Here is a 72,089-nt window from a genome sequence, read left to right as displayed (position 1 = left end):
AGAGGACATACAAATGGCAAATAGACATATAAAAAAATGCTCAACATCACTAATCATCAGAGAAATGCAAATAAAAACCATAATGAGATATCACCCTGGTTAGAATGGCTATCATCAACAAGACAAATAGTAACAAGTGTTGGAGAGGCTGTGGAAAAAAAGGAACCCGCATACACTGTTGGTGGGAATGCAGATTGGTGCATCTGCTATGGAAGACAGCGTGGAGGTTCCTCAAAAAATTACGAATAGAATTACCATATGACCCAGCAATCCCTCTACTGGCTATCTATCAAAAAAATCTGAAAACATTTATACATAAAGACAAGTGTGCTCCAATGTTCATTGCAGCTTTGTTTATTGTGGCCATGACATAGAAACAACCAAAATGTCCTTCAATAGATGAATGGATAAAGAAGTTGTGGTATATATATACAATGGAATACTATTCGGCGGTAAGAAAAGATGAAATAGGACCATTTATGACAACATGGATGGATCTTGAGATTATAATGCTAAACGAAATAAGTCAGACTAAAAAAGCAGAGAACCATATGATTTCACTGATATGTGATATATAAACCAAAAACAACAAAAGAACAAGACAAACAAATGAGAAACAAATCTCATAGACACAGACAATAGTTTAGTTGTTACCAGAGGGTTAGTGGTGCGGGGTGTGGTAGATGAAGGTAAAGGGGATCAAATATATGGTGATGGAAGGAGAACTGACTCTGGGTGGTGAAGACACAATGGGATTTATAGATGATGTAATACAGAATTGTACACCTGAAATCTATGTAACTTTACTAACACTTGTCACCCCAGTAAACTTTAATTTTAAAAAAAAATGAAGAAAGACAGAACACAAATAGAAATGAAGCATACACTAGAAGGAATTAACAGCAGATTAGATGAAGCAGAGGAGTGAATCAGCAGTTTAGAATACAAGGTAAAAGAAAACACAGAATCAGAAAAGAAAAACAACAACAACATAATTTAAAGAAACTTTGGGACAACATCATGCATAACATTCACATCACAAAAGTACCAGAAGGAGAAAGAGAAAACAAGGATTAAGAACGTATTTGAAGAAATAATGACTGAAAACTTCCCTAAACTGGTGAAAGAAATAGTTATAAAAACCCAGGAAATGCAGAGAGTCCCAAAAAAGATGAACCAAAATAGGTCCACACCAAGACACATCATAATTAAAATGGCAAAGGTTGAAGACAAAAAAAGAATCCTAAACGCAGCAAGAAAAATACAACTAGTTACATATAAGGAAGCTCTCAGAAGACTATCAGGTGATTTTTCAACAGCAACTTTGTAGGCCGGAAGGGATTGGCACAAAATATTCAAAGTGATGAAAAACAAGGGCCTACAACCCAGACTACTCTACCCAGCAAGGCTATCATTTAAAATTGAAGGAGAGATAAAGAGTTTCCCGACAAGAAAAAGCTAAAGGAATTCATTATCCCCAAGCCAGTATTATAAGGTATGTTAAAAGGACTCTTTTAAGCAAAAGAAAGGAGAAAGCAAACAAAAAAAATGAAGATAAAAAATATGAATAATAAAATGTCTATGACTATGTACCTGTCAATAATCACTTTAAAGGTAAATGGATTAAATGCTCCAGTTAAAAGACAAACAGTAGCTAAATGGATAAGAAAACAAGACCCATGCATATGCTGTCCACAAGAGACCCATCTCAGATAGAAAGACATATACAGACTGAGAGTAAAGGAATGGAAAAAGGTATTTCACTCAAAAGGAAATTAGAAAAAGGTTGGGGTAGCAATACATATATTGGTCAAAATAGACTTTAAAACAAAGACTATAATAAAAGACACGGACTGACATTACATAATAATAAAGAGATCAATCCAACAAGAGGACATGACCATAGTAAACATTTATGCACCCAACACAGGAGCACTTAAATATATGAAACAAATATTGACCAACATAAAGGCAGAGATCAACAGTAACACAATTATAGTAGGGGACTTTAACACCCCACTGACACCAATGGACAAATCTTCCAGACAGAAAATCAACATGGAAACAGCAGCTTTAAATGACACACTAGACCAGATGGATTTAATTGATATTTTTAGAACATTTCACCCCAAAGCAGCACAATATATATTCTTTTCAAATGCACGTAGAACGTTTTCCAAGATAGATTATATGTTAGGCCACAAAACAAATCTCAATAAATTTAAGAAGACTGAAATCATATCAAGTGTCTTCTCTGGTCACAATGGTATATCTCAACATACTAAAGACCATATATTACAAACTCACAGCTAATATCATATTGAATGGACAAAAGCTATAAGCATTCTCCTGAAGATCAGAGACAAGACAGAGATGCCCACTTTCACCACTTTTATTCAACATAGTTCTGGAAGTCCTAGCCACAGCAATCCAACAAGATAAATAAATAAATAAATAAATAAATAAATAAATAAATAAATGTCATCCAAATGAAAAGGAAGAAGTAAAACTATTGTTACTTGCAGATGACATGATACTATATAGACAGAACCCCAAAGATTCCATAAGAAAACTACTAAAACTGAAAAATAAATTTAGTAAAGTAGCAGAATATAAAATTAATATTCAGAAATCAGTTGCATTTTTATACACTAATAATGAACTATCAAAAAGATATTAAGAAAACACTAACGTTTACAATTGCATCAAATAAATAAATAAATACAATAGTTTGGAATAAATTCAACCAAGGAAGTAAAATACCTGTACTCAGAAAATTATAAGACATTGAAGAGAGAAATTAAACAAGATACAAATAAATGGAAACATATACCATGCTCATGGATAGGAAGACTTAATATAATTCAAATGTCCATACTACCCAAAGCAATATATAGATTCAATGCAATCCCTATCAAAATACCAATGGCATTTTTCACAGAATTAGAACAAAGAATACTAAAATTATATGGAACAATAAAAAACCCTGAATAGCTAGGGCAATCCAGAGAAAAAAAATAAATCTGGAGGTATTGTGCTAACTGATATCAAATTACACTACATGGCCACAGTAATCAAAACGGCATGGTATTGGTATAAAAATAGATACAGAGATCAATGGAACAGAATAGAGAGCCCAGAAATAAATCCATCTCTATGTGATCATTTAATTTATGACAAAGGAAGCAAGAATTTACACTGAGGTAAAGACAGTCTATTCAAAAAATGGTGCTGGGAAAACTGGACAGGTACATGCAAAAAAAAAAAAAGAAACTGGACTACTTTCTTACATCTTATACAAGAATAATCTTGAAATGGATTAAAAACTTAAATGTAAGACCTGAAACCATACAACTCCTAGAAGAAAATATAGGAAGTAAACTTTCAGACATTACCCTTAGTTTTACTGATATATCTCTTCATGCAAGAGAAACAAACAAAAATATAAGGAAATGGGACTACATCAAATTAAAAAGTTTGTGAACAGCAAAGGAAACCATCAACAAAACAAAAAGACATCCTACTGGATGGGAGAAGATATGTGCCAATGATATATCTGATAAGGGGATAATATCCAAAATTTATTTTTTTAGAAAACTCATACAACTCAACATGAAAAAAACAAACAATCCAATTAAAATATGGGCAGAGAACCTGAATAGACATTTCTCCAAGGAGTACATACAGATGGCCAACAGACATATGAAAAGATGCTCAACGTCATTAATCATCAGAGAAATGCAAATAAAAACCACAATGAGATAACACCTCACTCCAGTCAGAATGGCTATCATCAATAAATCAACAAACAAGTGTTGGTGAGGATGTGGAGAAAAGAGAGCACTTGTGCACTGTTGGTGGGACTGCAAATTGGTGCAGTCACTGTGGAAAACAGTATGGAGTTTCCTCAAAAAATTAAAAATATAATTACCATATGACCCTGGGTATTTATCCAAAGAAATCCAAAACACTAATTTGAAAAAAAATATATGCACCCCTATGTTTACTGCAGCACTATTCACAAAAGCCAAGATATGAATACAACCAAAATGTCCATGAATAGATGACTAGATAAAGAAATTATGGTACATATATACAATGGAGTATTACTCTGCCATAAAAAAAGAATGAGAGTTTACCATTTGCAACAACATGGATGGATCTAGAGGATATTATGCTAAATGAAATAAGTCAGACTGAGAAAAACAAATACCATATGATTTCACTTATATGTAGAATCTAAAGAACAGAATAAATGCACAAACAAAACAGAAATACACTCATAGACACAAAGAACAAACTGTTGGTTGCTAGATGAGAGGAGGGTGGATGGGTGAGAAACGTAAAGGGATTAGGAAGTACAAATTGGTAGTCACAAAACAGTCATGGGGATGTAAAATACAGTATGGGGAATATAGTCAATAATGTAAAACTATGTATGGTGTCAGGTGGGTACTAAACTTACCAAGGGGATTACTTCATAAATTATATAAATGCCTAAGCACTGCACTGTACACCTGAAATTTATATAAAATATTAAACGTCAACTGTAACTTAAATATACAGAGGTAGGTAGATAGATAGATAGATAGATAGATAGATAGATAGATAGATAGATAGATAGATATGCATGCACAGGATGTAAAGTACAGCATAGGGAATATAGTCAATGCTATTGTAATAGCTAGTACAGTGTCAGATGGGTAGTAAACTTGGGTTTATCACTTTGTGAGGTGTGTAAATGTCTAATCATTATGTTGTTTTGCACACCTAAAACTAATAAAAAAATAAACATTTGGAATATTTAACATTCATTTACCATTTAATTTGAAGACAGATTTCCACATATGAAAAGAACTGGAAAGCCACTGACCTTTCATATTAACTAAGATTCAAAAACACAGTAATGCACAATCGTGGTGCAATTATAGAGAAACAGACACTGGTGCTGACTATTTGTGGGGATGTAGGTGGTTCAAATTTACTGGAAGGCAAAGTATGTACCAAGAGCCTTTAAAAATGCAGTATATTTAACATGTGTTGTTTTATTTAAGATCATTTTATTCTCACAGTATTAAAGGTAAGTATTATTAACCGTACTACACAGATGAGAAAACTGAGGCACTAATAATTTCAAGGAACAAATAAATTACAAATCAAGGATCCCTATCTAGGTTCTTAAACTGTAATCCTTGGGCTTTCTCCACCATTTTCCATTGTCTGCTAGTTCTCTTTTTATGTTACCTAACTCCTTAAAGCCAAAAACTGTATCCCATAAAATCTTTCTATTCTTAGTGCCTAGAACAATGCTAAATGTTACAGGTGCTCAATAAAACTTTGCTGGAAGAGGGAATAACTCTTTGAGCCCCAAAAGTCTCCATAGAAGGTGCATGACCCATAGAGACTATGACAAAAGGTCCCCAATATCTAGTCTACTCTCTTTCATAGTAATAGAATGTGAAACTTGGCACACAGCTGCCCAGAACAGTGACTTCGTTTTTTCCTCTTTTGTAGCTAGAGGTGGTCACGTGGCTAAGTTTTGGCTAATGACACATAAGCAGAGGTTGTAGGCACACACTTTTCTTGTTTAAAGTCTGCTGGCTGGAACACAGATTTGACGGCCAGAGCAGCCAAACTGGACCTTGAGATGACCTTTGTGAAGCAATAAGATGGCAGGATACCGGATCTCTGACTCTGTAAAACACCACAGCAATCCTACATTATAGTTTACAAGAACTTTTTGCAAGAAAGACATAAACTTCCAAGTCACTATTGTCTAAGTCACTATTATTTTGGGTTTTCTGATTATTAGCACCCCTTAGCTGCCCAGAACTAGTTCTATTAGGACTGCCACTTACTGCCATTTCCTTGTTACTTGATATTTGGCTAAACTGATTTGGCATTGTACTAGTGACAGCCTATATGAATTATGCATTCCACTTAGCATTTTCAAAGATTCCATTGTAAATGGATATTTAATAAGCTTTTTCACTTAACCCTAAAGAGCAATAGAACAGTCATGCATAAAAAGCCAATTCAGTGAACTGTTTAATAATCACCTTCCAGAGAAATAATTGATTGTCAAAGTCTGTACGTCTAGGCAGGTCTCAACAGTATAATGAAATCAGAACAATGAAAAGTGTCTCAGCTGTCTCAATCTTTCATTTCTTCAGAACCCTACTGCCAATGATTAAGAGATGAAGAGCTTGAGAGTGGAAATGTTCTTGAGGGGAAATCTGGCTGAAATGATGAGGTCTGGCTTTATTATAATCTCCTCCTGTGTGCCTAATAAATTTGTAGTAAGCCAAGCAAAGGACAGGAATTTTATTTAGTGTATTATCTGTGAGAAGTAAAAAGACAGACTACCAATTTAAAAGGTGGGAAAGGGGTAGAGGGTGCAGGGGACTTCACTTATTATCAAAACTGGTCAAATCTGATGGCCGGTATGCCACTTAACAGTTAACCATGTGATCATGGTAATCCCATTGCCTTATTTAGGTAATGTCCAAAATGTTGGCTTTTCCTCCTGGCTTTGGAATTCCTGGTAAGGCCATTGACACAACACTGCATTCTGTCAAGGTGAGGGATCTCAACAAGACCCCCAAGCCCTCCACATATAAGATTTAAAGTATGTCAAAAGTAGTTCTTCCACAAAAGAATGGGTACTCATAACCTATACCCATTAGGCTAAAAGAAAAAAGTACTTGCAGGTATTTCTTCACTTTGAGAACAGCTCGAAGATTTCAAATTAAAATAATGCTAATGAGATGAAAAAGGTGTTGGTCAGTCTGTTACTTTGCCTTTATTTAACAGAAGAGATGGCAGATAATGGAGATTTTATCTTTTATTCATATTAACGGCAACCTAAGTTGGCAGAATCAGTGGTATCTGACTGAATGCAACTGGTTAGTGCTCATACAACCAACAATTTATGTCATCACTACCTGTAATTCATCCCAACTGTATCATGTTATGATACAATGTGGTACCTTAGGTGTCCAGCCCTTGTTCCATCCCACAGCCACCATCTCTACCACCACCACAGGGCTCTGTGAACAGTGAATCCTTACTTCTTACTGACATTCTCCAGGCCTATGTGTGCTGGACTCAGATGTCACCAGAAAGAGGTTTCGGGTGGCCACCCCAAGAGAAGAGAGGGTGATGATCTTCTCACTAATGCAGAGTCATCACAGGTATGAGAGAAGTCACAGTGAAAAATAACTATGGATATTGGGGTGTAGGTCTTAAGACAGTGAAGGAAAAAAGGAAGGGAAGATGACGGAAAAGAGAAAGGAAGTGCCATCAACATGATGTAACAAGAATAAAAACAATTCTGGTCTGGCTATCAGAAGAATTAAATAGGTTCTGGTCCCAACTATGCTAATTAGCTGTATGGCCTTGCAAAAGTCACTTTCTCTCATTGGGTCTGTTCTGTTACCTATAATACAAAGTTAATTAGTTTATCTTCCAGCTACAGACACTATTTTAATGAGAAATGAGAGTAAGAAAACACTATGGAAAATTTATCACCAGGACTCTGAAAGTTCTTTTCCATATAATAAGAACAAAAAGTAAAACATGTCAAAGATAATTTATTAAATGAGAACATGTTATTTTTAGTTTCAATGCAACAGACTAACCTTTTTCTTACTATGCTTACTATTTAACCTTTTTCTTACTATGCTTGAAAACAATGCATAAAGACAATAAATATAGCTGATTTTGGCAAGCCATCCTTCTCCACTACAATGAGACCAAGATTCAGCACACTTTGCGATGGACAAAGGAAATCAGGTACTTATAAAAGAATATTCCCCCCAAAATGAAACAGATAACGTGCTGCACCATCTATCAGACTCCTTTCATTTGGGATAGAGATTCTTAAACATGATTGTGGTTGGCTAGTTCTCAAGATTTTCATTTTACTGTCAAAACTGTTTATCTACCCATCCTTATTAAAACCCACATGTTTACCTATTATGCTTTAAAACAAGCACTGTAAAGAACACAGCTGCCTAGCTTCAGGCTGTTTACAGCAACAGAATGACAGGCTTAAATCTCAACCAAATACTGTACTTTTCAATACTAAACAGCCTCCCATGTACAATAAGTCAATGAAATGTAACCTAACTGGGATATTCAGTTGGTTCAACCTTCTGTCAAGGTAGCCATATTATTCTAAGTCTTGATATCAGCTTTACATTTGAATTTTTTTTAATTGTATTAACTCTTTCTTCTCATTCTATACAAAATAGGTGAAAATTATGCCTTGAAAATATCACAAAAATTACCCTTAAAGTAGTCTAAAACTCTATAATGTTTAGGTGGCATTTAGTGAGGGATTTTAAATATGCATCTTATTGCCTAGTGCACACCTCATCGTCCACTGAAGGAGATTCTAAGCCCTTGGACCAGTCTTTAAAATTTAAACGTATTAAAAAGGTCTACATTAGGAAATCAAAGTTAAAAATCAGTTATGTATTGAAATAACAAGCTACAGAGGGGAAATGCTTTTGTCCTAAATATCCAAATAACTGTACCTGAAATAGGAAAAAACAATTATTTTGCAAACATTTAAAAATTTCTCACTTTACCTCACATGTACACATACCCTGGTATATGTGAAAATGGATCACTTTCAAATGCATTTGTCCTTTATGATCTAAATTAAGGGATTTTATTATACAAACAGGAAAAAGGAAAAAAGAAATCATTTCTGAGCAGCATCTGTACTAATAATCAGAAAAAAATGCATCCGAATTTTACAATAAATTAGCATTTCATTTTTCAAGAAACTCTGTGTTTCAACCTTAAAAGAAAATCCTCATGGAAAATAAACTGCACTTGTACCCAAAAAAGAACGAGTTTATTTTATTTTATTTTTTATGTTTTTAAGAACAAGTTTATTTTAAAGGAACAACTTCTAGCTTGGTTCAAAATCATTACTACAATCATACTGGCTAAAGGAATGGGAATTTTCCTTCAAGAACTAATATAAATATCTTATTTTCCATCTTTAACAAATGAATGAAAATTAAAAAACGTAATCATTTTGTATTTATTGAAAGCATCCAAATATTACTTGAGAAATTTTAAAACTTCACAGGAAAAAAAAAAAACACCCCGTAAGTTAAGAAACTTCTCACTAGCTTAAGCTGCTATGCATGAGGACGATAAAGTACTGCACAAAAAGAATGTGTAAAAGAAAAGCGTAACAAATATGTTAGTCATTTTGAATAGAAAAGATTTGCCCAAACTAGTCCCTTCCAATTGCACTAATGTCATTTGAACAATAAAGATTGCTTTTCTTTGCCCAGATCCTGGTAAGTTCCCTGATTTATACCTCCAATGAACAAATTTTTTTCCTAGGATAAGGAAAGACGAAATTTGGGGGGGAAAAAAAGCCAAAAAAAATGTTTTAATATTATGGAATAAAATGCAGCTATTTAAAATAAATTAGGGTAATGATAATAAGAAGATTAAAAATGGAATAAATGCTATGCTTGCCTCATCTTGTGAACACATCAAAATTACAACTGAATTATATAATAGAACAACTGTGTTTCCTCGAAAATAAGACCTAGCCAGACAATCAGCTCTAATGCATCTTTTGGAGCAACAATTTATATAAGACCTGGTCTTATTTTACTTTAAGGGTCTTATATTGATTGTTGCTCCAAAAGACGCATTAGAGCTGATTGTCCGGCTAGGTCTTATTTTGGGGGAAACAGGGAATCAACATGGAGAACCATCTGAAGTCTAGCTGAACAGAAGTTTTACAACTAGGACATAAAGAAGCCACATCGAGAGTGGTAGGAGGGGCGGCGATGAGAAATGGGCTGGTCCACACCCACTTATGGTGATTGAAAATCAGGAGAGATATTTCAGCCACAGATGTTCCCACAAAGGAATGAGGGACTGGGCCCCTACACCAGGCAGCCCAGCCCAGAGTACTGGTGCCAGGAAGAGGAGCCCCCACAACTTCTGGCTGTGAAAAACAGTGGGATTCCCACTGTCCAGGTGGGACAGAAGGCAGCAGGAAACCAAAGCATCCTCTTAAAGGGGCCGCATGGGCACTCACCCTGGGCTCTGGCAGAGGGACGGTGACTCTGGAGGTGCCAAAGACACATGTGAAAGACTGAATTGGGTAAGTTCAGCCAAAGACTGGAGGGACAATCACCATTTTCTCTGTGTGGGTCCTTTCTCCCACGTAGCCTGCAGACAGGTGCCATCTTTCCTGTGTTGAGCTGGCCCCTACAGGCCAAATCTGAATCTGATTGGCCTGATGAGCTCTGCTGCTCCAACCTGCTGACTCACTCAGACCCTGCCTCACCCAACTTGCTTTCACCCAATTTGCTTATTGCATGAGGCTTTACTGGCACTGAACCTTACGGGAGCTGGCAGGTGGAAGCAGGCCTCAGAGAGTCCTGGCTTTTTGCAGAGCTACCCCAGACTGGGTACTGGTGGCAGCCATCCTCGGTTAACAGTGTGGCCTCTCCCAAGCATCTCCAGGTAAAGCACAGGCAGCGACCAACTGTGGATCACTTTGTAGCTCCTACCAGGTATTCCTTGGCCAGTCACCTGGGCCTGCACTGGAGCCCCTCTCAAGAGACTCTATGTCATGTGGGGGTCTCTGGTCCTGCTTCCCGCATAAGAACACAGGATATGGTGAGGCCAAAAAAGAACACCATTGGAGCCATAGATAGGGGGTTCATACCACTATAGTCTCACTGGCAGCTGGGTTGGAGATACAGGAAGCAGGCTCCACACGATGCACAATCTGCCGTCCGCTTCTCTATCAACCAACCCCACTTGCTAGCTGGAATCTGCTGTCTGCTTCTCTGCCAACCAACCCCACTTGCTAGCTGCAATCCGCCCTTGCTAGTGTAGTCATGGCAGTTATATTAGTGGCTAATGGCTAACTGCTTACAGCTGATGGCCAACTAGTCACAGCTGACGGCCATCTACTACCCGAGCCAGCACCCTTCTATGTGAGGCCGAGAGCCTGGAAACTGCTCTCTGGGACTCTGTCCCCATACCCCAGAACCAACATACTTGGAGGTTGGTTTCAGACCACAGCAGAGCACCACCCAATTAGCCCCACAAAGTGGCACACACAAAGGGTGATCCCAACAGGCACCAGAGCTCACTGGGGCAAATCCCGCTCCATTGGGTAAGCCCCCCACATAGCAGCCCACAAGATGTGTACATGGCCAAACCCCACAGCCAGTCAGCCTGAGTGTCAATACCATCCACTGGCATGCCAACAGCAATCAATGTTCAACTATAACAGGAGGGCACACCCAACCCACACAAAGGACACTCCTGGAACACCCAGCTCAGGTGACAGGGAGACTGTGCCACTGGGCCCTACAGGATGTTTACTACCTAAGACCACCCAGCAACACTGGGAGACACAGCAATCCTACCTAATACATAGAAACAAACAGAGAGGCAGTCAAAAGGAGAAAACAAAGAAACGCATCCCAAATGAAAGAACAGGAGAAAATTCCAGAAAAAGAACTAAACATAATGGAGGCAAGGTACCTACCAGATACAGAGTTCAAAACAATGGTTATAAAGATGCTCAAGGAACTTGGTGAGAACTTCAACAGAGAGATAACAAGCATAAAAATGGACATAGAAATCATAAAAAAGCAGCAGTCAAAAGTGAAGAATAACTGAAATGAAGAATGCACTAGAAAAAAAATGCACTACAAGGAATCACAAGCAGACTAGATGAAGCAAAGGATCGAATCAGTGATTTGGAAGATAAGACAGCATAAAACACCCAATCAGAACAGCAAAAAGAAAAACGAATCCAAAGAAAAAATGAGGAGAGTTTAAGAGACCTCTGGGACATCAAGTGTAACAACATTCACATTATAGGGGTACCAAAAAGATAAGAGAAAAAGCAAGGGATTGAGAACCTATTTGAAGAAATAATGGTTGAAAACGTTCCTAACCTGGTGAAGGAAATAAGACATACAAGCCCAGAAAGCACAGAGAGTTCCAAACAGGATGAACCCAAACAGGCCCACACCAAGACACACCATAATTAAAATGGCAAAACGGCAAAGTTTAAAGACAAAGAGAGAATCCTAAAAGCAACAAGTGAAAGACAACTAGTTACTTACATGGAAGTTCCCATAAGACTATCACTTGATTTCTCAACAGAAACTTTGCAGGCCAGAAGTGATAATATTTGCAAGCACCAAATATTCAAAGTGATGTAAAACAAGGACCTACATACAATCAAGACCACTCTACCCAGCAAGACTATCATTTAAAATTGAAGCAGAGATAAAGAGCTTCCCAGACAAGAAAAAGCTAAAGAAGTTCATCACCTCCAAACCAGTAATACAAGGAATGTTAGAGGGACTTCTTTAAGATGGTGAGGGGAGATAAAAAATATGAATAATAAAATGGCAATAGCTATATATCTATCAAGAATTGCTTTCAATGTAAGTGGGTTAAATGCTCCAATCAAAAACATAGCAGGAGGTCAGCCTGGTGGCTCAGGTGGTTGGAGCACCGTGCTCCTAATGCCAAGATCACCAGTTCAATTCCCACATGGGTCAGTGTGCTGCGTCCTCTACAGCTAAGATTGTGAACAATGGCTCGACCTGCAGCTGGGCTGCTGTGAGCAGGGGGAGGTTGGCGTAAGCTGGCATGAGCTGCCATGGGTGCCGTGTGCTGCCAGGAGCGGCCAGTGGCCAGCGTGAGCGGCTGGCAACCTGCTAGAGCTGCCATGAGCAGCCAACCGACTACCCACGACCAACTGCCTCAGCCGGGGGGGAGCACAAGGCTCAGAATACCAGCATGGGCCAGGGAGCTGTGTCCTACATAACTAGACTGAGAAACAATGGCTTGAACTGGAGTGGGGAGGGAGGAAGAAGGGGGAAAAAAACATAGCAGAGCCAAATGGAGAAGAAAACAAACCCTTACATATGCTGCCTACCACAGACTCACTTCAGGTTGAAAGACACACACAGACTGAAAGCACAGGGATGGAAAAAGTTATTTCACGAAAATGGAAACAAACAAACAAAAAAATCTGCAGTAGCAATACTTATACCAGACAAAATAGACTTTAAAACAAAGGCTGTAACAAGAGACAAAGAGGGACCCAGTAATTCCACTCACTGGTATTCATCCAAGAAACCCAAAACGCTACTTTGAGAGGACGTGTGCATCCATATATTCACTGCAGCATTGTTTACAATGGCCAATATGTGGAGGCAGCCTGGGTGTCCTTCGATAGAAGAATGGATAAAGAGGAGGTACATATACAAGGGAATATTGCTCAGCTAGGGAAGGGAGTGGGTTCTTGCCATTTGCGACGGCATGGATGGATGTGGAAGGTATTGTGCTGAGTAGAGTATGTCACAGTGAAAGACAGATGCAATGTGATTTCACTTATACCTATGTGGAATCAAACAAAACAGAAACAGACTCATAGATAGAGAACATTTTGATGGTTGCCAGATGGGAGGTGGGTTGGGGTCATGGGTCAAAAAGCGGAAAGGATCGAGAAGTACAAATTGGTAGTTACAAAATAGTCATGGGGATGTAAGGCATACGGAATATAGTCAATAACATGGTAATAACTATGTATAGTACCAGGTGGGTACTAGTCAGGGGGATCACTTCTTAAATTATATAAACATCTAACCATATGCTGTACACCTGAAATTAATACAATATTGAATGTCAACCATAACTGAAAATTTCAAAAAGGGGGAAAAAGTGAAGGGCAATAAGAGGTTCAAATTTCCAGGTATAAAACAAGTCATGGGGATGTAATGTACAGCGTAGGGAATATAGTCAATATTGTGATAGCGTGGTAGGGTCTCAGATGGTTGCTGGACTTACCACAGTGATCAGTTCTTTAGGTATATAAATGTTGAATAAATATGGTGCACCGCTGAAACTAACATAACATTGTAAGTTAGCTATATTTTTTAATACAAATGTTTAAAAAATAAATAAAAGAATAAATTAGAAGCTATATTTATATCTGTCCATTGATATGCATCAAAAAGTTGCAGAGTAATGTGTACCATGTGATATTTTTGTGAAGAAAAAAACTCTACATATGTGTGTACGTATGTGTATACACATTTGTACTAAAGAACTAAGGTAAGTGTAGCTAAAGAACTAAGGTAAGTGTAGCTAAAGAACTAAGGTAAGTGTAGCTAAAGAACTAAGGTAAGTGTAGAAGGATAAACAACAATAAGTATTGGTTACTGTTTGGGAGCTAAGGAGAGCTTAGAAGAGAATATATTATTTTCCTTATGTTAAAGAATCTGATAAAATTTTAAAGTTTTAGAGATAATTGTAGATCCATATTCACTTGTAACAAATCATACAGAGATACCCATTTACTCCTTACCCAGATTTCCCCAATGGTAATATGGTGCAAAACTGTAACACAATATCACAACCGGGATACTGACACTGATACCAGTCAAAAGATGACATTTCCATCACCACAAGGATTTCCCATGTTGCCTTTCTAAAGCCACACACACTTCCCTCCCATTCTTCCCTACCTAAGCCTGTGTCATGCAGGGTGTCAGGCGGGGTCTCAGCTCCCGCTCCCCACATAAGAACACAGGACATGGTGAGGCCAAAAAGGAACACCAATGGAGTCATAGATAGGGGAGTCATACCACTACAGTCTCGCTGCTGCTGGGTTGGAGACACAGGAAGCAGGAGCCACTCTATCCGCAACCTGCCGACCACTTCTCTCTGCCAACCAACCTCACTTGTTAGTTGCAATCCACCGTGCTAACTGCAATCCGCTCTTGCTAGCTCAGCCACCATCTTCTTGCTAGCCCCCATATTCTGCTAGCGTAGCCACAGCAGTTATATTAGTGGTCAATGGCTCACTGGTTACAGCTGACGGCCAACTAGCCACAGCTGATGGCCATCCAATCACAGTTGATGGCTATTTACTACCTGAGCCAGCACCTTTCCACGTGAGGCCGAGAGCCTGGAAACTGCACTCCTGGCTCTGTCCCCACAGCCTGTCTTTAACTACTGGCAGCCATTAATTTTGTCATTTTAAGAATGTTGTATAAATGGAATTATATACACAGTATCTAACGAGATTGGTTTTGCCTCAGCATAATTTTCTGGACATTCATCCAAGCATTGCAGGTATCGGTATTTCATTCATTTTTATTCCTGAGTAATATATATCCATTTACTTCCTGAAGGACACCTGGGTTGTTTCTAGTTTTTACTTATTAAGTAATAAAAGCTGCTAAGAACATTCATCTCAGGTTTTTGTTTGAATACAAGTTTTCATTTCTCTAGGATAAATGCACTGCTTTACCTGTATCCCACAAATTTTGACATGTTGTATTTTTATTGTAATTTAGTTCAGTGTCTTTTTTTAAAGTTCCCTGAGACTTCTTGTTGATCCATGGATTATTTAGAACTGCATTGTTTAGTTTCCAAATGTTTGGAGATTTTCCTATTACCATTCTGTTATTGATTACTAGTTTGATTCCATCATGGTCAGAGAACACACTCTGTATGATTTATTTTAATTTATTGAAGTTCATTTTTATGGCCCAGATATGGTCTTAGTTCATATTCTATGAACAGTTAACAAAAATGTGCATTCTGCTGTCGTTGGGTACTGTGTTCTGTAAACGTAGATTATTATAATAGATCCTGATGGTTTCTGGTGATGGGTTCTATATCCTTAGAGAATTTGTCTAGTTTTGCTATCAATTGTTCAAAGAAGAGTGTTGGTCTTCAACTATAATTCTAGATTTGTCTATTTCCCCTTTCAGTTTTTACTTCACGTATTTTTCAGCTCTATTATTTGGTTCATACACATGTAGGATTATTTTGTCTTTTTGGTGGGTTGACCCTTTACCATATTACAATACCCTCTACATCTCTGGTAATTTTCTTTGTTGTAAAGTCTACTTTATCTGAAATGAATATAGCTACCCCTGCTTTCTTTTGATTGTGTGCATGATATATATATATTTTTTCATTCTTTACTTTCAATACCATATCATTACATGGAGATGTTTCTTGTAGAAAACATATAGTTGCCAATCCACTTGGCAATCTCTTTCAATTGGTATATTTGGACCATTTATATTTAATGTAGTTATTGATATATTAGAGTTTGAAGCTGTCACTTTATTTTTTGGGGTTTTGTTCTGTTTTGTTTTGTTTTCTTTTACCTCCCTTCCAATGGGTTACTTAAAAGTTTTTAAAGTTCTGTTTTACCTATCATGTTTTTTGAGTGACTCTCTTTGTATAGCTTATTTATTCATTGCTCTAGGTATTAAATTATATATACATAACTTATCACACAGTATACTGATACTGGCATTTTCCAACTAAAGTATAGAAACTTTACCTCTGTTCATGGTCTCCCCTATTCATAATTGTCTAAAATTTCCTCAACATACATTTAGAACCATATCAGTGTTACAATTTTAGCATCAACCATCAAATACAATTTAGAAAGCTCAGGAGAAGGTAAGTCTATTGTTTTTAGCCATCATTTTTGTTTATTGTGTTCTTCCTTCCTGGCATTCTATGAGTCCTTTTTTTTCTATTTGTTTCCTTTTTGTTTAGAGAATTTCCTTTAGCCATTTTCTTAGGGTAGGGCTGCTAGTGACAAATTCTCTTAGCTTTCCTTCATCTGACGATGTCTTGATTTCCTCTTCATTCCTGAAGCACAATTTCACTGGATATAGAATTCTAGGTGGACAGTGCTTTTCTTTCATCATTTGAAAAATGTTGCGCCCATTCCTTCTGGCTTCTATGGTTTCTAATGAGAAACCCACTGTCATTCAAGTTGTTTTCTCCTATTGGTAACACGTTGCTTCTTTTTCACCACTTTCAAGATGTTTTCTTTTTCTTTAAACTTCCAAGTTTGACTATTATGTGTTTTAGTGTGGATTCCTTTGGGTTTCTTTGGTTTGGGGTTCACTCAGCTCCTAGGATTTCAATGACATAAAGATGTTTTGTTATAGTCCTGTAAGTCCCTGAGGCTCTATTCACTTTTTTTCTCAATCTATTGTCTTTCTATTGTGCAGATTAAGTACGTTGTACTGCTCCACCTTCAATTTCACTGATTCTTTCCTCTGTCCTCTCCATTCAGCTGTTTGAGCCATCCTTTGAGTTTTAATTCAGTTATTGTATTTTTCTGTTTTAAAATTTTCCTTTGGTTCCTCTTTATAGCTTCTATTTCTTTACTGAGACTTTCTATTTCTCTGCTAATATTTTCTATTTTTTCATTGTTTCAAGTATACTCATAATTGCTCATTGAAGCATTTTTTTGATGGCCAGTTTAAAATCTTTATCAGATAATTCTAACATCTCTGTACAGAAGAAAAACTGAGGGTTGCTAGATGGGAGGGAAGGTGGGGATGAAGTAGAAGAGGAGAGGATTAGAAAACACAAATTGGTAACTACAATATTGCCACAGGGATATGAAAGCCAGTTTGGGGAATATAATCAATAATGTAAAGATTTTGTAGGGTGTCAGATGAGCACATGTCTTATTAGGGAGACCACTTCAGGGATGGTGTGGATCCCTGACCACTGCACTGTACAGCCAAAGTTGAAGCTGAATAATATTGTATGTCAACTATAATTTAATATATATAGTCATGGGATATGGAGTACAGCATAGAGAATAGAGTCAATGGAATTGTAACAGATATTTACAATGTCAGCGGAGCAATAGAGCAATAGATTGGGGGAGGGAGGGTTATCACTTTGTGAGGGGTGAACTGTCTAACTATTGCATTGTTTTGTACACCTGAAACTAATACAAAAAAATTCTAACATTGCTGTCATCTCAATAGCATCTATTGTCTGTTTTCTTCCAAGCCAAGATGTTCCTAGTTCTTAGTATGTCAAGTGAAAACCTGAACATTTTGGGCATTAAGTTATGAGAGTCTGGATCTTCTTTAAACATTGTTTTAGCTGGCATCCTCTGACATTGCTCTAGTAGGGCCAGTCGGGGGAGGACAGGAGCTGCCTCATTGCTGCGAGGCAGGCGTGGTAGTCCAGGTTCCCAACTTGGTCTCTGTTGACACCAGGGGTGAAGGCCTGTTGTTATTGCTCAGTGGGACTAGGAGCTCTGGTTCCCACTAGGCCTCTACTGACACCACTCTGGTTGGGAGGGATAGCAGTGTCTCATTACTGTGCCCCACACTGTTCCCCACATGGCCATCAGGGACACAAAGGGAGAGAGGGGATAGCATCTTTACTGCAAGTCCTTTTCTCCAATTTTTGGAGTCTTCTCACGTTTATCTTACAAATAATGTCCAGGGTTAGTACCTGTACTTAGAAGAAGGAATAAGGAAAAGTACAGCTATTTCATGTTCCTGAAGTGGAAGTAGAATAAGTTTTATGATACAATATTTTCTTATGAACTATACATTATTTATGAAAGACCTTGAAACATGAATCCCCTCTTACCTAGGTCATATTAAGCCCTTTTTTTTTTTTTAGTTGTATGACCAAAAACAAAAACAACTACACGTGAAAGAAGCAAGATGGGCTGGCTCTTTCATCCTCAATTAACATCTGGAAGGGAGTCTCTGAACTCGTCTCATAATTAGAAGGCATTTTGTGAGTGATAATATTGAACTCCTCAGTAAAACAAATGTAGGCCCTTATTACATTTCTAATGCTCCTGCTATAGTGTATGCATACTGTTTATGTCAATGGTTCTCAACTGGGTCAGGGGGTGGGGAGAGCAATTTTGCCCTTCTCCCCAGGGTCTCATTTGGCAACATTGCAAGACACTTTATTGTCATGACTTTGGGGGAGAAGGGGGGAGTAGAGGATTGTGCTACAGGCATCTTAGTGGGTGGAGGCCAGGTATAATTCTAAACATTCTACAATTCACAGGACGCCAACCCACAATGAAGAATTATCCAACCCAAAATGTCAGTAGGGCCAAGGTTGAGAAACTATTGGTTAGCATGTTTGACCTACATTTGATGACTAAGTTTAATCTTCAGGCATTCTGTGCACCTGTTGGCCTATGTAATTATTTATGGAACTCTGAATGCTAGGTCTGGCATGGCCTTACCCAAGCTCTAAAGAGAGGCAACACACTCTGCCCAGATGGCCCTATCCTTTGCCGTTCCCTCCAGGGATTGCTGTGTGGCTCCAAGGTAACATTTCTAAAATGAAGAACCATATTCCTTGCTTATCCTGAAGAGAATGTTGTTTATAGAAACTCCAAATGTTTAAAACAAATATCCTTCTTATAATCGTAAGAACATTTTAAATCATAATTTAAACCACTTTTACCCTTCCATTTGTTTTTTGCTATCTCTCACCTACCAAGCCACAGCCTTTTCAACAAATTCCCCACTGTTCCTTTCTCAACCTAATAAAACCTTCTGAAACCACTTTTATCCAAAATTACGCAAAGCTCCATCTTCTGGAATTGCTGGGGCACGGGGAAGGGAAATGTAAAAAGCAAGAATGAGATTTAGGCTGCACTAAAAATCAGCATAATGGAGGGCAGGGATGGGAGCGAGGCATGTGATGCAGGCCAAGGCTTATAACCCAGGGCTTGTGCCCCTGGCTCCTGACTGTACTGCTTCGGTCCACTCTCCTACATAAAACAAGTCAGGTAACTTAAGTGTGAAGAAAAGATACACAAGAGAAAAAAAATACCAGTAAGAACAGAATTCACGGTCCGGTGTTCATTTTCCATTTGATACTGTCCCTTCTTCTGTTCTATTCTATTTGAACCCTTCAAAATGGACTCTCTTCTGAACGTGTAACTTTCCCCACCTGTACAGGACCTCTGAGCCGTTTTCTCATACAGGCCCCTCTTCATGGCAAATACGCTGACTACGCCATAGAGTTGCTTCTCACAGGGCCAGGCACCAAGGCCTTTGTTCTCCCTGTTAAGCCTCTCCAGTGCGCATCCCTGCATGATTCCTTCTTCTGTGAGAGCCATGGAAAACCTAATTAGGAATACCCATTTTGAAATGGCCCACATAGTCACGTTGGTCTTGTTCAGTAATCGTGAGGAAGTGTGGGTCTTAATTGAAAACATTTGTCCTACTCTGTTGACAAACATTAGGTCAAAGACGACAGTGGGAACACGTTTTTGTTTCCCTAGTGGGCTTTATGATCACATTCCTTAAATCACAGCTAAGAGTGTATTCTGGGGCTGAAACTATATACTTTAAAGATATAATGTGGCAGTACTATCCTGTGTACTAACAGGAGGTTTGGCGCTGCTGCCCAGAACCGTGACAGAATCTTCTGCCTCTTACTGTCATTGTCACTGCCATTCTCAAAAAAGACTGTCTCTTTTTTTCTCTTTCTCTCCCCTACCCCAGCCCTCACTTTCTGTGTGGGACTCAGGTTCCCTTATCATTTTTGTTTTGAATGTCCCTACCAGAGCACAGTCTATATCATGGGCAAAATATCTTAAACCATGACCCTATCTAGCTTTGCTCCCTGCGAGGGACACATCAAAACCAACAAATGCATAGTCATGGCATAGTTCCAGTCTAGTCTCTGGGGTGTGACCGCCTGGGAGAGAATCCCAACTCAGCCGTGTATTAGTTGCTGAGAAAGTCTCCTATGTAAAATGGGGCTCTTACTAGTTTCCACCTGATAGGGTGTTGCTGGGACAAAAACGCACATAAACTATGTCCCATAGCGCATGGCACACAAAAATCACTTATAGTCTCCATAGCTGGGAAGACTTAGAAAGTAAATTTTTACAAAAATATTTTAAGAGAATGATTTTTCACTGAAAATATTACAGAACTCTTATATATTCAACTTTTTAATAGTAATATATTATTCTTCCTAGGATGTAAATTCACTGCTAATAATGCTGAGCTGTAACAGAAAAAAGACTGTTTTTCATATCAAACATCTGTTATTTAAATTCTAAATCATCACAAAGACTTTAAAAGTAAAGGTCACCAGTCAGGTCTACAAATAATGTTCTTTGAACCAGTTTTTGAAATAACCTATTAATTGCTTTCCCTTTGAAAAGAGGATACCCTCCCTTCATGGAAAATTCAAAAATTCAAATTCAAAATCCAAAGAATAACACCCCTGTGCTTTTGCCTCGCTCGAAACACACCAAATGGGCTGAAATATTTTTCTGTACGTATCCTAAGGTTGCATGTACCCAGGAGAACTACGTATAACTAACTCTCCTTCTGGTTCACCTACTTCCATCTTAAAGTCGTAGCTCTGGCCAAGGATGCTCTGTATGAGCTCTTTTATAGTCTGGTCGGAAGCCAGCTGTGCCTCTGACTGCAGCGAAGCAATGATCTCCTCTATGGACGTCGGGATGACTCGCACGGGCAGCGGGGACTGTGGGGCGGCCTGCCACCGATCGCTCAGCTGGACACTCTCCCGGTCTGTTTTGGAAAATGACCCGGCTGATTCCTGCGGCTCCCTGGCCGCGCTCTCTTGCAAGAAGTGGGTGCGAATCCTCACTCTCTTCCGCCGGATGGCCGTATCCACGTTCTCCTCCTCGCCCTTCCTGTCTTTGACTTTGCGGGCCCCTGCGGGCGGAGCCGGCTCCAGCTTCGACTCGTACCCCGGGGCCGGGTGGAGGACCAGCTTAGCGCCAGTGAGCTGTGCAGTCCTCCGGCCCCAGCGCACTCCGGGCTTCTCCCTTGGCGCAGGCATCAGGACCATGGGTCTGGACGTGCCAGCTGTGGTGGCGATGACCGGCGGCTTCTTCAGCGGCCGGTACCGGAGGAACGCGGAGCTCCGCAAGTAGAAGTCCTGGAAGCGAAACGGCCCCGTCTTCCACGGAGCGGCCCCTTCTCTCGGGCCCGGGGGACGTGCTGCGTCTCGGGGCGCCTCTCGCAGGAGGGCTGCATAGGGGGTCACAGGGCCGTTAGCCCAAAGGGACCTTGATGGTTTCTGGCGTCCAATACTGGAAACGCACCCCTTTTCCCAGGACCGGGCCAGGCCTGGGGCCTGCAGGCCGCTGACTGGGACTTCATCTACAGCTGGCTTGGAGATCAACTTCTCCTTGAATCTGAGATAATCCTTTTTAGTCTCCCGGCGAACCTTTTCAATCTCTTTAAATATGTACAATTCTTCTTTATATTTCAGTCCAAAGTGCTTCGAAGTCGTGGACATCTTGACTAATTTGTCCTGTGGAAAAAACATTATATTCATATTTATGGGTAATAAATAGATATAGATAGCTATAGGTAGATCTATAGAATACAAAACTTCTGTTGACAAAGAAAATTCCTGCTCCAAAAAGCTTCTTATAATAGAACTCTCACTGGGCTCCCTGAAGCACGAGCAGGTAGTACTATTAGCTTATGTCATTTTAAAACCAACTATTGCACCTTCTCACAGGAACCATGAAAAACCTTAAAAGCTTTTTGCAAAACCTTTTTTTTTTTTTATTTTACAGTGGGCGTTTCTGAAACCATTATTGGATTTATTTTACATTTCTAGCGTGTTTCCCCGAAAATAAGACCTAGCCAGACAATCAGCTCTAATGCGTCTTTAGAGCAAAAATTAATGTACGACCCGGTCTTATTTTACTATAAGACTGGGTATAATATAATATAATAATATAATATAATATAATATAATATAATATAATATAATATAATATAATATAATATAATATAATATATAATACCGGGTCATCTGGAGGTCCACTCTGCCGTGTTTCCCCAAAAATAAGATCTAGCCGGACAATCAGCTCTAATGCGTCTTTTGGAGTAAAAACTAATACAAGACCTGGTATTATATTATATTATACCAGGTCTTATTTTACTATAAGATGATATTATATGCTATTATATGATATTATGTGATATTATATTAAACTATATTATATTATATAAGATCTGGTCTTATATTATGGTAAAATAAGACCGGGTCTTATATTAATTTTTGCTCCAACAGACGCATTAGAGCTGATTGTCTGGCTAGCTCTTATTTTCTGGGAAACAGGGTATAGATTGTAATTATGTCCTACTTCCAGGCAACCGAGACCATAGTAAGCATAGGCATAGAAAACCTAAAATAATCCCGGCAGGATAGCACTTCCCACTTACTTCTCCAGCTAGTCCTGGGTGTCTCCATCCTTTACCCAGCCCACTTTCCTCAATGTGTCACAGTGTATCAGCTGAGTTACAGCACAGTGTGTGAAGAGAGAGGGTGATCAGCTACAAGGAAGGCTGCAGTAAAATCATGAGGCCTTGTACGCGGTGTGTGTACTTCTCTGGGCCACTAGAAACCATTCAACAACTTTTAACAGAAAAGTGGCTTGATAGGATCTGGTACTTGGGGGATAGTGATATTGAGTGGGAACAAGAATAAAGGGAGGGGGGGGCAAATAAGAGTGAAAACAGAGATATAAAAAGGTGAAACTGATAGGATCTGGTCAATGATTAGAAATAAATGGGAGCAATTTAAGCTCCTTCATAAAATAGGAACTTTGAATCACCTTCATAAAGTCTTGGTTATAACCAAGTGCATAATAAAGTTTCTGCTATTCACTGAACTATACACGTAAAAATAGTAAAGATGGTAAATTTTATGTTGTGTGTATTATCGTAATTTAAAAAGAAAAACACTTCTGCTATTCAGCAGGGCCAGCTATTTATGATCATAAGTGGATTTGGAGACCTTGAGAGCTCTGAAGTCACTACCAACAGCCAGGATAGGAAATATAAATAGAAAAGGGCCAATTCTTTGGCCCTTTGACCCTCACCTGTGGGAAGTAGGGTGAGCAAGAGCAGCAGAGAGTTAGGAAAATGAGGAGAATACAGTTCCACAGAAGCCAAGAAGAGGAGAGTTTCAAGAATAAGAGTAAAAAAACAAAAATAAAAGTAAAAAAGAATGAATTAGAAAAACTAATTTATTTTAGTTTTAGAAAGGTCAAGTATCTTTGAAAATAAACTTATAAAGCAGAAACACCTGTGGAATATCATTATTTGCAAATATGATTATCTACCCTAGAAAATCTAAGCACTAAAAACTATTTAGAATTAAAATAAAGTTCTACAAGGCATTTAAATTTAAAACTATTTATACAAAAACCAGTAACTTCCTTTATACCAAAATGATCCATTTAAAAGCATAATGGTAAAATTCCATTATATAAAATTTATAGTTTATCTAAAAAGGTATTTAAGAATAAACATGACAAAAAATGTGCTAAAACCACATGAATAAAAATTATTAATTTTACTGAAAGATATAAAAGAAAGACTCAACTGGGGACGGCCCAGTGGCTCAGGTGGTTAGAGCTCCATGCTCCTAACTCTAAAGGCTGCTGGTTCGATTCCCACATGGGCCAGTGGGCTCTCAACCACAAGGTTGCCAGTTCAATTCCTCGAGTCCCACAAGGGATGGTGGGCTGCGACCCCTGCAACTAACAACAGCAACTGGACCTGGAGCTGAACAGTGCCCTCAACAACTAAGATTCAAAGGACAACAAAGGACAACAAGTTGACTTGGAAAAAGTCCTAGAAGTACACACTGTTCCCCAATAAAGTCTTGTTCTCCTCCCCCAATAAAATCTTTTAATAACTAAATAAGAAAAAAAATTTATTTAAAATAAATTTTGGTCTTCTGGTGAGAAGACCAAATATTTTAAATTATATCAGATCATCACAAAATACTGTATTGGTTTAATGCCATCGTAACCAAAATCTAAATATGATATTTTGCATTTTGAAAGGTAATTCTGAATTCATTTGAAATAATAAATAGTACTGTTTATTAGCCAAAATTTTGAAAAAGGTAAATGAGGGAGCATTTGTCCAACAAGATAATTAAAACTTATGCAGATATGAAAATTAAAACTGAAAAACTGCTGGCAGAATCAACATATAGACTGAGTAAGCAAAAGAACTGAGAATAATATGGCTTATATTATAAAGCCAGCATTAAACTGGTGATAAAAGAAGAATTATCAGTAAATTGTGCTGAGGTAAATGGTTGACTATTTGGAAAAGAAATTACATTTCATTTTATGCCATGCTCCAAAATACAATGGATTTAAGACTTAAATGTAGAAAATATATTCTTGTTTTACTTTGCATTTCTTTGCTTATCACCTATCCATATTTCTTGGTTGAATTTCTTTATATCAACTCATAAAAGAATTATTTTTACAATTAGATTTCTTCATTTATCATGTAGTATGTGCAATATGAAGAAAACATCCTATTTAGCCTCTAAACAAGTCATATTACTTTTAATCTGCAAAATATCCACTGCTGGTCTCAAACTCAAGACCCTACTACATGACAGAACTCTCATCTGAGAATCGGTAAGCTTTCTTTCTCTACAAAGTTGCACCACTGACTGGACCTTTGACAATTCATTTCTATCTGTAACAATATTTCATAATAAAAAGTGAAAATAATAATCCTTTGCCTCTTTTCCAGGCCATAGTATATGAACATTAGAAATGATTTCTAAAGCCCTTAAGGAAGTTTCCTTATTTAAAAATGCTGTGTAATCCTCCTCAAAGCATTTTGGCTGTTGTTGTTTAAACAGGTGGTAATACGTTCATAGTGACACCATCTGCATTTCTTTCTACAAAAGACTGTTTCAGGGAGGACCTGAAACAGAGCACAGACCAGAAACACATTAGTACCTGATGAGAATCTGACTTGACTCTCCCAACTGCACTTCCCCTTTGTTTCTTAGTTCCTGCTTTGTATTCCCTTCCCAAATTCTCCCAGCCCTTAGTTTGCTATTGAAGTTTAACAAGTGTTCATTGTTTAACACTTCTCCCTTGAGTTCTTCATAGGAAAGTTGCTCTTTATATGTTAAAAAAAACAAACCAGGAAATAGAACTTCTAAACTTGACAAGAACTTTTGTGTTTTCAAGGTAGGTGGTATCCCAATGGTAAATGGGCCAGTCCATCAAAGCTTGGTGCCTTTATTGCCCCCACCCACCCCCGAACACTGCAAATATGTAAAATAATTTTTAAACATCCAATCTCATGAGAAAATAACATTCTCTTTCTCTTGGTAGCAATTTATTAAAAGAGACTAGTTCTAGCTTGGAGATACTCAAGGAAAAATAATGTAGCCAACCCGAAAGGACAAAGTATTAATCTACATAAGGTATCAAGCCTGCTGTTCACAATCCAGGTTGATTAAGTTTACCCTACACTCTAAAATGGGACGGAATGTGCTTGACACCTTTGCAACCTGAGCAGTAACTTCACCCTCCTCTTCTTTCCTAATTATTGGAACTCTGTTGCCTTTCCTTCTTGCTCTAGCAGGAGGTTCAATGCCAGAGCAAAAAGGTAGTCAGAAAGGTCAAGAGCCAGCCTTTTCTCCTCTCCCACAAGGTCTGGCCAGACATAAGGAAGAAGCTCCCTGGCCAAAAATGGCTGCCTATGTGAATGCTCTAGACTCTGGTACAGGCAGCACTCTGGTCCTTGCAGGTGTGGCTGCTCCTCCTATTGGAACAGAAGATCCAAAACTCTGCTCTAGACTCTAACTAAAGTAGAAACAAATACCGTGTTTCCTTGAAAATAAGACTAGCCAGACAATCAGGTCTAATGCATCTTTTGGAGCAAAAAATTAATATAAGACCCAGCCTTATTTTACTATAATAGAAGACCGGGTTTTATATAATATTAACATATAATATAATACCAGCTCTTATTTTACTGTAAGACCGGGTATAACATATAATATAATGTAATGTAATGTAATTATAATATAATACTGGGTCTTATATTAATTTTTGCTCCAAAAGATGCTGACTGTCCAGCTAGGTCTTATTTTGGGGAAACACGATATAGCGGACCTCCAGATGACTTGGTTCCAAGCTACACTTCACACTTCACACAGGGAAATGAGTCCTTCATACGTTAGGCCTAGTTTACAGAGCTATACACTGGGAATAGATGATCAGAGTAATACACTGGGGATGGAGCCAAAGCCCCAGCTGGTTATATGGATTACCAGGTCTTGACCTCCTCTATATGGTCATGGGCACCTCAGTGGGGACGGTGGCCCATTAAGGGCAGATTTAGATTCTCTTAAATCGATGGCAAAATACCTCAATTCACTTCCTGAATTTCACACCAACATCAGCTTCCAGTGCACAGCACTAAAGCTCCAAAAGAAACGTCTAGGCCCAAAGACCATTCTATCCAATCTAATAAAACAGTCAGCATTACAAGGAAAATAAAAATATTCTGAAAATAATATTTGTTTTTAAAATACCAGTAGAAATGAGATCTGTTTGTGCTAATTATAATTTATGAAAAAGTCTAAAAGGAAAAATACAAACGTTTTACAATTTTGCTAAGAAAATGGGATAATAGTAATTTTTCCTATTTTTCTACACTTTCTATAATACTGGTTTTGTCACCTTAATCCTAATAATATCAATAATACTAGTGCCAATAATAGTAAGTAACCCATAATGTGGTGGTTAAAAATGATATAGAAAACAGAGAAAAGCTGTTTTCAAGCTCAGACAAGAATTTTTTCTAAACTATTCAGAAACCCACAGAAATTTCAATGAAAGCCCTTTATCATTCTGACCAGAAGAATCAGAGAAAAGCACCAGGCAACAACCACCACTGCGGAGTAAGAGAAAAATCCCAGAGGAGAGAGAGCCGGAAAAAGTAATCCCCCAATTCTGTGTCTAAACCCCACTCAAATCTAGACTGACCTCTGAAACGTGCACATGTGGGACAAACTCAAAGCAACACAGCAAAGGCTTAAAGAGCTGCTGAGATTTAGTTGAACATAATCTCCAACCACAGAGTGAGATAGAGCTTATAGTACGTCTAACCTGATGAATTGCCTGCTACATGAAAAAATATCAACATTCTTCACAGGAATATAACAGAACCCAGAGTATACACAACAAAACATTCACTATATCCAGGATACAACAAAAAAATACTAGGCACAAAATGATCCAGGAAAATCTGACCCATTCTCAAGGGCAAAGAAAATAGATGCCAGTCCCAGAAATGACCTAAATGTTAAATTGTTAAACAAGGACTTTAAGGCAGCTAATCTAACTATGCTCAATGAAGTAAAGGAAAATATGCTAAAGATGACTCAAAAGAAAATCTTAACAGAAAAATAAAAATAAATAGAAATTTTATATCTGAAAAATACGATATTTTCAATAAAAAGTTGACTAGCAGAATGGAGATGTCAGTGAACTGGAAGCTAAATCAACAGAAATTATCCAATATTTAAAAAAGAGAAAGAAAAGCTTAAAAAAAATATACAGTGTCAGAATCCTGTAAGACAGTATCAAAATCTCTAACATATGTGTAACCAGTATCCAGAAAGGCAAAGGGAGAATGGGGTGGGAAAATATATTGGAAGGAATGATGTCTGAGAACATCCCAAATTTGGAGAAATACATAAATTTATAGATTCAAGAAGCTCAGTACATTCCAAGTAGGGTAAATTAAAAGAAAACGACATGTCAGCTGCTGGAAACCAAAGACAGAGATAAAATACTGAAAGCAAATGGAGAAAACAACACATTATTTATATGGAAAACATTTACAATGTCCAGGATATAATCCAAATGACCAAGGACTTCCCTTCAAATACCAAAGACAGTGAAACAGGATTTGTAATATGCTAAAACCCTAGCTAGACTGTTCAAGAATAAAAGAGAGAGAGAACAAAAATCACCAATAGGAATGAAAAAGAGATTGTCACTACAGATTTGAAAGATAGTTAAGGATAATAAGAGAATATGATAAACAAGGTCATGCCAACAAATCTAACAATTTAGATGAAATGAGCAAATCTCTGAAAACTGAAATTTATCAAAATTAACCTGAAAAACAGAAAATTTTAATATTCTGATGCTAAATAAACTTACTACTCATTGCCAAAAATCTTATGACAAACAAATTTCCAGGCCCAGATGATTCTCTCAAACACTCAACAAAGGTATAACACCCATCTTACACAAATGTTTTCAGAAAATGGAGGAGGAAGGAGTTCATTTTCTGAGCCTTTCATAATCCTAATACCAAACTTAACAAAGGCATTTTTTAAAAAAGGAAAATACCAATATCCTGCATGAACATAGATGCAAAAATCTTTAATAAAATATTAGCCTATCAAATCCAAAAATATATTTGAAAAAGGATAATATATCCTGATCATATAGAGTTTATCCCAGGGCTGAAAAATTGATTTAACATTTGAAAATCAATAGAATTCACAATATTAACAATACAGGAGGATAAAAATGATCATTTCAATAGTAGAAAATCATTTAATAAAATCCAACACCCATTCATGATAAAAGTAAATAAACAATTTTGGGCAAACTATGAATCAATCATAGGGAACATGACTGGATGAGAGAACATCCTCAATCTGAGTAAGAGAATTTATGAAAAACTTACAGCTGACATTGTATGTTTGCTTTCCCCCTAAAATTGAAAAATAGACAAAATACCTCAACTCTTACCATATCTATTCAACATTGTACTGGAGACTCTAGCCATTACGATATGGTGAGGAAATGAATAAAAGGAATGCAAGTCGACAAGAAAAAAGGAAAACTGTCCCTATTTACAGATACATGGTTTTATTAGGTTGGTGCAAAAGTAATTGAGGTTTAAAAGGTTAGAAACAACAGCAAAAACCGCAATTACTTTTGCACCAACCTAATAGGTTAAATATCCTAATGAATCTACTGAACAATCACTAGTGCTAATGAGTGAATTATCAAAGTTGTATGACACAATATGATAACATACAAATTTGTATGTTAACATATTGTATTTTTATATATTAGCACCAATAATTGGAAAATAATACCCCCCCAAATAAAGTAACTAGAAATTAATCTAACAAATGATGTCCAAATCCTCTACACTGAAAATTACAAAACAGTGCTAAGAGAAATTAACGACCTACAAAATTTTACAAACCATGTTTGTAAACTGGAAGATTCCATATTGTTAAATATGGCAGTTCGCCGTAAATACGTCAATAGAGCCCAATCAAAATTCAAACAGGCTTTTTTTATAGAAATTAACTGATTCTAAAATGTATACATAAATTCAAATGACTTAAAATAGCTAAAGTGATTTTTAAAAAGAAAAAGCCAGAGGACTTACACTACCCCATTTCAAAACTTACTATAAATCGACAGTAATCAAGACAAAGGTCTGGAAAATCATTGTGCTGAGTAAAGGAAGCCAGACACAAGAAAGTATTTATAATATGCTTCCATTTATATAAAGTTCTAGAAAATGATACCTATGCTATGGTGTCACACAGCAGATCAGTAGTTGGCTGGGGGCAGTAGAAGAGGATGAGAACAGGGATGGAGAGCAAAATGGGCCGAGGAATGAAAAAGCTGTTATCTTGTTTACAGTAATTGTTTCAAAGATATTTGTGTATACATCTGTCAAAACTCATCAAATTGTGCACCTGCACATGATACAAGCCGTATGTTCTGTGCAGTTTATACCTCTATAAAGCTGCAAATAGGAAAAAAAACAATTTGTTAAACTTTTATGCATGTTAAAACTAAAAGAACGATTGGACGCCTTTAAACTCCTGCAGTGGTAGTCTGCAATAGTTTCATCGGAGATCTGTAGCCTTCAATGCTATTCAAATACTTCTTGCATTGAGCTTAGTGTCCCACTACACACCAGAGTTTTAGGGCCATACTCAAGAAAACAGTTCCCAATTTTGAAATTAGACACATTGACCTCAGTGGGGGAAGGGGTTCACCTAATGATGTTTAAGGTTTGCCTAAAACAACCTGTGCCTTTCAAAGAATACCAGAAAAAGTCAGGGAGTTGGAAATTAAATTCTCTCCACTGTGACCTTTCACCCTCCCCACAGCCCCTCTGATTCCTACTCTTCTTTTGCCTTCCAAACCCCTTTTCCTTTCCCCACAGCCCGCTGTCACATCTACCTATTTTTCCTTATCACTAGGTTTTCACTGCTCCCAGTTCCTCCTCAACTCGTGCTCTCCGGGACCAACCTCGACAACAGCCCAGCCCCTTCTCCAACCCCAAACCCATTTCCCGCCCTGATTTCCGCGAGGATTAGAGTGGATTTAGAGAAGCGAAACAGGGGCCATTGCTCCGCCCAAATACCGCAGCCTCACCTTCCCACAGCCTGCCATACGAAGTCACCCGCGCACCAGTCCGCGTCTTCCTTTACCCCGCCTCCGGCGACGCCTCTGCTCCCAGCCACGTGGCGTGGAGGTTAGCACCGCTGCCGCCCGCCGGCTCCAACCGGCCTTTCGGGGGCAGAACCGCCTGCTGGGCTCCTACTGCTCAACTGGAAGGAAGAGCGCGCTCTGTCGCCCCAGCAACAAGCCGCACTGCTCCTCCCCTCCGCGCCCTGCCCTTCCCCGCAGATCCCTCCGCGCCGTGGGCGCCCACCCCGCGCGTTTCTGGCTGGAGGAACCAGCTTCAGCGCGGCCTCGGAGTCGGAGTCCCGGGGGTGAAGACGCTGGTTCCAAGGACACCTGGACTGAAATCTTGATCCGCCGATTTTGCCCATTTTAACCAACTGCTTTCTTGGCACTCTTGTTGTTTCCTACATTTAAATGAATAAGGCTGGACCACAAGATTTAAAACTTTTCTTAAAAAAACAACTATATGTCTGCACTATGTGCCAGTTAAGAGTACATTTCAGGACGTATTTTCCATGCTCTGCACCTGGAGCCCAACTCAGTAAAGAGAATCTTGAAATCAAAGGCATGAGATTCAGGGGAGTTCCTATTAAAATAGGGGGTTCACCATATTCAGAGTTTCTGATGTCTAAGATAAGAAGGGTTATAAGAAGCAAAGTTGACTATGCACATACTTTATGATCCAGCAATTCCACTCCCAATAGAAATACATGCACGTATGCACCAAAAAACATGTACACCCATATTCATAGCAGTTTCACTCACAATAGATAAAAATTGGAAACAACCCAAATGCCCATCAAAAGTAGGATGCATAAATGATTGTGGTATAGTCATAAAACGCAATTCTATGCATGAAGGAAATGAGCAAACTTCATCTGTGAGTAACAATGTAGATGAATCGTTCACAAATGTAATGTTGAGTTAAGAAGCCAGACACAAGGGAGTACATATTACTGTGTTTCCCGGAAAATAAGACCTAGCCGGACCATCAGCTCTAATGCGTCTTTTGGAGGAAAAATTAATAGAAGACCAGGTATAATATAATACAATATAATATAACATAATACCGGGTCTTATATTAATTTTTGCTCCAAAAGACGCATTAGTGCTGATGGTCCGGCTAGGTCTTATTTTCCGGGAAACAGGATATGTGGTTTTGACATCAAGTACTTCAACAATGATATCAAATGCAAATTAGCAAGTTAAAGAGGTGAAATTAAAGCAACTATACTCAGAGTTGACTCTCCTGCTGGACCTCAAGGCAAGTGTTGCCTGAAGAAAGCAGCCACCACAGAAACCGTGGAGCCTTTACAGTTGCACGCCAAGATGGTGACAGGGAAGGAGTAGAGCCTTTCCATGAGTTACAGTATGAGGATGACACTGGAAAGAATTGAAGACATCGTATTTCACTTCCATGAATCTTCATTCCTCTCCTCATCAGTTCCCCTCAGGAAACCGATGCTATGCTCAAAGTGGAGGCTGGACAGAGAGTAATGAGAGAACTATTTACATGGGTATGGGTCAGGCTAAAGGGAGCTAACATTCAAGGTCTAGCAACAACAGGGTGGTAGTACCACCCTTGGTCTGAAGGGGGGGCAAAAGTGAAAAAGGAGGTGTTAGCAGAGTCTGGTAAGAGCTGAAGCAGGGAAGAGGGGCCAGGCCATCTGACTGGAGCTATAGATTCAGAGAGGCATGAATGGACAGAGCCACAGTGATGCGGGGAGAAAGCAGGAGGAATAAGTACTCCTACTGTTCTGTCCTTCTGGTGGCTTCCATTCCTGCACCATTGCCCTACTGGCCAAACCCAGGTGGCCATCCAAAGGCAAGGAAAACTAGGCCCATAGAAATTGGCCTCTGAGGCAGAGAATAGGGCAGAGGAAGGAGCTCAGGAGAATAACAGAGACTAACCAACAAAGTTCACTCCTCAATTTCCTGTACTGCTTCAATCTGCAGAAACTAATGTACTGAGACAGATTCCCTGCTTTAAGTTCCTCCCCTGGCATTGCTTTTCCCCAACCTGCTCACCCTACTTTCCCCATAGTGACCTAACATATGCCAGACTTCCCTCCGGGCCCCTAAACTCTGATGTGATTCTAGCATCTGAGTTTATGGATTTCAGGAATGGACCTCTGAGAAGTCAGCCATCACCCTTCCCTGGGGTGCCTCAGAAGTCTGGCGCCCAGGCCTGATCTCAGGAGTTTTAAGTAAGATAAAAATAGCAAGCACTGAGCAGAAAGAAAACTGTGTTAGTAAAACTACCCATTTGAAAAGACAAGACACAAATAACACTAAATTGCCTGGTCCAAAGTAGGTATACCTGAGAATTAAGGATTTATTTTTCTTGGAGGTAGTGGCTGGTATTTAGCATTCCAGTTACACTTTACACTTTGAAAGGGCTTTGCTTAGTGTTCCCCAAGTATGGTAACACACCAGAGACTTTGCTGAGTTTGAGGTCAGAACCATTCCTTTTCTAAAGGTAGACTTGTAAGACCGTTAGATGTGCTTTGTAGCCTAAACATTGAGCTTAGAGAACCAATGCCGGGTTTATCCTTAGAAAAACTAACAGCTCTCCTAAGTAAGCTGTAAAAACAGAAGCTGCATTTAGCCAGAGATCACTTGCTGCCTGAGACTCCTATGTATCAGCCCACTTTCCCCAAATGCACCTCCCCCAACGCCAATCAATCCAAGGGAAAACAGCAAGCTTTGAAGCTATGTTGTTTTTTTGTTCTCCAGGGATGGAAATATTTTATCTTTCTAGTTCTGATTACTAAGTGAAGCAGAATTCGAAAACTTATCAGAGCCTTGTACACAGAACCTTTTTAGCCCATCCCAACCCTGCTTGAAATGTGTGGGTCCTTGTTCATGTGAGCCCAGAGATTCACCCCAAAACTCCAGTTCTTCCAAAACTCCATCTCTTCCAAGCCTCCTCAGTAGGAGGGGTTAGTCAACTCATGAATCTTCACCTCAGCAGATGGAGCTGTATCTGGCGAACCCCTTTTGTGGTTTAGTCTTTTCATGTACTATATTGTTTGTCTTAATTAAGCCTTGGCACCTCACTAAGCTTTCTCATACATGCAAGGTAATATTTAGGGTCTTTAATATTTAAAGGATCCACCATAAGCCCAGCATGCTTGCTTCATTTCAGATGGACTTAGAAACTTTTTTTAGGGAATCTATACCAAATAATTCTAAAAGACAGCAACTAAATCTTCTTTGCAGTAATAACATCTTGGCTTTTGAGGATTTTAGAAAATGTTTTAAGTGATACTTCTCCAAATGAGTCCTAAGTGGTTCCATCTATGAGAAGGGAGAAGTGGAGAAGGGGGTCTGAGGGAGAAAGGAGAAAGTGACTAGGTGACCCAGGGATCCTGCTTTCTCATCTCAGCGCTCCCCAAGTTCAAATGCTGGGAGTGGAATGGTCTCCTGGAAGCCCAGATGTACTGCTTTCACCTCTCCCACAGGGATGCTTCCTGAATCCATGCCCCAGATCTTGCCTGAGGTCACCATAGCCAGGGCGATGGTGCAGGTCCACCTAGTGTGCCTGGGCCCAGGAGACCATTTTGGGGTCTCTGGGGAGACACACACACACACACACACACACACACACACACACACACACACACACACTCACACACACACACACACACACACACACACACACACACACAGGCTCCTGAAGCCAGACCTCCCTCCTCTCACTGAAGGGTGGGGGGAGGACAATGTGTCTTGCTGCCCTGAGCAGGTCTGTGGGGCTTACCCAGCAGGAGGTGTGGGGTCTCTCATCTATTGCAGCCTTGAGCCTCCTCCCCCAGAAGGTCCTTAACATGTGCGTGATGCAGTCTCTGCATCCTCTTCAGGTGGTGCTTTCCTTTTTCAATCGTAGACTCCATGGGTTGGGGATAGTGGGAGAGGATTCTAGGCAGGGTCATGATGGATGCAAATAGCAGGCTGGCGAGTCACCATAGCCGATTCCCCACATGGGAGCTCCCTCTTCCTCACTGACTGTGGCCAGGAGGGACTGCAATGTCCAGGGAGCCAGGCTGGTGACCACCTGCAAAAGACCTGTAAAAGCGCGCATGGAGGGGGGGAATGAGGTCCAGTACCTGCCACAAATGTGTTCCAGGCTCCTAGACTGCCCAGGCTCCCAGAGTTCTGGGAAGGCTCTTTATTCTTGTTACCATTTAGTGCACTTACTCTGCACCCAACTGGTGTGACATAGGTACTAATATACCTATTTTACAACTGAGAAAAGAGACTCAGACAGAGAAGTCTTCTACAGAGTACAGATTGGAACCCAGATCCGATTCCAAATCCTATGCTCTTAAACATAATCCCTAGTGTCCTTGCCAGTTGCATGAACAAGCCAGGTTGGAGCATGTGTAATGAGAGAAACGGAGTCTCAGACCCTCAGCCTCAGCGACTCCAGCCCTGTGCAGGGGAGGGGGGGGGCCGTGCGGAGCGCTGTACCACCTCCCACTTAAGGAGGCTTTGCCTGAGCTTGGAAATTGGAAGACAGGCTGTTCTCTCTCCTGCTGTGTGCTGTCTTTGGAGATGCTGGGAAGTGAAAAAGGGAAACGGCTTTTGCCCAAAATTTACCATGAAACATAGACTGTAAAACTAGAGCAAAAGGGAGGAAACTCTTCCTTGTGGCACCTGTCCTCCCAGAGTCTTCGGACCCTCGTGGAGAGATGCTTTGCCACGCCGGGAAGCTGAGCCACCACCTCGCCCCATCACCAATACGGTTCCCTTCCTAGGTTCGCACAGGTCCTGGTTCCCCAGGGCGGGGTCATCAGGCCCTGTTGTGCCAGCTACTACAGGCTTTGTTCCTATAACTGTCAACTTCTGGAACCCGGCATCAAGTCCAAGTTCCTCCTTGGAAAAGAAGGAAACGGTGGCCCGAAGTATCTTTCCAGGTTACCCAGGAAATTCCAGGTCAGTTGGACTGTGGCCAAGCTCCTGACATGCCCCCCAGCCCTCTGACACCCTGACGACATCTCCTTCAATTCTCTCTAGTCTGGGCTCCCTCCCTCTCCCATCTCTGGGGACTTTGCCTGGTTTATTCTCATTCCAGCACCTGCAGGAGTTTTAGAAGCTTCTGCCCCAGTGTAAACTGACCTTCAACCCGAGCACTGTGCTTTATTTATTGAAACCACTTCTTTTGGTGGGGTGTGAGGGGAGGGTCACAAGGAGGTCAGAGGAGACCAACACTTCACAATGGAAGGTATTTGGCTGGAGGAGGCCATTGGGGTGAGGAGAGTGGGATCCCCCCTGACTGCATCACTGAAAGCATTTGAAAGAAAACAAACCTACACCAGATCTGGTAGGACCCTAAGTCTCTAAGGCAGGTCCAGCTCCACCCAAGGTTCAATCCCCTCTCCAGGACCATGGTAACCTGGTTTAGAGTGGGGGGCTGCCACGGAAGAATGCGTGGTCTGAAAGTAGGGAGCTTGCCGCACAGATCCTGAGCCGTGGGAACCATGGCTGAGCCCCACACTGCCGGGTGAGAGTGGGGGGGAAGGGAGCCAGGACATCGAGGACACCAGATGCAGCTGGGGGACCATGCTTCCAGGTGGCTTCCCAAGTGACAACAGCCCAGAAGAGAAGGAGGCAGACCTGCTTCCTCTCTCAAGGATTCCCAGGCACGCTTTCATGGCAAATAAAACTTCAGGAGCATAAGCTGACATGAGGGATGTCCAGTTAATACCTAGTGACACAAGGCAGATTCTCAGAGGTTTGGTAGTCCTTTACAAAAATCATCACACCACACAGAGAAGACATGTGGAATAAAATGTTTTGGATACTAGAGACAGGAAGGTGGTACAGGTAAACGCCTGATCATTACGAGCGCGCTGCCACAGCCACAGCGCGCTGAGAACCCGGCACCCGGGACAATTATATCAATGAGTGTGACTGCGCAAACCCGGCCCAGCCAGCGCCCTGCGCCCTGCGCCCCAGGCGCCTCCCACTCCCCAGCTTCAGGGTGGGAAGCAGCAAGCAGCCTCGGCGTTGGAAGCCCGGGAGCACAACCCCAGGCTAACAAAGCTCTGCTACGAGGCTTTTCCTTCTCACTGCGTGGGCTCGGCTTCATTTGTTTGCCAATTTAAACATATTCTTTAAACACGGACGTTTCCTTTACAGCACCGAGTGAAACATTTTATTTGATGGAAAGTTCATGGGGTTCTTTAACTTTTAATCAATTATCTAGTATTGAAAGGCGCGGCTTCTGCGTTTTCACAGCCGGGAAAAGTGGAATGTTTGCCTTGAGCCTCGCGTTGACGGCCCTAGATGGGCAAGCCTCGCTGCTGATTCTGCCAAGTCCAGATACCGGTGCGGTGGGGACGTTTCCGATTTGATCATGTCACTCCGATGATTTTGGTTAAAATCAACCATGGATGCCAGGGGAAGAGCCATGCCCAGTGGGCCTGGAAGCCCCGGGATGGCAAGGCTCTGAGACCCTGCCCATTCTACCAAAGTATCTGTCCGTCCATTTGTTCATGTGTCTGTCCGTCTATTCATTCCACAAGCTCCCTGGGCTGAGGCGTCCCCCTGGGGTACGCTCACTTGGAGACTCTGGAGTGAGTGGGTAAGGTTTCTAGACTCCAGCACCCTTTCCCACCTGACACACCGTCCTGGTTAGTCTCTGGATTGGGGCAGTTAGTTCATTGAGTCAACAAATCTTTACTGAAAGTCTATTATGCTCCAGGTTGTGCTCTGGCATCGGGGACTACTGTGGTCCCCGCCCTCAGGGAGCTTCTAGTCCAGTGGGAAAGACGAAAGAAAAAGAAAAAGAAAAAGACACAAATGGAATTTGCCTTAGGAGAGTGATAAGAGCCTGGCAGGAATCTAGAGCAAGGTATGAACCTAAAAAAGGAAGAGCTCGGTTGGTGTGGGAAGACGGCAAAGTCCTCACCACAGATCCAGGGCGGCTGCGCTGAACGCTGAACTTACCACCTCAGGTACTGCCCAACGCGGGCAGCTGCAGTCCTTACTTTGATTCATTTATAGTAGGAAACCAGGACGGCTGCATTCAGAAAGGGGTCAAAGTTCCCTCAAATCTTGCTAATATCCCAGCAAAAGGGAATGCTGCCAAGGAAGCTTCTTCCTAGTATCTCCGTTTAGAAGCAAACTCACCACAAAGTGAGCTAGGTACTGGTTTAGTTTTGTGGCCCATGGGACAAGACAAATCAAACAACTTCAAACAGATGCAACGTTTTTAAAACAAAACTTTCTTCCAATATTAACTCGGGGATAGCTGCTGGAAGTCCCAGAAGCAGCCTCTCAACAGTGTTTTCCAATCAAATTTTAATTTTAAATAATGAATGTAACCTCCCTCTAGCCATGCCAATAAATTAGTCTTTTTGTCAGTCCAAAGCACAATTTTCAAATTAGGGGAGAAATCAGGAAGCCAATATAATGAAAAAAAGCCTGGCTAGAATGCATTTGTACCTTTTTTTCCGTGTGTAGGATATGATTTATATGATTGTTACAAAAGCTCTGTTAAATAGAACTATGTAAATGTGACGGTAATCACATTTGAATAGCCAAACTTAAACCACCAGGGCCAACTGAAGGGCCGTGGGAAAGCTCCTGGGCCTATTGGGGGTGGGGTTGAATTGGAAGGGGGGTGTCAGGAACTGAGAAGCTAAGTACTAGTCCGCAGTTCAGGAACGATTTAGGTTTAAGCTGGCAACCTCGAGGCAAGAGATGACATTCGTTGAGTTTTCTGGCGCCCTCGGTGTCCATCACAGCTTCCCATTAGCGACAACTTCTGCGTGGGGAGGAGTCAAGGTTCTGACCCACCCTCTCGCAGGCTTCCAGCCTCCCAACTCTTGCACACCCGGAGCAGCAGGTGGAGGAAACACAGGGATCTCAAAGCGCCCGCCCAGTCTGTGGCACACAGTAGGGCCTCAGCCACTCTAGTGCCTTTCTGCTTTCAGACCTAAAATATGTCACGTGTTCTTTCCTCTAAATTTCCAACTCTGTGTCTGAAGCGTGCATTTCCATTCTCTCCCCTAGGACCCCAGCATCAGCTGTTTGCCAGTAGCCAGAGGAACGTGTGGACACCACTGAGCAGAGATAGGGCTCCAGGGGCTCGCAGGGGCGAAAAGAGACTAGCCAGGGGCCCGTTACTTCCTGGAGCTGGCGCTGACCGCTGTGAATAAAGCAGTCGGTTACTTGGGGAACACAGCTACCTGGAGACACGCAACTGCTACAAGGACCCAAGCCTGGACAGGGGTGCCATGTCCACTACCTGGGCCTCGAGGGAGAGAGGTTCCGGTTCTCTGCGGGGAACCATGGAACACTTACTCCGTCCTTCCAAGGAGTAAGTGATTGCCCAGGAGGGTAAGTCTCCCTTCCCAATCTTTCTCATTTGAATACATGAAAATGCAAGTTGATTTTGGCAAGGTGAAGCTCGCTCACGGCCAGAAGGACGGTTTTGTTCCCCGCGGGTGAGGCCGGGTGGGGAGCAGCTCCGGCTCTGACATCCGGTTGCGGGAGACCTAGGCTCGCGCACCACGCAGTTCAGAAATCCGGCGGCGGCTCCAGGAGCAGTCGAGAAAGGGACAAACCCAGAGGTAAAGTGTTGGGATGAAAGTGTTACATCCAATATTTTCCAGTAAAGTGAAAGCCCTATATGTGTATATGTGTTGGTCCACACACGCACACACCGGCAGGAGGTGAGGCCAGGAACTTCTCCACATAGAACCGCCAGTCAGGACCGGTTAAGGTGGTCCCAGGGCCCCTACCTACTGAGAGTCGGACGCTTTGTGACCTATGAATTAGTTTTTTAATTAATGATTTAATGATGGAAGGAAGGTCCAGGGAAAGGAAAATCTGAGGAATAAAAGAAAAGAAAAGAGAGGCTGCGAAGCTACAGGAGCTCCGTGCTTCTCCTCTCCTGACCCCCTGCCCCTCATCCTGGTCTGGAAGGCTATGCGCCCCGAAGGCCTGGTTCGCCGCGCCTCCCGCGGTTGGAGGCAGAAGGCTGAAGGCAGGCGCTGGGGTCTGTTTTCTCGCGGCGCCGGGGCTCCTTTCCCAGCTCCCGCACACACCTCGGTTCGCGAAGGCCAGGCACACACAAGGGCAGACAGTCGCTTTTAGCGGCCCAGGCCTTCCTCAATCCTAAACTGACCCCCGGTCGCAGTCTGGGTCGGCTTTGAACAGCGTGAAAGACAACAGGTCTTAGTTTCATTACGTCTAATTCTCCCCGCAGGCGGAGGATTTAAGCTTCTTAACTGGGTCGCGGGTGGGGGCCTATGGAAGAGCTCGGACTACGCTGCACCGAGCGGCTGGGCCCACGGTGGCGGAGGCCTGACAGCCCCGTCCGGGGGAGGGATGGGGTGAAAGGGCTGGCAGGGAAAGGGGACAGACTAGGAAGAACCCAAGCAGGAAGTCCTTGTAAGGCTCCAGGGGACACGGCAGAGCCCCGCCACCCCAGGTCCTGCTTTCTGCCCATCCCGTGGGCCAGCTAAACTGGAAGGACCACGGCGCCGCCCCAGGCAGCAGGCTGAGCCCGACACGCGAGCTCACAGCCTTTCCTCCTTCTCTGGCCGTTATCACCTTCTGCTTCTCCCAGCCCCAGTGCAGATCTGTGAGGGGGCTCCCAGCCAGGTAATGCCGGGAAAGGGAAGCGAAGGTGGCCGAGTTTGACCGGTGGACCGTGTGCCGCCCGCGCCCACTGCGGGACTGTGCAAGGAGCGGACCCCAGGGGCGTAGAAGGCGCAGCTTCCGGGAAGGGCGGAGCCGCTTCCTCCGCCCTCCGCCACCAAGGAGTACCCGCGCACCCCACGGTCTTCACCGTCCCAGCTTCCCCTGCCTGAAGATCGTGACTTCTCCGCTACCTGGGCCGCCCCAGGCTCGCGCAGACCCGTCCTAGCCCAGGCGAGTTTGGCCTGGGACTCTCCTGGACCTGCCACGTGGCTGCCCTCGTGGCTTCCCTGCCTCGAATCCACCCAGCCTCCCTGAGGCTGAAAACAGGTCTAGTTCCCCGGAAAGCGCAGTACAGTCTTCTGCAAAGGGTAAAGACGGCCCGTTTGGGAGAAGAGTTTGGAAATAAGCAGGCTGCAGTAGCCAGACATGTCACCTGGTTGCTTACTGACCAGCAACCGGGAACAGCAGCTTTGCTTTTTGTTTGTTGTTTATTTACCAAATCGGAGATCCAGCAACGGCCCTGAAGATTCACTTTTAAATCTCGGGAAAATGACTGGCTGGCATCTGGGTACACTAGAACTTCACCTTCTAAATTTGTTAGGTGTCTTAGAATACCGCCACTGATATGGAGAGAGGCTGGGAGTTAACCGAGCTGCTACCTTCCCTTCTTCTTGGCCTAGAGCAGTCTGCTCTAAGGGACCCAAATCTCTGGTTGAGGGAGGCGTGCGGGATTCCAGTCTCCCCAGGAGGTGCTCACTGGACACGCCAGCGCGCGAATTCAACCTTCCCACCCCACGACAGGAGGCGCTGTGATCGCGGGAATTTCTCGGTTGGCGGACCTGGGAACCCCTAAGCTGTATCAAGGCTCAAAAGCTGGCAGAGTCCTCTCCTCACCACCAGGCTTGGGCTTTAAAGAAGCGCTGGAAAAACTTCGCTTTGGCCATCCCGCTATGAACAGGGGACACTTTTTTTTAAGTTGACGTTTTTGTTTTTGTTTTTTAAGATGAGGCCTAGTAGGTTTGGGAAGTGGGCTAAAAGAGGAAAAATATTTTTTTAATTGACCCCCTTTTAAGGTGACAGCGTCCCCCGCCCTTTAAAGCACCTGCTTTTTATGCACTATAAAAGCTATTACTAAGTTGTTACGACCCAGAAAAAATACCGTAGTCATGCTCGAGGTTGTTGAAGAGCCAAGAGGGCGTTGGAGTATCACCGCGGAAAGGAACAAGGAAGCTCATTACCACTGAAAGTCCCCCCGGATCAGGCCCAGGACGCTAAGCATCCGTGTACTTTACAAATGGAACTAAGGTCCTGTTGCTGATGGGAACTTTGCACAAAAGAATTAGTTTCTGACTGTCGCCCTGAGAAATATGTGCAGACCCACACATTTGCAGATACATTTACACAACCTGATGGAACTGACTTGCAGTCACAGGGGCAGGCTGCAGTTGGGGAGGGCTCCTGCTCTGCTGATTTCCAGGTGGATTTAATTTCACTCATTTCTTTCTTTACAATGTGAAGTTTCTCTCCCCTCCCCTATTTTTTTGTTTAAAAAAAAGAATTGTAATCCAATGCTTTTATCTTTTTTATTTCCTTAACTGCACATCTTCACCCTCTCCTGCTCCCCTGCTGATGTAGGAGATTTGTTTGGTTCAAGGATTTAACGTGATTCTGTTGCCAGATTTCAAGGAAGAAAGGTTTAAAAGAACAAAGCAGGGTGGGGTGGGGGGGTGGGGGGTATCTGGAAGACAAGTTAAAACACATTTCTCAAAATGAGATTAATAACATTTTTAAAATTTTGCCAAACAAAAAATATTTTTTGCAGATTCTTATTTTAGAAAGATTTTACTCTTTTGCTACTTAAAGAAACCCAGTGGTTCCACAGAGGGTACATACAACACACACGGTCACAGTCAAAAACACACACATTCTCAGAAACTCACACGTGCACCATAGCACAACCTATCACCAACTCAGTGCCTATCACCCATTGACTTTAGCTGGTACCAGGACTTGTGGGCAATCCACCACCGAGGGCCTCAAGAGAGCCAAGAGACTTTGCCTGGGGGAGGGGAGCCGAGGAACTTCCCACCGAAGTCCAGGGCGATTAGGAGCCAAGCAAGCATCTAGGGTCCTAGCCTGGCCCCTCCAGGCCAGAGATGGGACCAGGCACCTCCGCAAACCACCTCTGACTTCGGCCTAACACCTACCTAGCCCAGCAGTTGCCTTCCCGCGCCCGCGCCCGCGCCCGAGGCTCTCCCAGCTAACGCGCGCAATTAGGGAGATGTCCCTCCCCCTGACCTTTCCCTATCAGAAACCAGACGGTCGCCTCCAGCTCAGTCCCTGAGACTGCGGAAGGGGGGCAGGAGGAGGAGCTGGGCACAGGGAGGACGGCCCGACTCAGGTCCGCCTGCCCTATCACACAGACATCTGTTCTCAGTTTCTTCCTCTTTATGATTGCTACAGATGACAAGGGTAGTAGAGCGGACCGAAGCGGAAAAAAAAAAGTTATGTCATAAAGATATAAAACGGTGCTGTGACTCACCTGCTCTAAGCCGCAGGTATGGGTTTCGTGGCAGCGTCTCCATTCTGCTAGCCAGGAGCCCGGATCGGTCTAACGTCACTCGGCTTGGCTGACTCGGATGGCCGAGTTTCTAGTGACGGGGCAAAAGTGGGACTTTTTCCTTTCAAGCCTGAAGGGTGTGGGGGGGGGGGCGGGGAGGGAGTCTGTATTCGTCCCTCTCCCGGGTTTGAACTTTAGGTCAGGAATCAGGAGGGTGGGGGCTGGAAGCCAGCAGAAGAGCAGGAGGGGCGCGGGACGTGGCCGCTGCCCAGGTCTCCAAAAGGCTGTAGGACCGCCTGGGAAGGAACCCTGGGGTCTTTTAGCCGGCACGGCCCCGCGAACCTGGGCTTCAACGCCACGGCCCCAGCCCTTCTCCCGCTGCGGGGTTCCCACCAAGAACCCTCGCTAGCCCGCCCGGCCCCGCCTATTTTTCTTTTTTCCTCCTCCAAAGGGGGTTACACCCCACCCCCACCCCATTTCCCTCTTCCCCAGCCTCCGGGCTTAAACCAATTACGCTGCTTTGCAAACAAAGTGAGGGCCGGGTTTGGGGGAGGGGGTTTGGCGGGAGGGGCGCAGGGGGCGCGCGCGCGACGGCGGCGCCGCTGGGCGGGAGGCGCGGCGGCTGGACTGGCTGGCGGCCGCCTCGCAGGTGCACCTCGGGCTTTGTAGGTGCGAGCGTCTTTGTGCGGCGGACAAATGGGGAGAGGACGAGGAGGTGGGCACTCGAGCGACGTAAGATCCACATCAGCTCAACTGCACTCGTCTCACAGAGGCCGCCCGCTCACTTCCCGCGGAGGCGCTCCCGGGCGCCGCGCTCCGCGGCCGCCGCCTGCCCCCGCCCGCCGCGCCGCCGCGCACGCCGCGCCCCGCAGCGCCCGGCTTCCTCCTTGTTAGGGTGGCGTTGGGCCGGCGCGGGCGCTCGGCTGACTATAGCTGCTCGGCTCCCGCCCCCTGCCCCGCGCCGCGCGGCCGCCCGTCGCTTCGCACAGGGCTGGATGGTTGCATTGGGCAGGGTGGCTCCAGGATGTTAGGGACTGTGAAGATGGAAGGGCATGAGAGCAGCGACTGGAACAGCTACTACGCGGACACACAGGAGGTGAGAGGCGGGCAGCAGGCGGGACACTCTGGGAGCCCGTGACGGGGGAGGCCGGACGAGGCGGACGCAGGGCAGGGTGGGCGACCGACGGACTGGGGGCGCCTCCTCTGTGCCACCCACCCGGTGTGGCCCCGGCCGGGCCTTGGCCGGGCCTCGGAGCCCGATCGGCTGCTCCGCGGGAGAGGTCGGGTCTCGGAGCGGGCGAAAAGACTTTAGGAAATTCTGGGCTTTGAAAGTACCGGCTCTGGGAAGCACTTGGCTCTTCCCTGCGGAGAGCGGGAGCCCGGCCCGGGGTGCCGCGGGTTGGCGGGCGGGCGCTGCAAGAGTTGGAGGCCACTCGGAGAAAACCTGAGTTTGTCTACAAGGGCGGCCCCTTCCCCTCGCTGTTGAACTCGCAGATGTCTTCTGATAAAAGCGCACCGCCGCTCAGTGGAGCGTCTTAATAACGAACCGATTCCGAAATTTTATAAAACTTCTTCAAAAGCCCTGTTTGGGGAGGAGTGTGCCCATTCTTCTCCAGAACCGCTGGGTGGCGCTGATACAAGCTGACTTTTTCTCCAGCATTCCCGGCGGAGAACCTGTTTCTCTTCATTGTCCCCTTGATGGCACGTTCATGTACTTTATTTTACAATGTGCACAAAGGGATTGCGAGGAAAATCAGGTACAGGCAGGACCACCACAAATAAAAGTATTTCTCCGTTAACCGCTGGTGATTATCCCCCCAAAGTTCCCCATTATTGTAAACGCTTATTGAAACTGCCTTGGACAATCATGGGGAAAGGAAAAGAAAAAAAAAAACTCCAAAAGTAAGAAGTAGGTTAAGACATAGACAGAAAAATATAGAATCAGAAAATATTTTCATGATAATTAATTTATTTAGATTTGCATACTTAGTCACAAATTTACCTTGAGTTTATTTGCATACCATAGCAGAGTGTGTGCCTGTTAAATCTGTTTGTTCACCTTTTGTTTTCAAATGAAGTCATATTTGTTGATGAAAATAAATTTAAGAATATTGTTATTTTTATTAAATTATCAGAGAAGTAGCTTTTATATTTCAGACTATATTTTTAACATCTCTAGTACATTCCCAAATTGCTATCCATAAGAGTTTTCTCCTACTGGTGATTTTAAAAGGAGCTCAGAACTCTTCTTCAGGTTTAAATCAAATGCAGTCATCTAGACCTACTATGAGTCAATTAAGTCCCCTATGGAAAGAGCTTCCTTACTGAGAATTGGGAAATAGAAAATAAGTAGACTGATTTTGGAATTTTAAAGTATATGAAACTATATAGTTTCAAAAGCCAGGGTTTGAAATGATTAGCAGCACCATATCAGTATGTGAAAAAATATAGATGATTCTTTCAACAAATTGTGTCACAAAATTTTCAAACCTTAGGGGGCTACAAATAGGTAATGAAATTAATGCACATTTTTGAATGGCTTAAAGAGGTGTACATGTAAACACATGTTAAAGTTAAATGTATATACCGGTAGTGCACTGATATTATGCACCCCTCCCGGCCTCTTCTTTCATGTAGATCTATTTTAAATATTTTTTCCAAAACTTATTTAATCTCTGAGTTCCTTTCCCTTTTAATATTACAGTTGCTACAAATAGATGGAAAACACTGCTTCTAAATATAAAAGATAACAAAAAGTCACCATTTGGCAACAACTGCTGATAGTTATATGGCCATGGATGCTTAACTCTGTCAGGGAAAGTTTAATTAATAGCCACCCTGCACCTCCGAGGCTGCTGTGTGGTCAAGCTGGGCCTGGCAGGTTTAGGCGAAATGGGCACAGAGTTGGTGCCCTGTTTTCCCACCACCCTCACCCCCCCCCCATGGACAAACTCACTGCACCCTTAAGGTAGAGTGAATGAGCAGAGGTTCAGAGATTATTTCTGTGTTCGGAGTTTAACTGCTTTTAACCAAAAGAGCACTTTGCCTAGGCGGGTCTGAGGTGGAGACTAGGATGCCATCTAGCCTGGATGGAGGAGGAGATGGAGAGCCCCAGAAGCCAGCCCCTGAGCCTGGCGTGTAAGGCGATTACACATCTTCCCCAGGTCATATTTTCTGTGAGCATTTATCTGTCATGACTGCCACACAGGTTTTTTCCCCCTGCTGTACAAGACATCGCTTTGCTCCTCCTCGAGAGATCGCCTGACGGTTTGCCCCGGTGGTCGTCGTGGTGGTGGTAGAGGTCCTGTGCTTTGCAGAAATGCTCTCCTCTTGTCTTAGGGTTCGAGCACCACTAACCCAACCCTTTGGGGTCTCTTCACTCGCTGTTTTTGCTCCAGGCCTACTCCTCAGTCCCAGTCAGCAACATGAACTCCGGCCTGGGCTCCATGAATTCCATGAACACCTACATGACCATGAACACCATGACAACGAGCGGCAACATGACCCCAGCTTCATTCAACATGTCCTACGCAAACCCGGGCCTGGGCGCTGGCCTGAGCCCCGGCGCCGTAGCTGGCATGCCCGGCGGCTCCGCGGGTGCCATGAACAGCATGACAGCGGCGGGAGTGACTGCCATGGGGACGACTCTGAGCCCGGGAGGCATGAGTGCCATGGGTGCCCAGCCAGCAGCCTCCATGAATGGCCTGGGCCCCTACGCCGCCGCCATGAACCCGTGTATGAGCCCCATGGCGTACGCACCGTCCAACCTGGGCCGCAGCCGGGCTGGGGGCAGCGGCGACGCCAAGACTTTCAAGCGCAGCTACCCGCACGCCAAGCCGCCCTACTCGTATATCTCGCTCATCACCATGGCCATCCAGCAAGCGCCCAGCAAGATGCTCACGCTGAGCGAGATCTACCAGTGGATCATGGACCTCTTTCCCTATTACCGGCAGAACCAGCAGCGCTGGCAGAACTCCATTCGCCACTCACTCTCCTTCAACGACTGCTTCGTCAAAGTGGCGCGCTCCCCCGACAAGCCAGGCAAGGGCTCCTACTGGACACTGCACCCGGACTCCGGCAACATGTTCGAGAACGGCTGTTACTTGCGCCGCCAGAAGCGCTTCAAGTGTGAGAAGCAGCCAGGAACTGGGGGCGGGAGCGGGGGCAGTGGTGGCACCAAGGGCGGCCCTGAGAGCCGCAAGGACCCCTCGGCCGCAGCCAACCCCAGCGGCGACTCGCCCCTTCATCGGGGCGTGCACGGTAAGACCGGCCAGCTAGAGGGCGCGCCGGCCCCGGGGCCCGCCGCCAGCCCCCAGACTCTGGACCACAGCGGGGCAACAGCGACAGGGGGCGCTTCCGAGTTGAAGACTCCAGCCTCCTCAGCTGCACCCCCAATCAGTTCCGGGCCTGGGGCGCTAGTATCTGTGCCCCCCTCCCACCCGGTGCATGGTCTGGCACCCCACGAGTCCCAGCTGCACCTGAAAGGGGATCCCCACTACTCCTTCAATCACCCCTTCTCCATCAACAACCTCATGTCCTCCTCGGAGCAGCAGCACAAGCTGGACTTCAAGGCATACGAGCAGGCACTACAGTACTCACCCTACGGCGCCGCGTTGCCCGCCAGCCTGCCGCTGGGCAGCACCTCGGTGGCCACCAGGAGCCCCATCGAGCCCTCAGCCCTGGAGCCGGCCTACTACCAAGGTGTGTATTCCAGACCTGTCCTAAACACTTCCTAGCTCTCTCAGACTAGGGGTTTGTTTGTCATGGCCATGCTGGTAGCAGGAGAGGGGGAAAAAAATCAACAGCAAACAAAACCACATGTACCAAGCCGACAACAGCATAATAAAATCCCAACTATTTTTATTTCTTTTCGTGTGTGCACAATCTTTCCCCAAGTGCAAAGGACTGTTACTTTTATTATTATTCAAAACGCCTTGTGTATATTATTACCAAGAAAACCAACCCCAAACCAACAAAATTTTTTCCTGCAAAGTTTCATGATCCACAAGTGTATATATAAAATCCTCCTACTTCCTTGTCCCTCTCCCTTTCTTTCCTCTTTCCCCTCCACATTCTAGTGTGTGCAGGATTTATTTAAAAAAAGAAAGATGGTCAAGCTTGTAAAATATTTGTTTGTGCTTTCCCCCCTCCCCCTCACCTGATTCCCCACACACAAGTTTACAGGTCTGTGGCAGTACTCTTCACCATAAGAACTGAAAGGGTGAACAAACAAGTAGGCACTAGAGGCTGTTAAAAGTATTGAAGGACAATACTGCTTTTATGCAGCAAAACATAAACATTGTAAACATCAGAGCCATTTGTTTTTCAGCTTACATTTCTGATACATTCAAATAGCAGATGTCTTTAAATGAAATACATATATATTATGCACCAACTTATTTATGCACATGCTCAGATATGTAGACATCCTCTATATATTTACATAACATATAGAGGTAGTAGGTAAGAGGTATACAGCTATATTTTCAAGAGTTGCCGGACCAAGAAGTTACAGAGATACCCCCCTCCTTGTCCTCTGTACCCACCTATAGCCCTGGGAATCAATTCCTCAAGAATAGCCCTCGGTAACTCTGTTCCTTGCATTGCAGAGTGCCATGGTCATGTCATTTTGAGGTCACATAACATGTATAAAATTAGCTATTATGTATCTATACCATTTAAAGGATATTTTTCTCCAGAAAAGAAGGGAATATTACAGTGTTTGAGGAGAGATGTTATAGGGAGCTGTATTTCAAAGTTTGGTCCAAGATTCCAAAATCCATTTGATTGTAGTCATTTTAATTATTGCCATCGTGTGCTTGTTTCATTCAGTGTTAATGCACTTTTCACAGTTGGACATGGTGTTAGTATAGCCAGACGGGTTTCATTATTATCCCTCTTTGTTTTCTCAATGTTAATTTATTGCATGGTTTATTCTTTTTTTTCTTTACAGCTGAAATTGCTTTAAATGATGGTTAAAATTACAAATTAAAATGTTAATTTTTATCAATGTGATTGTAATTAAAATATTTTGATTTAAATAACAAAAATTATAAATTTTAAGCCGTGGAATATGTTCTTGATCATTTGCAGTTAAGGACTTTAAATAAATCAAATGTTAACAAAAAAAGGATTTTTGTTATTTTTCTTAATTAAATCCAAAATAGATATTCTAAATATGATATTTTTCAAAGTCTGGCACTGAATATTCACGACAAAAAGGAAAATAATCTAAAACAAAATTGTTTTGTTTGTTTACTATATGAACATGTAGCTAGTAAAAAGTGGTTAAAGAAATTCAATAAAAGTGGGTAGAGAAATTGATTTAATATCCCTAAAATTGAGTTTTTAAGATTTTTTTATTCCTAGGAATGTTTACTTCCATTTTTGACATGGACTTAATTAAGCCTTCTGTGTTTCCTTTGAGCCTTTCCACAATGAAATCAAATACTATTTAACTACCTTTCCCCCTTCCCCAATGTATCATTTTCTTTTATCTGAGAAGCATTCGAGTGAGAATAAAATATCAGATGTGGTGTTAAAATTAAGTTGTCTACAACAGAATCCTGAACCCTGTTTATATTAAAAGAGAAACAAAACTCAACCATCACGGCAGCTTTGGAGGGGGTCAGGGAAGGCCAGTCACCAGTAATTCACGCCTGTAAGGGAAGCTTTGTGCCACCAGGACATTTCACGTAGCTGCTACTTTGTATTTTGAGAAGATATTTTTTAAAACATTGTTTCTAATAATGTTCCAGAGAACGTAAAGCTGATGATTTGTTTGCCTTCTAAGAAGCTTTTAAATGCAACTTCACACCCCTACAGTTGCTTGAGATCACAAAATCATTAATCTCCTTTGATAGTAGGCTCACTTTCCAGTCCACCTATTTCTTTGTATTGACATCAACAATAACAACACCAGCCCAAGCAGAGGCTGGCCTGCCGGCGCTCTTGTGTATAAACTCCATTCTCGCCAGGGCTTGAACTTGGACAGCCTTTGCTTTGATCGCTCCACTCCACACCCAAGACAAGATAAAAAGAGCTGCGTGAGTCCCTTAATAATCGCGTAATTGCCTCCCCAGATGAGAGAAAGGGTGCCAGGTAGCATTTGAGAAAAATGCAGAAATCCCAAAAACCATGCTCTCACTTGAGCTCATGAAAGCAGGAGAAGGAAATTACTGGCTTGAGTGATTTCAAAACCTGGAGGCCTGGGAAAGATGTTAAAGTTCCAAAAAAAGGAAAAAGCTTTCAATCTCAACAGTTATTTATATTTAGGTAGAGGGTAAACAAACGTTGGCAAATTCGAATTCCAAACAATGTAAGGCGTGAGCTTGGGCCTCGGAATTTTACCTGGCCACACTGAATCTAAATCGTGTAACTTGCGTGTGTTCCCCTCCGTGATCTCATCTCTCTCTAACGTATCAGCAATATCAATGCCTGGCCTTCACCCACCAGGCTTAAGTCGGCCTTCGCGCTCTCTGTCTTACTTGGCAGAGACTTTTTCTGGGCTTGCGGGGGCCAGGAGCCTCGGGTTTAGTACCCGAGGCCACTCTGGAGACCTGCCTGGGAAGCTAGAATGGTGGGTCGCGGGGAGCAGGTCTCGCCTAGTGGGCTTCTCCCGCGATTTTCTGCCACCTCTGGGTACCTTCCGCGCACTTTGCCACCTCTGGGCGTTGCAATCTGGGCCCCGCGCGTTAGGACCGGGCCGGGCAGCCGGTTGCCCGGGGAGCAGGGAACAGAGCAAGACCGCATGCATCCTGAGGTGACAAATGCAGTTAGTTCTTCATTGTTTGGGCATTTTCCCCTCCTAGCGAATAAATCTTCTGTTGAGCCCAAGACCTAAAAGTCAACAAAGAAGGCCGGGTGCCTCGTTATGGCTCCTGCGGCCCCAACGCCCGCTTCGCCGCGGCTGCTCCCGCTGGGTAATCCCTTCCTCGGAAACCCAGACACACAAACGCCGGAACGCCCGGGGCTGGGGCGCCGCGCCCCAGGGCCAGGAGGAAAACATCTGTAGTTCCGAGGGAGTGCTGAGACCCTCCACGAGCGCACCGCCTTCTCGCGACGCCCTCCCACCTACCCCCTTTTCATCTACGAGTTTCTATATTCCTTCACTTCGGACGCTCTTGCAGACCAGGGCCGGAAAGGGGATGCTGACCGCTCAGGCGCGGTCCACCGGGCTCGCTTTATTTAGGAATTTCGCCCAAGGTGGGGGAGGGGTCTCCCAAGGAGGAGGGAGGGAGCGAGAAGGAGAAACCTTGCAGCAGACCCAAGTGCAAAGCTCCCGAGGCCCTCCGATCCATTGACGACGCCACCCAGCAAACACTTTTAGAAAAAAAGAAAAATGTTTTGGGAGTTAGTATAATGCCGGGGAGGAGAACTTCAGATGTTACTTTCACCTTGTTACAGGCCTGACACATTTTTTTTTTAATTGATAAAAAAAGAAGACAACTAAACATTGATAGGGAAGAAGAAAAGCTCACCAGTTCATTCAGCAAAAACTACACAACTTAGAAGTGTTCCCAAGTAGCAAGCAGATGAATCTGTTTTATACATAATGGCTAAAACAGTGTTTAAATCAAGGATAAAATTTAATTTCCATTGTCCTTTCGTGATCCCCTCATAGTAGAATAAACTGGTGAGAATTATTATGGGATGAGGGATTAAACAAACAAAATCCTATTAATGTTCTTAAGTTTTGTTTTCATTTTCTGAAGCTAGATAACCGACTGATTTCACTGAAAGTATAAAAAGCGCTACTTTTTTCAGGAGTCTGACAGACTTGAATGAGCCATAGCAGAAAACTATTCCTGGAGTGATAAAATTTTACTTCGTTGTTTTGGCACTGTAAAAATTGATCTCAATTCCACAAAAATGCTTATTAAAAAACTTCTGCAATCAATACAAATTCCTTTCAATGCAGACCAAAGTAGGAGACCTGTAACCCAAATTAATTAACCTTTCCTCAAGATCAATTCGTTTTCTGTTGATTTAGCAATAATATTGTAGAACATTTAGCTATAATGTATTTTAATGTGATACCTCAATACATCAAAAGGAAAAACTCATTGAAAAGATATAATTGCTTAAGTTATTAGATGTTTACTAAATTTGAAAAATATTTACTTTCAAATTTAAATTTTAATTGTTTATTTGAATTGGAGTAAAATGTGTTTTGCAACTAAATGGAGTTCAAATAATGTCTAATTCGAGATAATTATGTGTAAAAATGGTGATTATTTGTGGTTAAATTATGCTGAAATTTAGAAATAAGATTTTCCCAGACAATAAATATCATTAGCTGAAGAATCAAAGAAATTCATGAGAGTAAGAATATAAAGAAATGAAACAACTTGTATGATCTTATAACCTTCCTATTTAGAAATTGAATCCATCTGAGGAGATACAAAGTGTTTTTAGAGTAGCCATTTATGCAGGTTTTATATTCTACTGATGATCTTGTTAGGTGTATCCAAATAACACTTAATAATCAATTACTTTAAGTATTCTGGGTTTTTTTTCTTCCCAATACTTAAGTTTGAGGCCATAATGGTTCCACTAGTGTTTCTCCGTTAAGCTCACTGTCTAGCTTGGTTCATTGAGCTTTGGACAACTCAGTCTGCAGACCTCACTTTTTTTTTTTAAATCCAGCCCTCATTCTAGGAAGCGATAGGGGGCTGGGAAACACCTATGCAGTTCAATTTTAACTTGTAGAACACATGCCTTTTCCTACTATAAATAAACATATTTTAAAATCCCACTTGTTACCTTTTATTTTCTACCCAACTTGCTCATTTCGCCATTTATGTCATCTGTGACTACACTGGGTCAGAGCAAAGCTCCTGGTGAGTCTGAGCTCTCTCCTCCAGCCCTGGAAAGTGAGGCGCAGCCCTCCTAGATGCCCTTCATGATATGTTTGGGTTCTCTGGGTTCTAGTCAACTTAGAGTATAAAAGCTGAACGTTCTCCCTCAATATCCAGGAACCTCAGAAACCAGGTGGGATGCTGGTCCAGTCACATGGACAATCAAGTTCAGATCCCTGCCAGTACCAGGGCTGGCCTGACTCAGAGTTCTAAGTGTGAGGTTGCTTTGAGTTGACTTTTTACGTCCTTCCTCAACTGCTCTTAAAGATTACACATCGGGGCTTTAAAAAAAAATCCTGAAACTGAGACAAACAGCCTGAGAATACTCCTCAAAGCATTGCCTGGAAATTGGGAACAAAGCATTAACCTCCTTAGTTTCTTTCCCTTTTCGCACATGAAATCGTACGTAGTGACTCCTTTGCTTGTCTAATCACGTCCCAGGTCTGTCTGTCTGTCTGTCTCTCTCTCTCTCTCTCTCTCTCTCTCTCTCTCTCTCTCTCTCTCTCTCTCTTTCCAAGGACTTATTTTAAAACACAAACAATTTAATAAGAATGTAAGGCCTTTGTGGTGGTTTGTTTCGTTTACACATTTACTTTTAAGGATCCATTATGCACGAGGGAGGAGGGAGGCTCCCACCGAGTGAAAATCTCGGAGCTGATTTTCTTTGCGCGGTTCAGGTGACTGGGGCGCTTTTGGAAAGGTCCCCTAGTTCTGGGTCCCACCTGGGAGCCTTGTGCTTTCCTCCCATAGCCCCGCTACAAACGCCTAACCCAACAGCTGCTCAATCCCGAGCGCCAACTCCCGCCGCGTTCTCCACCGCTTTTTCCTGGGTGGAAGCCGATTCACAAGCTCAAGCTGCAATGAGCCGTGTTGCAGCACATGGCAGCGTCCAGGTTCCCTCGCCTCTCACTTGCTGTGCCTTCTGTTGACACGCGCTTCCTTTGTGTTATGCCTGGCTAATATATTAATGGGGCGGATAACCCGGTCCTTTGAGGAGGATTGGAGGGGGTTGGAGGCAGGAAAGGGAGGGAAGGCAACCGAACAGATCTAGTTGCTGACCCCTGGGCCAAAAGAATTCAGAGGCGGCCGGGGGTGGGGTGGGGGCAGGATGAAAATCGAGGTGGGGAAAGTTCACGCGGAAGGCGCTGAAAGCAAACTTAAGTGACTGCAACAAGTTTTTAGAAAATGGGATATGATGCTGAGGTGCTGTCCTGGGTTCAGAACTGCAAGGCCGGACGCTGCGGACGTTGGAGAAACTGCCGAGCCGGCCGCGTGCCTGCAGCTGAGTGTCCCCCTCCATGCCCTCCGTGTCCCTCGCCCCCTCCCGGGCCCGGCTGCACGGTGGCCTCGAGTCACAGGTGAACAATCCTAACTGCCTGTCGTACAGCTGTCCCTCTCTGCAGTGTATAGTTTCTCAGACTCATCAAGCTCTAACTAAGCCAGCCACCTTAGATGCTGCGTCCAGAGGTTAAAAATAGACTTCCAACTACTCTGGCGGGATGCGTTCAACGAGATCTCTGCATTTCCCACCTTCACCTCCAAAGGGCTGTCTGGCCTCCCAATCCGAGGTCTTAACTGATTAACCACAGATGGACCCCCTATGCTAAACCACGAAGTGGGCACGAGGAATCGCGACCCCGGAGCGGAGGCCGGGGGCCCCGGGAACGCTGCTGCCGGGTGCTGGCCCTGTCTCCTGTCCGGGCCTCCCAGGCCGAGCGCGCAGCTGAGCCTCCTCCCCATCAGGCCTGCGGCCCCGCCCGCCATACGGTGCCCGGGCGCCCTGAGACATATGCTGCCCGCAGGTCGCGCGGCCCGACGTGGTGCTCCTTGCCGAGGCGGTTCTCAGCTCATCAAAAGCCCAAGCTTTCTTCAGCCGTATGGGCCGCGAGGTGAACAACAATGCCTGGGCCCCTTCACTTCAAAAGCGGCGATCAGGGGAAAGGCTCCCCCAGAGATTTTTTTTCCCCTCCTCAGCCTTTCATTCCTGTTTTCTTTCTTTCTTTTTTCTTTTCTTTTTTTTTTTTTAAAGGCATCAGCAACTCCAGGGCCCGGGCGAGCCTAATGCCCTTTGATGGGGATTGAATTCATTATCTCCAATAACACAATTGTGCTTGGCCAACGAAAAGAGCAAAGCAGGGCTCTATCCCGCCCGAGGGGCCCGGCCAAGCGGGGTGGGCGGCGGGGTGGCCGAGCGGCGCTCCTGGGACCCGCTCCGCGGCGCGGCCTCGGCCGGCCAGGCCCAACCTGCGGCTCCACCGGGCCGGAGATGGGGGCGCGGGCGCGCGGGGAAGCCGCAGGACCCGTGACGCCGCCCGCCGAGGCCGCGCGGGGAGGGGGCGGGGCGGTTCTCTGGTTTGATATATTTTTCGCTTCTCCCTTTGCAACCATTCCCCGAGGACTGGGTGTTTACTCTCTTCCTTCCTGACCTCCAGCGGCGAAGCAGTCCCTGGACCCCGAGGGCGCTGACCACAAAGACCGCCCTGTGCCCCTGGCTCAGCGCGAAGGGTTCCTAACCTCCTGGTCTCACCGCCCAACTCCGGCGCCCAGGGCTCCGATCCAGCTTTACTAGGTAGCAACCCAGAACAGATAAACGGGGATTTAAATCGCCCTTGCCCTGGAGCCCCCTCTGCTCAAACTGTCTCCACTCGCTTTCACGCCAGCCATCCGCTCTGATCGCGGAACAGCGCTCCGGGAGCTGGGGCCAGGTCTGCAATGCTGTGCCGCCCGCCCCCTGCGCTGCCGGCCGGTTGGACACTGCCCGGGACCGCGACCTCCACGTGAGCGCCTCCTCCCGGGTTCCACTGCCTTCCATGCCGTCAGCCACTTCCAGCCCCTGCTTCTCTGTTCTGAGTGTACTGAGGCGAAAACCGGCTAAAACCGGCACTATCACGTGCCTTGACCTCGTGTGTGTGTGTGTGTGTGTGTGTGTGTGAGAGAGAGAGAGAGAGAGAGAGAGAGAGAGAGAGAGAGAGAGAGAGAGAGAGAGAGAGAGAGAGAGAGACATAATCAAAGAAGAAAGAAGACCTCTATAGCTTGGTGTCTAAAATATGAGTTTAAGTGATTTCATTACTGGGCCTACTTCCTACACAGCCCTATTTCCTCCCTCACCCATTACTGAGGAAAGTATGTATTGCAGGTGTATTTCAGTCAATTAAAGAATAATAATAATAATAACAGAATATAAAGTACTTTTTTTCCCTTCAGGAACACTTATGGAATGCTCCAGGGTAGTAACTGTGGATTAGGATTAGTCGTTCCTGGTCAGTTAGTCATGACTATCCCTATCTTCAAGCTATCTACTCTTCACCTTTCTCTTCAGGGAATTAGAGTCAGCACAAGTGTGCTAGAGGAGGGGTGTGTGTGTGTGTGTGTGTGTGTGTGTGTGTACACAACGAGATATGCTGATTTAGTGGAGCATCCAGAAGACCTTCAGGTCCACAAGACTGTCTCCAAAGAAGGAAAGCAATAAATTAAGTGATCTGCTGATGTGGGGTAAACCAAGAAAAGTATTTCAGATTTAAGACTTTCAGGTAGGCATTTTCTTATTAGGAGATACAGAAATTTAGTTATTTAATTCCTTTCAACATTAGATTTACAAATTTACAAATTTAGCCCATGGAACTCTGACCACTCCCTTCAATTTTCAGGCCTGGGCACTGGGGGTAAGTGGAGGAGAAAATACTCCATTGATAGGTGAGATGAAAGAGAAGACTTCTGTTCTTTCTCCTTTCCTCCCCCTCCCCTTTCTTTCTTAGAGAACAGCATCCTGAATATAACTTACATTAAAACATTACATTTACTTTTGTGAGGTCTTTATGGTTTTCACTGACATAAAAAAGAATGTAAAACATTCACCTTGCAGATATTCTGAGTCTCTAATAAAGAAGTCTATGGGTAATGGTATGAATTATTAAACTCCAAATACTTATTACAAGCTATCAAAGAATGAGTGACTTCTCTTCTGGACCTGTACCCCACTTTTTATTAACTTATTAGAGAACAGCTAGGTTTGTATCTTGGTGACCACTAGTACATTTACAATGTGGTGTTACGTCAGTCACCTTTTATAAAATCTCTTTTGTAACATCAAGGAGAAGTTTAATCTTTGTCCTCAGCTGTGACACACAATTCTACACCTAGTGGGCTGCTGTGCTTCCTTTGCGTTTTCATTACCACTTGTTTAGAAACACTGGGGAGAGAAAGGTATTTATACAGGATAAAGATGGCAGTGATTTAGATTTTAAAGATTAACAATTTCAATAAGAATTTAACACAACATGCATGACCAAAATAAGTTATATGTAGGTATAGCTATTTGGGGATTAATTTTTATGATGTTTTGAAGACTTCAGAGTAACCACATTCTGGACACAGTGTAAGAAACATTCTATGAATAACAATATGTTCAAAACAACCACAAAAAAGCTTTAATTTTGACATATATCCCGGAGACCACAGAAGCTACAGGACAGTTCTGTGGTTTATCACATAAACAAATTGTCTAGTGCCAGAACACACATAAAGAATTATGTGACTTCTGAGCACCATAGGATGGACGAATCACTAAACAAAAGATACCACAATGTTCAAGTAGATGTCTTTGGCCATGAAACAAAATTAGGAGGGAAGGAAATGTAAAACATTTCAGTAGAAATGAGAATTCGATGTTATTTAAAGTGTAACCCCTTAAGCCTTGAGATTAATTGACTCCTGAGACCCTAGAATATGGGGTTGGAAAATACTTATGTATCATGTGTTTTAGTCCATTTACCTGCAAGATAATGCCCTTCAGAGTTTTCCCAAGCCAGGTCCAGAATAGATTTAAATGATAAGAGATGAAGCACTCCCACTTGCATTTATCGATATAATGGAGAAGCACTATATTCATGGTGCAAAACATTTTGCCAATGGAATATTTTCTCTAATATTTATATAAAATCTTCTTATGTTTTAAGTATGTCTCTTTGAGGGTCCATTTTTATTAGGTCTGAAACCTGTTTCAGATACCTGAATGCCTGTCTATTTATTTAGCCAATCTATACACATTTACTTTCTTTAGTTCCCACCTAATATGGATCCAAATAAACTGCCCCATGTGGGAAACACCTTTGACATGTATAAGCATTTGGCTTTTATGTTTTTAACATTGAGGGGGGAAAACAAAGTTAAATCTCAAATATTTCTTTGAATTACACCAGCTTTATAAACAGGAGACTTGGTCCTTGTATGAAATGTCACCCAAATGTTAGGTCATACAGCCTCTTCACCTTTTAAATATGACTGTGGTAAGAAGATAAAGGACTTCAGCTTCTTAAAATACGGTAAGCTCTTAAATTATAATAACAGAATCTAGGGGCGGCCGGTTAACTCAGTTGGTTAGAGCATGATACTCATAACACCAGGGTTGCTGGTTCGATCCCCATGTGGGCCGCTGTGAGCTGCGCCCTCCACAACTAGATTGAAACAACTACTTGACTTGGAGCTGATGGGCCCTGGAAAAACACACTTAAAATAAAGAAAAGGGTTTTTTTGTTTGTTTGGTTTTTGTTTGTTTGTTTTTAAAGAACAGAATCTAGAAACCAACTTAGGGGTTGGTTCATTTAGCAGAAATACTGCTCCTCATACTAAAGAGAGTTTAGAGTAATTCTTAACTTGTGGTTCATAGATTGATACGTGGCCTATCAGGAATATATGATATTGGAGCTTTATACAGTAAAGGGAGCGGGAAAGTTCACATTATAAAACTTCTAAGGAAAATTAAACTTTTAAGTTTCAATTCCAGAGATGCAGAAGGTGGGGCTTCAAAGCTGAATTGTGATTTGGAGTCTCAGACCCCAAATTGGAGTGTGGGCACACAAGGATTCACCGGTTTCAGTATAGTGACCACTGGGCCATGCTGTGCCAAGGAGTAACACTGCAGACCACACCCATCTCCTAAGTTACAACATCTTGACTGAGTCAGACAACTAGAGGAAATGCTTAAGAATCTGATAAATAATTCACTTTGGAAATATAATCATGGTAGGAATAGATTGTGAGTTAAGTAGGAAGAACAAATGAGAAATAAACTCTACTGCATTCCATTCACCTATCTCATCTTATAAAACAGAATAGGTGAAAGGGAAAATTGGAATTGTAATCAAAATGAAAGGTTGTAAAACCTGTGATGACTCAAAGAGTAACATTAAGACGTTGTGTAATAATCATATAATATATACAAGTGAATTGAAAACAAAATTGCAAAGTTATCAGCTTCTAACAAGTTGGTGGTTGGGTTCTGAGATGGGTTAAGTTCTACTCCCTTCTTGATTCATATGGTACAGCAAGTGAAAGTGTTAGATTTTGTTTAAATCTTTGAATGAGTACAACTTTAAAACTATTCAAAGAACCTTCTTAAATAAAATGAGGTCTGCACCCCCTTCCCCCCCTCCTTAGGGTATATTTTAAAGTCTTACATTCACTTATAATTGTTACCAGATGATACTGTGTTTGTGGAATCTGAGATTTTAATAACAAGCATAAATTACCTTTAATAAAGTAAAACATAACCCTTTCTATTTTAGCCTTATCTTCAGCGACAGAAAGGGTGGTGTGATTCAACCTGAAAAATAAAAAAAAGTAGAACATAGATCCTTCTTGACTATACTCAAGACCCCTAAAAATGGATTTATCATTTTATCATAAGGGTGTAACAAGCCATGATTACCATGCTGTGACTTCTTTTTTTTTTTTTTTTAAGTGTTTTCAACTCAGGGAATAAACTTGCTTTCAAGAGAAAGAAGAAAATTGACATTGCCAGGCAAGTGTAAGGGTTGAAAAGATGAGGGGAAGGGAGGGAGGGAGAGATACCATAGGAGAAAAAGCAGAAAGTATTGGGTCTTATATACTCACAGACCAAGGGATTGAGGGAATGAGAGACGGGATGGAGGCAAATTAATGGCTGGAGAGAGCGAGACAGAGTGTGCTGAGGGAGGGCCAGGCGTGAAAAGATTTGGTGTCGTCATAGCAACGCGCACAGCCCTGCTCCCCCTGAAGCCCATTCAGCTCTGAGCTGCCGGAACACGTTTTTAATTAAAGCGTATAAAAGTTGTTTTGTAAGGACTTCTCCTCATCCGATAGATTTCAAAATGGTTAATCAGGCTTCATCTCCTTTTGATGCTCACAAGAGCGGGCTACTACTCCACAGAAAGGGCTGCTGCTGCCGCCTCTGAGTGAGTTATCTCAATCACACCTAATACCAGGAATGAGCGAGGCATCTAGTTATTTAGAAACACATAAACAGAGAATTCAAGCGGGAGTGGGGTCCCCATTTTTTTGACTATAAGTGGAAATGCCAACGTTAATTTTCTTTGCTCTAGAAACGATGGAATTCATCCTTCTGGATGGCTATTGTCTCTCACTGATGTTCTGTTTGGCTTTTGAAAATGGCAAGATTTTTCCCCCCTTTGGGAGACACAGGCCAAAAGCCAAAATAAAAGTTACAAATTATTTGTATCAAACAATATTTAATCTAGCATGAGTAGTCTTATGTCTAGCACTCATATAAAAAAATGGCAACCCATTGCATTTTTTAAAGAAGAAACTCCTAAAAGGGCTCTCAGTATGAAATCCTCTATCAATTCACAATATACAGCAACAGTTGCATTTCCTTCTTTAATAAGATATATGACTTAATAGAAAACAGAATCTTTTGCTGATTCACTTAACTTTTAGATGGCACATCTTCTCCAGGTTCTTTCATCTCCCTTTCTCCTAAACCTTGGCAGATGATTTTGTTTCTAACTTCTCTGAAAAAGAGAAAAAAAGGTGATTTTGCCTGTCATTCATTTCTTCATCTAATCTCTTTCTTACTCAACATTTCTGTTTCCGTACCAATACCTCCTCTGTTAGGTCCAGGAGGAGAAGGAACCCTGCCTCCTTTCCAGGACAAATATATCCACTGAAGTTCTTGATCCCAGATTCTTTTTTCCCCCGTTTGTCAATGCTTTACCAGCATCTTTATTGTTTCTATTTCCAATGGCTCCTTCTCCTCAGCTTCAAACATGTAATGGTAATCTCAATGTTAGGGTGAAAATAAACTCCTTAAATTGGTTTCAGAGAATCTGCTAGTTAACATTCCCTTGCTTTCCTTTTCACTGTTAAAGTTTTCAAATGAGTGGTCTTCATCTGCCGACAGTCTCTACTTCTCCACAACCTTGCAATCTGACCTGTGGCCCCCTTAAATTTCTTTCTTGAAGATTATCAGTGATGCCTTGACTCAATGATATTTTTACTCCATATTTTCCTTCTGCATCTCAAATAGTCTTACAGTTCCACATATTCTTAGCAATGTTGAACATTTTCCTACCAATGACCTCTTGGCACCAGCCTACCCTCACTTTCCACCTCCTTCTGACAGCTTCTCTATCTCTATAACATCTGCCCTGTCTATCCCAACCTCCACCATAGTTCCCCAAGGCTAAGTCCATGGCCTGAGAGAGCTCCTCACATTTGGAAACTGGCTTGACACTTCCAGCAAGGCTATGGCGTTCTTAGGAGTTGGTCTGGAACTCACAGTTAGACTTAGGTGTTCTGTCAAACACCAACAATTTTACTGAACTCGAACAATAGACAAGGCCACTCTATAATATAACCACAGAGAAGTGAGACAAAAAGAAGACAACTTTGTAATTTTGTCTAAGCACAGATAAAAACAAAGTCACTGCAAACCATAAAAATAGCAAACATTCCTTTATCTTAGCTAATATTAGTAACTGTTGCTTCTTTACAAATTACAGCTTTAGCTTTATTTTAGTCTTCCCTTCTACGTAAATTTCTTAAAATGCTCAATCAGAATTACCCCACAGCATCCAAGTCAAAGTGCCACCTTCTTGAACTTTTCCCCGAATCCCCTAACACAAGCCCAATCCTAAATCCTTTGTAACACCCTCTTACTGAAATGCCACACAGCTCCCTATGCTGTGCCATCTTCCTTATTTACAACAAGCAATTAACCTAACTTGTTCAACTATAGGTATGTCCCTGATGGTCTCTTGCTAGAGGACATTGATAGTCTCTTTGTTCCTTTGTTTCATGGCTTGAGCTATCATGTGCCAAGCTAAAAGTCCATCTTTGTTCTCCAATGAAAACTCCCATCTATTTCTATACCTGCCTAAAAGGACTTTCCATGAATATGCAATACATTTAAATCACAGCACTAACATGGCATGCCTTCTGACTCTCATATTTTTTTCATTCTCTTTCTCACTCAGGCTTGAAAAGTCATAGTTACCATTGACTCATCCCTCCCACTGCCCATACATCTAAAATTAATTAGTGTACTCTATCAATACCCCCATTAGCCCAACCTTTCATTTTTTTGATGTTTGGAAGTCCACAATTTTAGTCCATACTGTCCATTATCTGTTGAAATATCCTCCAGAATTTCTTTGGCCAATTCTTATCTGTGCATCATTTCTAGCCTAATATTCCTGAACAATAGCTTTCAATGAACACAAATAAGTCTCCTACCCTCTTGCGGCCAGAGTTTTCACAGAGGCTAAATTAGGAATTATATGTGAATAAATCACACAATTTGTCTTCTTTATAAAAGATAAATGTCATTGCTGAACACATGGAATGGGGAAAAGCAAAAATGCCCTGGCCACCACAAGATTGTTTCATGTGTTGGGATTTATTCTGATAAATATAAAGGAGCACATAGAAGATTCTGGATTAGATGAGAACTGGAGCATGCCTTGTGAAGGATGGTTTATACTGAGGATGTTTGGCCAAATAATGAAAATTTCTGTTACATTGGAGAATATTATATTTATTTCAAGCATGTTTTAGAGAAACTAGATTTATTGTGGTAGAATTAGGGCCAGCCAGAAGGTAGAAATTTGAGAGGATTACAGATTATAGTTCATTATAAAGACATTCGTAGTGTGGTTATAGATAGAGTAGGCTACCTCAGGAAATAGTGAGCTTATCAAACATCCAAGTGTAGACTAGATGACCACGTGGGTAAACATTTCCCTCAAGTTTGTGCTTTGTTTAAACAGTCAATATTCATTTATCTTATCTCATAATTTGCCCTTTCTGGTACTCTCATTCTTTCCTATATTACCATGATTTCATCTTGCCACTTAACATTTGCCTAATCAACTCCTTTTAGGATTTTTTTTTTTTTTAGTGGAGTTCTGTTTTGTGATATTCTCTCTCTCTCTCTCTCTCTCTCTCTCTCTCTCTCTCTTTTACTGGTTATTTAATTCTAGATTATTGTTTTTTTTTACTTTCAGCACTTTAAAGATGCGATTTCATTTTGTGTTGCTTTGTTTCTCTGAGAAATTAACTGGCAGTCTTATTATTACTATTTTGAAATTAATGTCTTTTTATTCTTTTTTCTCTTTGTTAAGTCTGTGTGATAATTCCAACATCTAGGTCATCTCTGGGTCTGGTTTTATTGACTATTTTACCTTTTCCTGTCTTTTTTCTTTCTTTTAATGTCTTTTCAAAAAATTAAATGCCAGATATTGTGTATAATAGAACAGTGGAAACTGAGGTTCAAGTTTCAAATTCAGTCTATTACTCATATTTTATGATTTGGTATATATTTGAGATCATGTTGTAGTATTGTTTATTTTTCTGTAAATCTTGGTTGATTAGTCAATAAAGATCATCTGGTTATATATTATAATTCTAGAGGAGCTAACTTGGTGCTATTTAGTATGTTTGTTTTACCTAAAGGGCAGAAAACCACAGATTAACATCATCATGAAGAGCAAACCTTCACACTTAGAATACAGACCAGTGCACTGAATTTGTATGAGGGTTTACACTGTTTGAGGTAGATAATGTCCTTAACGCAGGAGTCCCATAGATAGGCAAGTTGGACAAATGCATATTTGATTCAAATTAATATATGAGGCTGGTGCAAACATAATTGCAGTTTTTACAATTTTTTTAACCTTTTAAACCACAATTACTTTTGCACCAACCTAATGTTAGTTGACAAATATATAGAAAATAAATACAGTAATACATTAATCTAGGTTAATAAAAAAACTCCTTTGAAAATGGATTTTAAGCTGGGTTCTAGCTGGAGTGATAGTAAACTGTGCTGGTGGAAGGGAAGAAGCAGAACGTTCTAGAGGCGAAGGACATTTTAAGCTCAAGATTGATGACAAATAGCAAGAGATAGAAAATTAGGGAAGAAATGGAACTGTTTTAGTATTAAATAGTTTTATAATATCTAAAAAAAGGAAAGATTTAAAAAGAAATATAATCTGAATTTATATTAAAGCTAAGTCATTGAATGAAGGAAGTGACTGGAGTTGAGTGACGCTTTTAAGAAGGAAGTTGTAGTATGGTCACTAGCTAAGTGAGGTAGTAATGGAGGTAAAGTGGAAGGATTTGCTTAATACTATAACTTGTGGAATCATTCAGTGGAATGGATGGAGCTGAAGAGAAGGAAGAGTTTAAGAGAATAAATACAACAAAGCCAAATGCCATTTATTTTTAAATGCCATTTTAAGACAGTTAAGATGAGGAAGAGACAAATTATATATATATATATATATATATATATATATATATATATATATTTAAACTTTAAAAAAATTTATGTTAAGTGTGGTTTTCCAGGACCCATCAGATCCAAGTCAAGTAGTTGTTTCAGTCTAGCTGTGGAGGGTGCAGCTCATAGTGGCCCATGCAGGGATCGAACTGACAACTTTGTTGTTAAGAGCACCACACTCTGACCAACTGAGCTAACCGGCCGCCCCACAGCTCATATTCTTATAGATAATGGTAGGAGGAAATTTTGTGGCAGGGAGGATAAAAGATTTTGGTGCTATCTTTGTCTTATTGAATTTCAGGAGATAAATCTCCATTTGAGATTAATTTATTCATTAAAGTAATCAACACATTTGTTGAACAATTACTATCTGCAAAGCATTATAATAAATAGTTATAGAGCTATATTAGATGATTGTTGGTCTCAAAGAATTTATAGTCTGATAGCAGTGATGAGACAAAATAGTTATTCAATCGTTGGAAAAAAAAGTAGGAAATTCATTTCCTGGCACATAGTAGGTGTGCAATAAAGGTTTGTTGAATGAATGAATAAATGATTAAATGAAGGGCACAGAAAGGCACATATATAATGAACATCAAAAGTTGAGAAGAAAAGTTTTATGTGAGAAGATCAATCCTTTATGGGGATGTGATAACTGAGTAAGGCCATAAATGTCAAATAGACTTAGATATGAGATTGCAGAGAGGGGCAGTTCGGGGTGGAGGTAACAGTGTCAGGAAATGGAAGCCAGGAAGTTCAGGGTGCATAGAGGGAAAGGTGAAGTTGAAACATGAAAGAAGAGGATACAGGAAGATAAAGCTGAGAAAGTAGGCTGGAATAAAAGTCTGGACAGCTATGAATGCTCTAAGGAATTTGGAGTTTATTCAGTAGGTAATATTTAGCATTAGAAAGATAAGGTATGGATAATAAAATATTTGAATCACTTATAAGACATATGGTTAGAGGTATACGAAGACTTCTGAGAAAGATGCAAGAGAGGAAGGAAAGAGAAAGTTTCATTGGGATATACTTGGCAACTGAGACCCTGAAGCTCCAGAATAAAAAGGAGGAATAGAAGAATTTGGGATCGAAGACATTTATAACGCAAAGATGTTAAGGTTCTTGCTGGAAGGATTCATGTTATTGAGCCTGTACAAATGGAATGCAATTTATTCATTATCACCTAGAGAAAAAAATCCATTACTATTATTAGACTTAATTGTACCATGCATGCAATGCAATAGTCCTTGTTAAATCTTTTCAGAGGCAGCAAGAAGAGTTAGAAGACAATTTCTTGGGAAAAGTAGTCTGTATTCACTATCTCAGTTTCTACATTTTTCCTTCACTTCTTAAGTCACTGCAATCTGGATTTTGTCTTTCATTACAGTAGAAACTACTCTGATTCAAGTTACCATGGACCCCATAATTGCCAATCCCAATGGCACTTCACTCAAACACCATCTCCTCTGGAAAGCCTTTCTTAATCTCAAAGAAAGGGCAAGAAGCCCTTTTAACTGTTCTGTGAAAGCATTCTGAGCCTTCCTCTATTATAGTACCCATCATACTGTATTGTAACTATTTACAGCTATTTACAGTCCTTCTGGACTGTGATTTCCATGAGGGCAGAAACTGTGTCTTGTTGCGTCCAGCACAACACAGGCAGTGAGTGAACAAGAAGGGGTGGCAAAGGGTTAAGAAAGTAAGAAACAGAAATCAAGAAAGTTATGAAACAGGAGCCAAGGGTCTCACAGCCTCAAAGGACTGAGAGCCCCGGATGGGGCCGCCTTGTGGCTTTTATTGATGCACACACAAGAAAGCAACAGTTTTCTCCAAGGTCTGGAATTTCACACAATATACTAGAAAAACTGATTCGAACTAATTACCCTTGCCTGCAAGCATCTGAAATGTCAATTTCAGGATGTACCTCCCCAAGAGACAAAACCTTTATGCTGAAACTTACTGAAATGGATAGATGGAGAACTGATGTTATCACATCATTGAATCTCTTCCCAAGCAGGTTGTGGGAAGGAATGCAGCCACACAGGGAGAAGCTCTCCTTAACCGGGGGAAGGTGGGGGTCTATGCCCACCTCTATCAACCCCGTGGGTTCTCCTGCATGGGTTCTCCTGCTGGTCTCCACTCGACTGTGCCTGGCTTGAGTTGTCCCGCCCCCCCCACCGTGGGGAATCTTACTCGTCATTGGCTAACTAGCCATCTTCTGTGGCCAAACAGGGCGACATAAGTTGTAAGCACAAAGGTGAAGCAAAATCCCTGAAAGGATTAGTCTCACAGACTCTCCTTTCTTTAGGGGCAGGTACGAGGGGACAGACGAGTAGGCTGCTGGGTGACACAGTGTCTTATTCAACTTTGTGCCCCCAGCACCTGAGGGGGTGTTGTGCAGGAGACCCTGCTCACTGCGCCATTTTTCAGGCGGGGCGGCCTGTGGGGTCTCTGCTCCCGCTCCCCACACAAGAACGCAGGACATGGTGAGGCCAAAAAGGATCACCCACGGAGCCATAGGTAGGGGAGTCATACCACTATGGTCTCACTGGAGGCTGGGCCCACTGGACGCGCAACCTGCCGTCAGCCTTTCCTCCGACCGACCGACCGACCGAGGACTCTCCTCCACTCTCTTGACTCTGTTCCTCTCCTCTCTTCCGCTCTCTTCGGCTCTGCTCTGCTCCTCGGCAATCCTCGGCAATCCTCGGCTCTCCTCCGTAGCCGCAGCAGTTATACCAGTGGCCAATCGGCTAACCGGCCACAGCCGACAGCCAATCAGCCACAGCCGAGTCAGCACCCTTCCACATGAGGCCGAGAGCCTGTAAACTACTCTCTGGGGCTCTGTCCCCACAGGGGTGTGGCCCGAATTATTGAGAAATACAAACAATGAAACCCCCTTTGTTATCTCTTTCAATACTCTCATCTAGATATACTTTTGGAAAAATACTGAAGACTTCCAAGTATAATCAGAATAGAAACGTTTCCTTTGAGAACACTACTTTCACCTTCACGTGTACTGCAAATTACTGTAAGCCATTAAGTGATTAATGTATTAATAAGGCTTATTTTACAACTGATTCTCTTGTCCCCATAACCCTCACACATTACCACAGTCTATTATCCATACTTCTTGTGACTCTATTGTATTGTGATTTCATGGGCTAAGGACTATTTTGATTTAGCTAAATATTTTTAAGTGCCACCTATGCTCAGTGTGTTCTAGTTAGTGCTGGATAGTCAAAGATAAATAAAATTAATAAAAATAAAGACCTTTCATGGAATTTATGGTATAATTTATTTTTTCTAATTTCATCTTACATAGTTTTGTCTAGTAATATAGCTCATGGTCAGTAAAGATGCTCAGTATTTTATTATTCTCATTGTTTTGCCACATCCTTACATCTTTGAAATTTAATATGTGAAGACCGCTATTGTCTACATTTTTATAAACACACTTAACCTCTTTTATTCAATTTTGCAAATACTTTGAGATTTACCAGCATCAATACATGTGATAGTTTGGAATCATCTGTGGTTCTTTGCCTCCCTTTTGCTCCTTTATTTCAGTTTTTACCAAATTGTTTCTTCCCATCATCTGCAAAGTTCACACTTTTCATTCTTTTCTTTGATTCTAGTTAATATCTGCCTTTTTAATCTTTTACTTAGCTATCATCACTTTCCCCATTATCTTGTTCATCTATAATTTTGACCGTTTTACTCCTGTGAAAGATCTTCATGTGGCTATCTTAAGGTAGGGCCATGAATGAATAACTACATAGGCATCTGTATATGTCCTGAAGATGGTCACCCAAAATCATCCTTGGAAAAATTGGGGGGCAGCATTTAGTGGAGCAAACTGTATAGCACTCGTTTTCTTTTAAGAAAGTGTGTATCTAATTAGTATCTAATTCAGCGTAAATCCAAGAGAACCAAGGAGGTAAGTCTGAGAGGTAAATTAAAGTATTCCAATTGTGAACTCATTATTGTTCCATATGAGTGTATAATTTCATGAAAAAATCACACCTATTATGAATTGAAATAATAATGACAGTATACATAGTCAAGGGTTAACAAGTGGTAGAGACCAAGTTCAATGATTTTCATATGAGGATTGGTTAGAGTAGAGCCAATAAATGTAGATGGGGCTGAGATTGATAACAATAATGCTCTGACTTGATATGATTGGGATAAATGTCCCAATGTGCTGAATGTATTTTGCATATCTTCCGCATTTCTAAAAAACATATTTATGAAACTAATTTCAATATTGTAGTTTAAATGAAATATACCATGTGATAATGAAATATGTGACCAAAGGAATAAATGTTTTGTTATGAAACTTTTTTTTGCTAAGAAAATTTCAATTTAATAATGCTGAAGATAGTTATTTTGAGTAGAGAAGTTGAGTACACATCTATTTAAAAATCATATTCATATATGTGGTTTTAGACTAAATGAATATCTAAGCTTATATTCAAATTCAGTTTGTGACTTTTTCTTAAAGTAACAAAAGTAAATGGAAAATCATTTCAATAATTGCAGGTTTGTTGGTAGATGTTAGTAAAGAAATTTTAAGAATACGTATAAGCAGTATTTTTGAAAATGTCAACTTAAAAATTGTTTTTGGAAATATTTTCATTGATGCTTATAAACAACTGGTCTATTATCACAGGAGTAGCAGCAGTGGTGGTTCTGCTTTTGCTTTTAAAAAGGAGCGTTGGAAAATCTGTGGATTTAGATGCTTTAAAAGCATTATATAGACTTTGCAATAGACTAAAGGAAAACAGAGGTCAAATATTAGTCTTTCAAATATACCTCATCATCATTCCTAATGTAAACTTTTCTTACTTCTAATTATTCTTTACTCCTAATAAAGTATAAACTATGCATACATGACAATGTTTGCTAGTAAGAGAATCTTAGAGAAGATTTTCAGGATATACAATTTTGGGAAAATAAAATATTCTTTACAATGTACCATTTGTTAAACAAAATGAACAATAAGAGACGTAAGTACAAACTGGCTATACAGTATTTAATTTTAAAGATGTCAGAATTAATATAGTACATAAAACCACTTACCCTTAAAAGCAAATCATAATTGTTTGCCACAATTATTTCAATATACTTACTTCTCAGATAAACTTTAAACTCAGGAAAGCAAGATTTGGAATAGGAAGAGTTAAAAAACACAAGCAACAGTAACCCCATTTAGATAAGGGGGTAGATGGGTGGAGCAAGGGAACAATACACTAAAGTGCTTTTCTTTCACAGATCTTGGTTCAAATTAAGGTTAAATTCCACAGGAGGATGTGTTTTCCCCATATGGAGTCTTAAAGGACATGCCTTTGTTTCCAGCTTCCCAGAGAAGACATATGTGAACACAAACAAAACATTTCATAATAAATTTAACTTTTATAGAGTGACTAATGCCCTGTGGAGATAAGGTGGACTCTTACTCACCTGTGTTTAATCCAGGCTGAAGAAATTATGCCAAGGGCACACTGACAAAACTTTATTCCTTTGGAGAGGATGGCAGTAACTTGGTAAGGAGAAGAAAGGGTCTGGGTTTTAAAAGTCTCATTGGAATGACTCTCCCTTCCTCACTGTGAGCACAGTTTAGCATTTATGTACTTTGGAAGTACAAAGAGGTGAGGTAAGACTGCCAAAATTTGAACCTGCGTTTCTGGGAACCTGTTTGTAGCTCAAACTGTTATAAATGTACTAGAAGCTGCAAAGGAGCGGTGGGTACTAGTAATTTGGGGTTTGAACCGCCAATAGCTTTATTAAAGCCTGCATACTGTTTCTGTTTCTAGATTGCAAGTGAGGTTGATATGATGTTTCAAATGCCACAGAGGCTCACTATTGTCAGTCAAATCCAGCTTTGGGGGAGAGTAGGGGTGTGTGGGGGGAATAGCATAGAAAGAGACATCCTTTCCGCCAGAAATATTTACTTTACAGTTAACAGGTAGAAAAAGATACCTTTAAATTTTTACTTGAAGTCTTGTTAACAATAATTTATTAATCTAGCTCTTCTCTCTAAGAAAGACAAACTTTATGTAAATAGTGCTGCCCCCACCCTTTCCTGTTCTTTTATCTGTATGTTATTCTTTATTAACTAGAGGCCTAATTCTTAAGCCCTTATTCTCATAAAACATCCCTAAATTGGAGGCTAGGTAATGCACTCATTGAACATATACATTCCTTTTCCACATACACACCCTACTGACTTCAGCTGAAGATGTGAACGTTAGTCCTATGACATGTGCAGGAATTCCTTTTAGGGAGAGGGAAAGAAAAACCAGTTCGTGTCAATCGTATCAAGCATTTCTGACTATACAGAATAAAAGGTTTACTTATTTTTTATATTTATGAATTCTTTCTGCATGAAAGAAGGAAATAGGAAATTTATTTAGAATTTAAATAGAATGGCACTCTCCCCTCCTCCTCCACTCACTGAAAAAGGACACACTGACATAGAAGAAACTTGATTTTAAGTTTCTTTATGATAATTTTTGAAACATTTCTTTAGTTGATCAATCTGCAGGCCACCAATATTGATTCTAGACAAAGTTAAATCTCATATTTATACCAAGCTACTCATTTCTTTATAGTTCCAATTTCCTTCTTGTCCTTTGAATGAAATACAAAAATAAAATCCTTCCATCTTTTTATCTTAGTCAGTGACTAATAGAAGATAACTTTTCTGACCCTAGACTGCTAGACAAGAGTCATGAGATTTCTCTTCTCAGGCTAGGTAATACCAAATCCAAAATTCAGAAATCAATTAACTATTCAGAGAGGAACACCACAAGGGGGCAGGTGAATCCAGGCTAGGTCCTAGGTGAGAGGGTCTCAGCTCTCGGGATTCTGGTTAAAGGAGGGGAAAGATGAAATGAAAATTAGAAACAACTCTAAAGATAGTATCTCTTCATGAACATAAGCATTAGATCTGGATCATCCAAATGAAATTTTATTTAGAATACATCCAAAGACATTAAATACATTATACCAAGAAAATAAATGAAAGAAACCAAATCAATGTGGTCCACACATTGGAAGTGCTTACTATATTTACAAAGACCAATAGTATTGTTTTACAAAGAAGAGAAAGACTAGCTGAGAGGGAACCCAGTTTACTACAGAGTAATTAAGGTATGCTTTGAAAATAAATGACAACCAGATAGGCAAAGTCATCTAAAGGATACGGAGGCAGCGTCTGCAATGCTTGAAATGATAATGCTTTGCTATATCAATGTGAAAAGTTGGATGGCTTTTAAAAGCTGACCAGTCCAA

General features: G+C 41.9%; 2 protein-coding genes across 4 annotated transcripts; one reads left to right on the top strand and one right to left on the bottom strand.

Annotated features, from left to right (window-relative positions):
* Positions 1-16,522: 16,522 nt before the first annotated feature.
* On the bottom strand, positions 16,523-44,087 carry LOC109456727 (uncharacterized). Of its 3 annotated transcripts, XM_074328169.1 has the most exons (3): positions 31,130-31,265; positions 21,217-22,158; positions 16,523-16,979 (listed from the first exon to the last, which is right to left on the bottom strand). In XM_074328169.1, exons 1-3 carry the CDS (start codon positions 31,145-31,147, stop codon positions 16,932-16,934), a joined length of 1,008 nt encoding a protein of 335 aa, XP_074184270.1. In that variant the 5' UTR covers positions 31,148-31,265; the 3' UTR covers positions 16,523-16,931. The 3 variants fall into 3 exon arrangements, with proteins under 3 accessions (XP_074184270.1, XP_019604723.2, XP_019604722.2); XM_019749164.2 differs by lacking the exon at positions 31,130-31,265 and adding an exon at positions 43,359-44,087 and having other exon boundaries at positions 16,523-22,158; XM_019749163.2 differs by having other exon boundaries at positions 16,523-22,158.
* Positions 44,088-44,114: 27 nt separating this feature from the next.
* FOXA1 (forkhead box A1) lies at positions 44,115-49,506 on the top strand. The gene is made up of 2 exons (XM_019749162.2): positions 44,115-44,472; positions 46,775-49,506. The coding sequence occupies exons 1-2, from the start codon at positions 44,401-44,403 to the stop codon at positions 48,110-48,112; spliced, it is 1,410 nt and encodes a 469-aa protein (XP_019604721.1). The 5' UTR covers positions 44,115-44,400; the 3' UTR covers positions 48,113-49,506.
* The last annotated feature ends 22,583 nt before the right edge of the window (positions 49,507-72,089 follow it).

Source organism: Rhinolophus sinicus, linkage group LG03 (assembly GCF_036562045.2).
Source record: "Rhinolophus sinicus isolate RSC01 linkage group LG03, ASM3656204v1, whole genome shotgun sequence".
NCBI classification, from domain to species: Eukaryota; Metazoa; Chordata; class Mammalia; order Chiroptera; family Rhinolophidae; genus Rhinolophus; species Rhinolophus sinicus.
This window is presented reverse-complemented; position numbering and strand designations above follow the sequence as displayed.

Excerpts from the sequence above, each read along its gene's own strand:
- FOXA1 (XM_019749162.2), top strand. The coding sequence starts at position 44,401 with ATGTTAGGGACTGTGAAGATGGAAGGGCATGAGAGCAGCGACTGGAAC. Across the intron at positions 44,473-46,774 it reads ACTACGCGGACACACAGGAG|GCCTACTCCTCAGTCCCAGT; the intron begins GTGAGAGGCGGG and ends TTTTTGCTCCAG.